The following is a 72,089-nucleotide window of genomic DNA, read 5'->3' on the forward strand; positions in this document are numbered from 1 at the left end:
GCCATGATAATCCATATCAAATGTAACCGGAAAAGGAAAAATATTAACTTAAAATGAATGAAGAAATCATCAATGTCACCTTAAAGATACAATAATCCATAGCCATATACAATTGTAATCCAAAGACAAATCGAAAGTACCAAATCAAAATCGAAATTGCATTACAGAACCCCAGCCGAAATCCAATCGAAATCGATATTAAACTAGGAATTATCGAATTGAAATGAAACTCACCGATAAATTTCATCACGGAGGTTTAAATTTGACAGATTCGTTAATTTCAGCGAGGATTATATCGATTGTGAAATCCAAATGTATTGATCGCGACGATAGTCGTTGATGGCGATGATGATGGTGGTGGTAGTGGAGTGTTTGAAATGTATTTTAGGAATGGGTCGGCGACATCAGTTTCCACAATCGATTCATTTAAAAAAAACGATCACTTCATTAAAATCAAGTAATTGTATATATTATTAATATTATCTCTATTCTTATACAGGGGTAATCTCGACCGTATATATTCCCTGTAGTTTATATCAATATTTCTTAATCTAATACAGAGTTTCAAAATAACTGTATTTTATTTTATGTTGTTTATTCTATTTCTATTTTCTAGTAGGGAATTTCCGTTTTATTATAATGTTCATCTATGATGTATCTTGCAATTGTTGTGCAGCTTGAACAAGGTGGATCAATCGGGATTGTTGTAAATTGTCTCATGTTCGTACCACTAACGAATAGCAAGCTTGATGTTGAAGCTGCCCAAAGGGCGTTTGCTTTCTCTATTGGCCGGTACTGGTCGTGTACATATATTTAATACTCTCCAAATAAAAATATAAACAAAAAAGTTATATATATATATATATATATATATATATATATATATATATATATATATATATATATATATATATATATATATATATATATATATATATATATATATATATATATATATATATATATATATATATATATATATATATATATATATATATATATATATATATATTTGATTCAACTTCTTACCATCAAGCAGGGTACTGGATCCGTTGATATATGGAGACTACCCTCAAGAAATGCATGAATATCTTGGAAATCAACTACCAAAATTCTCAATCCATGAAAAGTACATTTTGAAGAACAGTATCGATTTTATAGGCATCAACCATTACTCGTCTATATACACTAAAGATTGTACAAACTCTACTTGTTCTCCGACTGCAAATCGTGCAATCCAAGGGTTTTTAGATATTGTGGCAATGCGAGATGGTGTATTGATCGGCGAAAGTGTATGTAGGAAATGTGGATTTTTTATTTGGTTTTTGTTTTGTAATATTTGATAATAATTATTTTTTATCTTTCTTGTACAAATAGACCGGGATAGAAGGCTTTTATGTTGTTCCTAAAGGAATAGAGGAGATCGTTAATGAAATTAAGTTTCGGTACAAAAATAAACCCATGTTTATTACAGAAAATGGTAAGGGTGTGTTTTCATATATGTTGAATTAATTATGTATATGTTAATAGTCGTGCTAATAAATTTGTATTTTTTGAAGGTTATTCTTCACCCGATCTACACGAGAAACAAGTGAATGTTATTTTGAATGACACGAAACGAGTTAAATTCCACCAAGAATATCTTGAATTTTTAGCTAAATCCATAAGGTTGGTTCTAAAATCATTGGGTACTTTGGCTTTTTATATTTTTAAAGTAGCCCATTTTTCATCAAAATTCAAAGTGTATCGTATCATTATTTATTAAATGCGATGTTTGTTGTTTTAATGATAGAGAGGGAGCAGATGTACGCGGCTATTTTGTATGGTCGTTGATGGATAACTATGAATGGCTTAGCGGTTACAATGTGAAGTTTGGGTTATACTATGTGGACCGTGAAACACAAACCCGAATACCAAAACTTTCTGCAATATGGTATAAGAATTTCTTATTAAACAAAACTTATCCTATCAATATTAGAGCATATGCATAAATGATTTGATGCAAAAAGATTGTATGTTGGGTTCATATTGAAACTATCATAAGAATGTACTACTCGTTTATAATAAGTTAGCACTAAAATGGAACCAACATTACTAATTCTCTTGTATGGTAAGATTGTGTAATTCTCACCTATACCTTTCCCCCATTTTCTTATGGGATTTCGGTTTCGTTATTGTGATTGTTGTTGAATAAGTTGATAAGAAGATTTACATGAGTCAATTATGTTCATGTTATATTTATGCTTTTATGTCTTAAATGTTTAACAAGATTCTCACACTTAATTCTATTTGTTTGCCACAATAAAAAGAGGGACCATTGATTGTTGTTGCTAAGTTTGGTTTTATTTTTTAATCTATACTAGTTGTGAGACCCGTATGTTATACGGGTTGGATAAAACAAATAAAAAATTAAATATGAAGGTTTAAACAAAAATTTATTTAAATTTGAAATTTAAAATTTGAATTTAAAAGGAAACATATTAAATACTATATGAGTTGTAATATTATAATTTACTAGTTATTTTCAATTAAGGCAATTATTAATTAAGGTGTAAATATGATGTGTTAATTAAGAAAAATAAAAAATAAGAAAATGACAAATAAAAAAAACATTTATTTAAATATACCATAAAATGACAAGTATCAAAACTCATAAGAGATTGACATGTGGCAAAAAAACTTTCATTTATTAATGAGGATTTTACACCCTTTAAGGATTGACAAATTAGTCTCTTTGTTACGCAGCCAATATTATGTGTCTATAACTTCCAGAATATTTTTTAATTAGTGTACAAATTGTTGGTTAGTAAAGCTAGACCATTAGAAGTTAGTGTAACAATCATTATGAAGGGTCACAATGGTTGAAGTCCAAACCATTCTAATTGTATATATACTTTATGTATTTCGTTTGATCTGATGAATCGATAATATTTTATATTTAAGAAATTGTTCTTGCAATAAGTTTCTTGCATGTTATTGATCTCGAAGTTGAACAACAAAGTGGTATCAAGGTCATTGAGTTTTAAGATCAATAAACACTTCACATGTTTTTAAGGATAAAGATTTAAGATGGCTTCACCAAGTAATATGCTTCAACCCAAAATTCCTTAAGTTAAACGGAAGAAATTATAATCAATCGAATATACAAATGAAAGTCTATATCAATTGTAAGATTTATGGAGTTTTGTTGAAAGCGGATTGAATGTGTTATGACAAAAGTAATCAAATACGAATTTGAACAAGCAAAAACTTAAATATATAAAATTAGTATATAAAGATTCACAAATCAGAAGAACATACTTGTATTTGGATGTTTACAACAGTTTCACTAATCATGAAATTAAGTAGAGATTGAGGTCTGCTTTGTAGTGTCCTAAGACAGAAATTTCTCTGCTATAAATCTGTCTACATTACTACAAAAACACCCTTTAATGACACGCATTGCGTGTCATAAAAGCCACAAATGACACGCAAATGCGTGTCAAGGAAGACCATGCCATAAAGGAAGACCACACGCATTTGCGTATCGCAACCTTACGATGCGCTCTTAGAACACGCAATGTGTGTCAAGGAAGGCTCTGTTATAAAGAAGATGACACGCACTTGCATGTCGTAACCTTACGACGTGCATTTACGACTCGCATTGTGTATCATTAAAGCCTCTGTCATAAATAAAGACGACACACATTTTTGCGTGTCATAATTTTAAACGTTTTAAAGTGTATATATATATATATATATATATATATATATATATATATATATATATATATATATATATATATATATATATATATATGATAGATTTACTAATTTTCAATTTAATACCATAGTTAAAGTCTCATATTACAAAATAAAATATTTATATAACAAAACAATCCATTTCATAAAATAAATGTACTAATATTCAAAATAAATCATTTAACTGTTATTTATTAACACCAGTCAAACTAGAAACACAAATCATCCTGATCCAAATAACAACAAACATAAAACACAAACTATTTTGGAAATCTAGATCTTTGTTACTTGTGCACAATGTAATAGCACCTTTTTTATTAACTACCATAGTGCTGATTCGGCTTCTTCCACTGTTTTAATCCCCTATCATTCTTCAAATACCTACATGTGTATGTTAAACTGCATTAACACAAAGACAAAGGTAAAGTGATAATTATAAGGAATACTACATTCACCAAAAAAATACCAAACTGAAAAAAGGATAAGATAAATCTTCTTTTAGCATAAGGTTTATATAGAATTTTTATAACTTTTTAATGCATATACAAGCTACATATAAGAACTTTGGGTTTATACGGAAAGTATGACTCATACAAACAAAGATAAGCAAACTTACCCTAATTTGCAAGTAAGTGTGGTCAGTGAAATTGTATAACACTCCCATGGTGTATCCCATCATTGCAGGATTGGCCACTCCAATCCACTTCCCTAGAGAACATTCCACAATTAATCAGAATCAAAACTTGCAAATTTACAAACTTGAATCAGAATTACAAAAAGAACAATTAGAAAAAGTAAGATGAAAAACAAAATCAAATATATAGTTATATCAAATTCATAAAACAAATACCTAACTACATTTGTTCTATTTGCTATCCCACTCCAATCCACTTCCCTAGCTGCATGTGCTGTCAAACTCCATCTAATTGTCCTTGCACCTGAACAAACAAACATATGTCAAATTCATAAAAAAAAAAATACCCACCCAACCATTTATAGAGTCTATATCTATTTTTAGTCGTCTGTCATTTCAGCAAACATGCATTACCTTTAAGGATGAAAACTTGAAGGTTGGATCTATTATGGAAACTAGAAATCAAAATTTCAACTTATAAGCGAAATTAAAAAACGGAAATTGAAGCTTAATGAGGATCTCTTACTTGTAGCATCCACATAATACTCAAGGACCAAAAATGTAAATTATTTTAGTATCTATGTATTATGCACCTGTGTCCTCAAGAGGTTTTGCAAATGAATAATAAATAGCAGACTTTGTTTTGGTGTTGAAAAAATTAAAATCCAGCAAAAAATATATAAAGTGAGTTGTTATTATAACACAAAATTTATATATTTAACCTAGAAATTCTGCAGCCAGGAATCTTCGAGTCATCCCATTGAGAAGAAACTTATCTTTGTCTCAATAAAATTATGAATATGGATACTTTTTGGACCGAAATTAGAAATAAGCTATAATAAAAAATTAACCAAAGTTAGAACCTATTTAATTTAGTAAAGGTGTATGGAGTTTTAACAAAAAAATATTAAAATCGTATACATTATACAAACCTTAAAAAATTGCCAAGTTTTTTTTATGCTCACTCCACCGAAAAAACAATAGTTCCAATTTCTTCTTCTCTGCTTTAGTAGCAACTCTTGCTCCAAGATTCTGTCAAAATTTAAGGGTTAAATACACAAAACAACAACATACTTTGATTTTTGTTTGTTTATTATAGTATTTTATTTTCATTTCTTTTTATTACAACATTATACGTTGAAAATTCTATCTATTATAAGTTTATAACTTTATAACTTTGTGCTTTCAATGCTTTCCTTATATCTCTCAAGATAAAACCTTTTAAACATATAAAACTGATTAATGAAACAATGCCTAATTAACTAATACTGTCATACAACAATCTTTTTTATCTAATCTATTATGGAACCCTTATCATCAAGTTGATTTATGTAAGAGAATAAGGACATAGTATAGAAATACACAAAAAAGGATTAGGTAAAAGTTGTAAATAACATCTAACCTTTTGGTGAATGAGTTAGTTGCATTCCACTAGATAAGTATTGTTGTTAAGTAAGTTGGTCTGCAATGAGTTGGCTGTAGCTTGAAGCTAACTTCTACTAGTTATCGTTTCCTTGGTCCAAGAATTAAAAAGATACATAAGCAAAAGAGTGTGTCACACCCCCAAACTAGGATGGCAGAAACGTATGGGATGGATGACTTCATGAACAATATCACAACATAATGTACAATATTGATTAAAATAAACACAACCATCATAAATATAATTGAGAATGTTACATTGTTTCCAAGTAATGTATGTTTCAAACCAATTACATTATGATGACAAAAATGAAAAGTATGACGCTATAATGTCCCATCCTCAAAAGCCTTGTGGTTACCTGTTTAACAGTTTCTTGAGAATACATTTTCAAAAGTGTAAACAATTAAGTTGGTGAGTTCATAAGAGTTTTGTATGGATAAAAATCTGAAATTCTTTCCTTGTAAAATGATAGTGTTTGTCCCTAGAAAATCCAAAATTTTCTTAAAAATGAGTTGTAGTCTGAAAACCCTAAGACCAAAAAAATTATATTAGTATTTCTATACTTCAAATAATATTACGTAGTTTTATTCTTATGTAAAACCATTTGAACGCATGTTACTCCGTAAACTAAATGTATTGTTGATTTCCTATGTGAGTTATTACAACCATGCTAAAACCGAAGTTGTCCTGCTGTGACGTTCTTTAGGCGTCAGAATATTAGACATTTGTCACCCCATACCTACCGGTATAGCTGTAGCTAGCAGCTTAGGTGTGGGATTGTCAGTCCCGTATAGATCTATACACAAGTGCTACGCTCTCTTACCGAGATTCTAGCTATAATTCAGGACTTTAGTGTGCACTCTGGTAGGTATGGTGAAGACTTTGTCTCATATAATTGTTTCAACAAGTTTACGTTTAGTTTAATGAAAACCCTTGTAAGTGTAAATATCACCTTTCTATAGTATTTACATAGTGTAAAATAATTATACTTTTATATAATTATTCGTCCTGTCCCAAAACGTTAAATTAGTGTTAATGACCCATAAACTATACCTATTATAGTTTATTATAAATGTTTTGTTTGTGCCTATACACACACACACACACACACACATATATATATATATATATATATATATATATATATATATAAGTTAAAATGTTTAGATGTTCATACATAAATATAATTTTACATCAAATACAAGTATATGAACATTTAGTATAATGAAGTCAATTTTCTAGTTTTTGGCCTTTTTACGTCACCAAACGGTAAATATTGAGTTATACACTTTGTAAAATTTATTTTCACCTTTTTGTGGAGATTAAGTCAAGCTAACCTTATGTGTTTAAAACAACATATTTTGGGTCAAATCTCTCAAAAATGGTACCATAACCTAGTCATGACCACTTTTGCTAGAAAACCCTAATTTTACATAAAAATGGTGCATTTTTAGGTTTTCTTTTTGTAAAACCAAATCCTTAGTATTTATAACTAGTTTCATAATATATGCCCAAAATAGCATATTTTGGTTTCTATCCCACAAAAATGATGTAATATCTTGGTTATAACCATTTTTGCCAGAAAAGTCATATTATGTTCCAAAAAACTATGATTTTGTTTTTATGACTTTTTCTTAAGAACATATAGCATGTTTATACTCATTTTTCATAGATTTGCATTTTAAAACAACAACCACACATAAATGTTCATAATACTAGGTAATAACATTATTTCATGTAAATAATATTTTTACACAACTTGAAGACAAAGCATGTATAACAACTTGTATTATTATACAAGTTTACTTGTATCCCCCCCCCCCCCCCCCTAAAACTTGGATAAAAACGAAAATGAGGGGTATGAACTCACCCTGAGTGTGTTTCTTGGTGGATAAATAGGTAAATATGAAGGTTTTCAAGGTAAGAAAACTTGAAGACACTTGAAGAACACTTGAAGGTTGAAATATCCTATGGATATTAACACGTATTAATGTGTGTAATTGTAACAAAACTAGTATATATGGGTGTATAAAATCACTAAATTAGTAAGAAAAAACTTACCAAAAGATCAAGAACTAACTTATGGAGATTAATCTTGAGAGGAAAAGCTTGTTATTGAGAGGAGATGAAGAAGATGGAGTGTAGGTAAGGGGTTGAGCCGAAAGTTAAAGGAGGGGGGAGGGTGTGGGGGTGGGTGTGGGATGGTGTGGGTATGGGGAGAGGATGTAGGGGTTTACTTTCATAAAATATTATGTCTTTATAAAATGTGTCATCACCATATAAGATAAAAGTTGTTTCTTTTATTTATAAAAGAATGGGTAATTTTTATAAAAGTTTGTGATTTTTATAAAAAGTATGGTAAAAATGATGTATATTTACTTAATTTGAATCATTTAAATTCAAAATATTATAAAATCATCATCGTCAAAAATAATAACTCATTACATGAGAGTGATAATTCCTAATTCTTTTCCTTAACGTTTGAGTGTTTAAGTCGGGTATAAGATTTGTCGCATTTGGTGACGAATTCACCAAAAATCTATATATGTAACCTTTGTTATGAATTTGTCATGTAGTATAAGGTTTATGAACTCAACTACATTGTGTTATGAATATTATATATACCTAAATATTATAAAATTGAATTATCGAATTTTTAAGTTACTAACCCTAATTAGGGTTTATATCAATAATTGGCAACAAGAGATGTGCTTTGCATTATAACTTGTCAATAGTATATTAGTAACATTAGGGAATATCAGCTTTCTCCTAAAATTATAATATGAGTTGAGTTGACTGGTTGACTTTTGTTGACTTTGTTTGACCAAAATTGACGGTTGTCATAGAGTGAAGTATTTAAATACACTTAATTAAGATTTTATATCATACAGGGATTGAGTTTATAAAATAAAAGTTGAGATTTTTTAGACATTTTACTTTTTGATCACGTACAAAAGGGTTATTGATGCAGTATAATATCTAATACATAATTTATTTGCTTTTTTTCAAATCGAAGAACGCATAATGAACAAATATGAATAAAAATATGGTCATATTAACATTCAAATATCAAGTTTTCTTCATAAAATAAATCGTTAGCACAAACAACAAGTATTTTGATCGAAGCAAATTTGGAACCATAATTTTGATGCTTCGAGCCCAACGAATCTAGTAATTAATGAAATTAACCCTCAGAATGTGAATATAGAATTAGTAGTTAACATCACCACATTCTGAAATTAGAGTAATAATTATCTCTGAGTTCATATATACAAGGGCGGAACCTTAAAATTCGTAGTTTGTAGTTTCTTTTTATCTTGTGCTCATGTAATCTTGTTAACTGTAAATGTTGTTAATGTTGTTGTCACTTACGAACTTTGTTGTTTTACTTGTTGATATTGTTAGTTCATCTGTTAACTTCGTTTTGTTGTTCACTTGTTTGTGGCTTTATAATGTTCCTAATATTAATGTTATTTGCTTGTTATGTGTATGTTGTTATGTTCCTATCACTTAAGTGTTACATTAGTATTTTGTTAATGATGTTCCCTTAATCCTATTAACGCTGACACTTGACATGTTGTATTGTTGCTTATCATGTATGTTTGTATGTCTGTTAGAATATTAGTTAATAATGGTGTTTATGCCTTTATTCATGATTAGTTAATTTCTATTTTGTATGTTCCCTTAATCCATTCTTACTAAGTGTTGGTCTGTAAGTTGACCAAGATCCAATAGCACAAAATTGAAACCAAAAAGTACACTTCCAAAGGTAAATTTTTCACTTTCACCATGAAATCCAACTATTAGTATAGTCCATGACCTCACATCTCACATAGGAATTTCATCAAACAGTTGGTGGTCTATTGTGAATTCGTTGGTTAGTTTAGGTGATATTAGTTGTGTGACATCCAAATGATCAAAACTTAAACCTAAGGTGTACAATTCAAGAAACGCAGTTGAAGCACCAGCATGACATCAAATTACTTAAATCAAAATTCAAGTAATGATGATTCCACCAAATTAACGTATGAAAAGACGAAATTGAGCCTCGGAGAAATGACTTCAAATTGAAATTTTGATATTAATTATCAAGCAAAGCACATATGTTATGAAAATTTTCTATTTGATTATTTGTCTTCCTTAGCAACAACGATTAGCACCTCGAAAATCTACCGGTAGCATCCCGTACCGGTAAAGCAGATTAGTTTCACAGGTTACAAACTTCATCTCCAACCTCAACAATGAGTCCTTGCATGAATTATTTAAAGGGAACCAACCAGAGATCACTTTTCCGATAGCGATCTCCTCCACAGGGACGTGAACGAACCCCTACAAATTAGCTCCGAAAATATTGTCATCTTTCACTTCGAACTCCACATGAACAAACTCGTAAGCTAATGGAATGTTAAATCGACATCGACAAACAGAAAAGAACAGGTGGTGGCAGTTGGAGTACAAAGGAAAGAAGCAAGCAACACTCGATGTAGGGAGGGGCAGGAAGAGCGGGGATAATTTTTCTGGGGAAAAGAACACACCTAGGGAAAATGAGGGGAAACAAAGAAGGCGGGTTTTCTAATTTTTTGGATTTCATTTTCCCGCTGCTAGCTAGTTACTAAAGAGGAGACACGCGTTTGTAAAATGATAAAATGACATTTATACAAGACACGCGTTTAAGAAAAGCACCCTCCGTGTTTTTTTTTGTTTTGTGAGACGCTAAATTTAGGGAATGCAAAAATACGTGTCCTAAATCCTTTAAATTTAGGGAGAGCTAACATTGTTTTTAGGACACACTCTTTTGCGTATCGTAAATCTGTGTGTGACATGGTTTGCACGTCATTAAAGGGCTGTTTTCTAGTAGTGCTAAAGGATACAACAATCTGATCAAGATTGAATCTTAATCCTGACGGGATTCTTCATGCTTCCTTGATTTCCCATAAAAACAAGAGTGAATAAGTGGTGTTAATGTGTATATGACCAACCCTTAAATCTGTCAATTGATTATCTATTTATAGTCTGTCAAATATGAGTTGAAACTGCCAACCATCATAACTATTCCATAGCCGAAATTAACTGCCTAATTCACAAGTAAACTTATATTCTTAATAAAGAAGAAAGTTTCACATAGACGTAGCGGGTAAACGAGCAACAAGATGTACCGCAACCCCTTTTTGGATGACCATTAACTTTCAATCAGTTAATTAACAATTAACAGATTTTGTAATTAAAAGTCAATTTCGAAATTTATATATATAAAAATTAATTAATTACTGTGGTAAAGAAGAACCAAGAGAGCCCAAGAGCCAAGGCCAACTTTTGACCATTAATTATATTTAATGACAAACCTAGTCCAAAACTAATTTGATATCCCAATACCACAATTCTAGCCCAAATGTCATTTTGTCTTGCTTTATCTATTTAAGAATATGTGGAGACAAAGGCTTATAAAGCTAGTCAAGGTTCTTTCTTTCTCCGATGTGGTATAATGCTTTTAGGCTATAAGCAAAGTTCCAATAGAATGAAGCAATGAATCGAACAAGTATAACCCCAAAACAAATATTAAAAATTTGTAAAAAATAGAAAACAGATAAGAAATCCCTTTATGTTATCTATCAAGTAGTTGATGAATCTATTTTTGAAATGATTTCAAGATCTAAAACTTTAATAGATGTGTGTGATATGGCATACAAGACGTACCAAGGAAAAGAAAAGGAAGACTACAAACTTTAAGATATGAATTCCATAATTTACGGATGAATGATTATGAATCGGCCGAAGATTCCTATAACTATGTGATCATCATAACAAAGAAAATAAGATTAAATGATGAACAACTTGACGGTAAGAGAATTGTTGGAAATAAATACTCCCAAGTCTCGCTCGATGATTTAAATTAATCGTTGTGGCAATAGAGGAGTCTAAAGATGTATCAACCCATTCCTTGGAGAGACTACCGGGAGAACTTTAATCCATAAAATTTTGGATGAAGAAATTTAATACACCCTCCAACAAACAAGAATTCAACTCATAGATCTCAATGAAATCTAATATGAACAATAACATGAAAAGTTTGAATTCAGGCAAGGGAAGAGGTTGACAACAAGGCACAAACGCTAATCAAAATCACGAAGATAGTGAAGGTTTTCTAGAGGAAGAGATCATAGGAAACCACCACTACAAATAAAATGACATTTAATGGCTAATATTTTTAATGGAATATATTTAATGTTTCATTATATCACTTTTAGTAGCACATCTTATATATCACTGTAAAAATTAATCTATTTAATGGAATTTAACATTTTATGTCACTACATAGTTATTAGTGACAATGATTTAATATGGCACCAAAAAGGTTTTTTTTTTAAATATTATATAAATATTCATATAATAACTAAACAAATGCAGTTGTAATAAATTACAATTTAATTTTTATTTCTCTCCTAAGTTCCGCCAAACAATTTTGATTACTTTTAATTGTGTTTAACTTTTTAGGTTTTCCTCTAATATCATATCACATGCCTTAACCTAACAAATGTAATAACAAATGTAATATGGCGGTATTTGAGTCCGCTCTCACTCTTGCTAATGTTGATTTGATCACACCATCACCAGTTCACCACCTTTTGTTTTTAGTCATCAGTCCATCACTCCATCGTTGCTCCACGTCACCGTTGTTGGATCTTCGATCCATGCCGACATCTCTTCCGTTATAGGTAGTTGATGCCTCGATTAGGTATAATATTTTTATTCAAACTCTTATATATTTAGTTATTTTATCATCTATAATTCCTAATTTATGTTCATAATCTTGTTCTATTTATTTAAATAGGGTAATTAAATAAGTTAAAGAATAACTGAATAACGTTATGTTGTTTAGATATGAAATTAGAATTCGGTCATACAAAATTAGAATTAAATATTTTTTAGGAGATTAGGAACATAGAATTATGAGTACCATTAAAGGGAACTAAGTAGCTTGATTTACAACAACCTCATGGTTTAGACATATAACCACCTTCACAGTGACCACCACCACCACCACCACCACCACCACCACCACCACCATCCAACCTACAACATACTACCACCACCGACCTCTACCACCCGCCACAACCACCCACCAACATGACCATCACCCACCACAACGACCCATCACCACTACCACTCATTACCACGATCACCACCATCGCCTCCACCACCAACCACTACTCATCACCACTACCCACCACCAACTACCTCCACTACCTACCATCGTCTGCCACCACCACCCCAAGACCACCATCACCACCACCAGCTACCACTACCGCCTACCTACCACTACCCATCACCACGATCACCACCATCGCCCCCACCACCAACCATTAGCCATCACCACCAGCTACCTCCACCACCACCCCATGACCACTATCACCACCACCACCCATTGATCACCCCCCAAAACCAACTACCAACTACCACCCGCCACCACCATCACTACGATCCACAATCACCACCAGCAAACAGCCCCACAAGCTAACACCACCGCCACCCACTACTCACCAATCACCACCACCACCTATTACTATTACCAGCAACCATTGCCCACAAATCTGTAACATACCGTTATTTTCAATATTGTAAAAGTCAACTCAAGTCAAACACATCAAATAAAAGTCAAACTTGGTGAATTATTATTTTAATAAAGTTAAAATAAATATGTTTGATACATTTAAACACTTGATAAAATGCTGTAAAAAATAGAAGCTAAAATCACCCGAACACCGAGAAGCCTCGCTTTTCCTTCTTCTCCCCGGACCGCAAACCGTTCGCAGCCGCACACTCCATACCGCAAACCTGCGAGGCGGCTTCTATCTCCTCGGAAAGTGTTCTTGGCCGCAATCCCTAAAATGTTCAGACCCATTTGCCATTTCCCACAATTCGAACTATGAAGAGGTATACCGTAATCATAGTTGAATTTGAGAAACCCAAAATTACATAATGCTATCTTCAAAATCTCTCTTAGTGAAAGCGTTTCCTCACAACCATTTTCATGAATGAGAGAAACCTTATGACACTTAGATTTTGTGGTGTATACATTCCCATCCATGTGAATTCGTCATAACCATAATCACAAGATAATGTTAGTGACAAATTCAAACTTCTTATGGATAGAACTTGTTCTTCTTAATTTCTTGCCATTATAGGTCCCACCATTGCTTCCAAGTTATTTAGCATCCCACCCCTTCATTTCAATGTACTTTCCATTGAACAAGGTGCCTTGCCCCTATACAATCCATTGAGAACTCGTAGAACTCACATGCATAATTAACTCAATTGGAATGGCACAGAAATAAAATAGTGTCAACACGATGGGTTGTAAACCTCAAGTCGTGTGCTAGTGATGAATGATAAGGTCTATTCATGATTTGTTCTTGAAACCTTTCAAGACCATTAAGACTCCCACTGACTCCTTGACATATGAGATTCTCTTGTCAAGACACATTCCAAACAAATATTCAAGAGTTAGTGTAGCTTTTATCAAGACAAAACACTTCATATGATTGGTCCTAGTTGGTCTTTGTCTTATCCAAGACATCACAACTTACCAATTTCAAATGTGTGAGAACAAGAATTTTTTTTTCAAGTTCCACATTTGATGAAAGTTATAAACCTTCTTAAGACTTGTCACCCAATTCACAATCTTGGAGTATAACTCTAAGCCTTGATATTGGAACGAAGTATGATTGACTTCTTGATTTAACCATTTCCACAATTCTTGATTCCTTTTCTTAGACATATAAATTGTACTAAGAATCACTTAAAGGATCAATTGAGATATGGTTCTTAATCATTAAGTCCTATCATAAAACACAATAAAAGGTACTCTCCCTTCTTCTTAGAACGGAGAAACTTTTATCTTTCTGCCTACTTGATTCTTCTTATTCATTCTGCTATTGATTGAAACTCTTTTAATCAACTCATAATTATGCTTAATCTTATAAGTACAATCATATTCACTAAACTTTAGTAAATCATGATGAATATCTTTGTTACTCTTGTGGTAGACTTGATCAACGTACGACCTAGTGTACTTAATCTCTTAAATTGACACTTTGTCAAAGTCTAGTCTAAATTTCCCAAATGTGAAAGTTTTTTCTCATTCATCATACAATACTTGTTGCATGATTCCAAGTTCCTATCCACTTGAAATTTGGGCGATGAGAAACTCTCCCTATTTGGTAAACTCTTAACACTTCCACAAATAACCTAATTAAGAATCAAATCCATTTTGCTAATGATAGATTTCATATATGCCATTGTAAGGATGAACAAACAAGATAAAACCAAAAATTATTTTATTCATCAAAGCAGCGGAAAACATGTCCTTACATGTATTCAAATACTCCTAAAAAATATATCATAACTTCCTAAGCTCAAAATCTGATCTTCGAATCCATGCGATCGTAATCCATTTCTTCGTGATCAGACTCATCTTGCTATTCCATCAAACTTCCTTTCTTTTCTTTGATCCTGCAAAACATGCAAATGTAATCTTATCACATTATGTATAAAGAATAGGAATTTAATGGAGTTAGATAGAGGATTTTATACCTGAAGTAGAGCCACACTTCTTGACTCTTCCATCTCTTAGACTCTTCAGTTCCTTTGGGCAGCTTCGTATCCATTTCCCTTTCCATTGGCAGCAGAAACAGGTGGATTCTCCTAGAACGTCCACAGAAGCATGGTTGGTTGAATTACTAGACAAATATGCTCCATTACTTCGCCAAATCATTTCTGATTCAACAGCAATAAGCATGTAAGTTAAGTCAATGAGGGTCACGTCAATATCCATCATATAATACTCTCTTATGAACTTATCATATGATTCAGGGAGTGACTGAAGAACCCAGTCCACAACCACCTTATTGGGGAAAGACGCACCCAACATAATCAACCTATCGATGTGTGATTTCATCCCTAGGACGTGAGCACACACGGGTTTACCATCTTCATGTTGCATTGCCAATAGGGTCTTGGTGATCTTGAACCTTTCAAATCTTCGATCTTGTGGGTCGGGGAGAACAACGAGAGGAGGAGGAGGGAGTGAGATCAAGCTAGTCCATATTGATCCTTCACTTTGGAACAAGCTATCACTTTCAATAGGAACACCTTTTCCTTGGGATCCTGGAAGACCACGGTTAGAGTCAGACATCTACAAAACGGGAGAAATTTCAAGTTAGTTGATTGAATCCTTAATGAAACACCCAAATGAGACATTAAGGCTAGGATCCAACAACATTATTTACACATTAGAAGAGGGATGCCGTAATCCAACATGCAAACAATTTGGAGGTAAGTAAATGACGATTCACTAATTCTTCACCATGAAAACATAAAGGCTTAAGTTTTAAATGTATTAAGAATTCCTAGATTTCCTTTGAGATTCATTGAACTTTTCAATGACATGTTTAAATCTCGATATGCCTCTCTCGTTTGTGACTGGGATGCCGAGGATCACAAAGTGGGTGTGAATAACCATGCAAATCTACATGGTGCCCTCATTGTTACAGTCACCTATTCGATGTGCCAGTTAACCACACACGCTCCACCGAACTATGACAAACAATGAGTCACCCTTTGCTACCTTTGCTTAGAACCATTTAGTGTGTCGGTTAACCACACGCGCTCCACTAACATCTTCACAAGGGCACAAAGTGTAATTTCATGGAATTGCATCAATTCACTTTTGCCTAAAGTGACTAAGATTGGGAATTTTGTAAAAACATTTAGTTACTTTATACTTCATTATACTTTTAATGGAAAGGGTTTGCCCTATCCTACCCGTTCGGCTAACGACCCTCCACCAATTAAGGAAGCGGTGGGTAAGAGTGGATACCCATTAAATGACCATTTTATAGGCCATAACCTTATACCCCCTTATAGATCGGCTTCGTGAATGAGACATACTAACTGTAAGACTAGCATTTTAGTTATACATATATAATATTAGACTTTCAATGTTATATATATAGTATAAGGGTGTATTTTACACTTTTAAAATACTAGGTGGTTTAATTTTATAAATTACACTTTTAATTTAATTTAATATAAATCATATCATTATGGATTTATTAACTCTCTTTTAATTATACACTTAATTAATTTAATAAACCATAAGGGAGTAATTTGAACTTTTCAAAATTAGGGTTTTAGAATTTAGACTTTTTCAAAATTATACCTTTTAATCGAACAATTTAAATTCCAAAACTTGAGGGCAAGTTTTGAAACTTTTCAAAACAATTAGCTTTTAATATCACTTTAAAATTTTTGAAATTTAAATTAAAATTTTAAATATTAAAACTCTTGATTTAATAATTATCTTGAATTAAACTATTAATTTAAATTATCAAATCATAAGGGATTATCTAAATCATAATGATAATTACCATTTAAACATTTAACTTATCCTAATCCATTAAACTTCTACATAGATTTCGAAAATAAGGATAGGATAATGCAAAATCTTTAATTACCATATATAACAATTAAAGGATAATTACAAGATATGGGATAATCCAAATCCCTAAAATTTAGGATCTTATCTTGGGGAGGAGGCCAATTTCGAAAATCAAGGGGTTATGAAAAACCCTAGATTTCGAAATCTAAAGGCTTAAGGAAAGGATTTGAAAATCTTTTTCAAACTTTTGCAAATTAGGGTTTGGAAACCCTAATCTTGAAAATCCTAGCCTCCTAGGGTTTATTAGCTATAAACCCTAATATGTCAAGTTCATACAATTGTATAACACTAATTGAAAACAAGTTAACCAAAGTCTTTGATACCACTGATGGGTTTTATACAAACAATCCTATGTGTGCATGCAACCCTAGAGTTGGATCTATGTTATCACTATTAGTCAGGGCCGGCCCAAGCCCAGGGCGAGTTGGGCTAAGGCCCAGGGCAGCATAATTTGATGGGGCATCAGATTTGATATGTCTGGTATGTTCAGCTATCTGGGCCTAGCTTTTAATCGAAACAACTAAAACATAAGTGTCCAGTCCAAATGAAAAAGGGCAGCAGAGTCTCCTACACGGCCACACCTAAGCTGCATTTGGCGGCAATTGAATCTCGGTTTTGGCAATTGGCACGCACGATGCACACTTTCGACTCCTTGTTCTCCCAAGCAACATCGGCACACCAAATAACTGAAGATGAGAAGACGAGGCATCCGAGGTTATGATTGAATCGATCCTCCTAATCTTCTTTTTGAATCGTTGATCTCAGCTTTTAATAAACTTACGGTTCCCTTAATTTATTTCTAACTGAGATTCTGATTGTGAATTTATGATTGAATCAGTCCTTCTAAACATCTATTCTCCTTAAATCTCATTGTTTTCTCTTAATGTGAACTTTTAAATCTCATTGTTTTTGCATAAAGTGAACTTTTAAAGTTTCAAATGGCTATGCTGAAGTTCTAAACCAAACACCGAAAACTATTTTTGAGGTATTTGATTTCTGGATTGGGTTAGTTCGATTAATAAATTCTTTTTTCTTGTGTTCTGATTCCCTTTTTTCATTCCAATTTCTGATTATGTTCACTGTATTCTGAGTTCTATTTTCTTTTCTGAAAGAAACACCAAAAATCTGAAGATTTGTGAGATTTTCGATTTCTAGATTGATTGATTTTGATTTTTGGATTCTTACTTTTTGTATTTCTGATATCATTTTTCTCATTCCAATTGTTGGTTTATGTTTATTTTTTTGTTGTTTGTTTCTAGAGGCATACCATATAATTTGGACGAGTTTGATTTCTCTAGAACATCAAAAGTTTGATTTCTCTAGAACATCAAAAGGTATATAATTACTTCATTGTTTCTATTAGATAGTAAATTTTTAGAAATGAATTCTTATTTCAGATTCTAAGATGGATTTATGAGATCATTTGACATATTAAAAGATAAAACAAAAACATAAAATTTGGTTGGGTTGTATATTTTTTTGCTTAGCTTTAATATCTATATTTCTTGACTTCTAAATATGTTTCTCTAAATATGTTTCCCTGATCAGGTGCTCAAAATACAAAACGGAAAAAAGACAACAAGAAAAGGCTAATCATGTAAGGGTTTTTGAAGCTCTTGAAGTTGTATCTTTGAAGAAGTTGTATCTTTGAAGTATCATATGGATTTGTAATTTTAAGTATCAAAAGTGGTTTTTTTTATAAAATATTGATTACTGTAAAATAAGATGTAAAATAAGAGATGTTTTAATATCAAAGAATACAAAGACATCGTTTTAGGTGATTTTTATATGTTTTTATTTGTATTATTTGATTGATATTTTTATAATTTTTTTATATATACATTTTTATCTATCGCATGGTACATGTATATAAGGGCATAAAATTATTATCTCGCTCCGGGTATCAAAAACCAATGGACCGGCCCTGCTATTAGTTATACAACATTATGAACACTTGAAGAACCCTAAAAGGTTTCTAGGAGTTTCGAAATCCACAAGGAAAGATGAAATACATACCTCTTGTTGTTATATTGTAATAACAACTTAAATCTTGAATCTTCTTGTCTTTGAAAGCAAGTACCACAAGTGTAGTACCTCTAATGGCTCACAAACACCAAGAGCAAATGGAGAGGATATAGAGAGAGAAGAGGAAGGTAGAAATCGTCCCTATGATCTCTTAGAATCAAGTGAACGAATTCATGAGGCCTAGGGGTCTTTATATAAGGTTGAGATTAGGGTTTCAGTCCTTATCCTTATCTAGTTGCTTGCCCACCAAGTAACAATAAGATAAGCCTTGAAAGCCCTTATCTTTGGACGATTTCAAGGATCCATATCCTCTTGATTTCGTCCAACCCATATCTAGGATAATCCTTACCCTACTTTGTAACTATCACATAATTACAATTCAGCCCCTCTAGTTTAATTAATTACATTTGATCACAAAATTAATTCCTAATTAATTATTGACCAATATTAATTAAACAAATATGATTTCTCCTTTACTATATTATTCTTATAACATATTAATAAATCATAATAACCTCTTTCTCTATTATTTCTCCAGTCAAGTTGCTTTGGTGAAGGCAACCCAAAAGGACCATGCACAATCGGGTCAAGTACTTACCAAATATGGTTACAGGCTTAGACATTAATCCAACACATAGGTCATCTAGTATGGTTATAATAACTCACAGTTTGGTATTGAATAAAATGATTAGTGTATGAATAAGTAAAATTCACATAGTTTTATATTTTATATTATTATAAAACTATAATACAGTATTTTACAAGTACAATTATACTAGCCAATTACAAGTACATGAGTTGCATACTATTACAAGAATAGAATACTACTTCAGTACAGAGAAAACATACTTTTCATGGTTTTATGAGAACTAAACCACATTTTTACTACTTTAGAGTACAATAACTTTCACACATTTTACAAATTACTACAGCAGAAAATATAGGATTTTCTGGGAAATATACATGTTTACAATATCTAGGAACAAGAAAATAGATTTCAATTACAAACATACTTATGAACTGACCAACTTAATTGTTGACATTTCTTTTCAAAACTACTTGTATTCTCAGGGAAACGGTAACACAAGTACAGACACAGCTTTTGAGAAGATGGATATCTATAAACTCATGTCTTTTAAACTTGTATTTTGGTGTCATATACACTATGTTTTGAACACAGATGTAGAGCTTATAACTTTTTAAATACAATGATTGTTGTTGTACTTTGATTACTATTATGCATTTTTGTGATACTGTACATGACGTCCTCCGCCCCCGAACGTTTCCACCGTTTCGGTTTGGGGGTGTGACAGATTGGTATCAGAGCATTGTTTATAGTGAACTCAGTATATCAATCCTTAAAAGATATATAAAGTATGAATGCTATGGGGCTGAAGCGCTCTGACTAAAAGTATACTTTTAAAATCTAAGTATTTTATAAGAAGTATACTAACATGCATATATACAAGAAACAATGTCACAATAAGAATGATATAAAAGTATTTGGATGTTGGACATTACAGTTAAACCTGGACAGTTATGTAATCATATATGGGATCAATATAGCCTGATTAACTATATTTATTTGAGATATGACCAACATGTGTTTAGGAGTGATTGTGGTGTTGCAACAAGTCTAAAACTTACCTAAGTACCAGAAGAACTCTAGAATCAAACATAAAGATAAAATACTATAGGAGTATTTTATGACACTATAACACAGAAACAACAAGATACAAAAGAGTCATCCTTACTAGAAACAAACATGTGAAAACAAAGGATCATTACTAGTAGAACTATAAGTATTAAGTATATATTACAGTTATATATAATTAAGGTTTTATAGACTTAGAATGGGTGGTTTAACTTTACTTCCTTTTCCTTTTTTGGATGTGGATATAGTGTAGGATCATTTATTCGAATGTCTATTCTACCCAAGTTATATATAATTAGTATACACTTTAGGGTTATAGAAAGACCCAGTATGATTCTTACCATACATAATACATTAACTATTAACTATAGGTTTCTTATATGGAAACTTGAAATTGTTTATTTGACTTATCAAATCTATTAGATGTCTCTTATATTCCTATTCTCGCATAGATAACATGATTGGATTTCATCTACCTGGAGATCCGTATTTTCCCAATCAAGGGAATGGGGGATGACACAATGCTGAACCAAAGAATGATCTTGTAAACCCAATAGAATAGGATTTTCCTGAAGATTCTGACTCAGAATTAGGAGCTTATAACCCAGCTCAAGTTGCCCAAAATCCCAATCCTCGACAAAATTTTCATGGTCTGACACCATAGTGGGCACTAAACTTAGACAAGTGGAGTCATGAGCAGGGTCAGGACCGTCCATACAATGGAGACCAAAGCTTCTACAATCTTGACGAATGAGGCTCAGCAGACAGAGCCCTTCAAGTGTTAGTTCGTCGGATTGCGCGTAACGATGAACAAGGAAGATCTACCATTGATGGAGTCATACAAGATAATGCTACCACTAGAGTCAACACTGTTTGCCTTCACCACCTAATTGAAAACCATGAGACAACCAAGAATATTACTGAAACCATACAAAGGGAACTAACTGCAATCCGATCTGAAGTTAGAGAACTTCGAGAATGCCAAGCGACACTAGAAAGACGTATGTTTGCCACGGAACGCCAGTTGGCTAAATTCAGGGCTGAATTTAGTAGGAATCCGAACAACACTCCTCATGAGTAGAGCATACTCTACTCACTCTTTTGGGATGTTGTCTAAATCTATGTATATACACTAGTGATGTTTTCATGTACATAGTACGACCTCGAAATTTCATTTATTCGATAGGTCAATATACTGTCAAATTTTCAGTTAAATTGGTATATTGTAGACCTACTACAAGGTCAAATTTTCAGAACTCTATGTATCTAATATACCAATACATGACAGGCATCTTATTTCCTTTGAAAAATCACTATTCAATTTCATATCACAAGGTATTCCTTGTAATGGAATGCTATGTAAACTTTTTCTGAATACATGTGGAACTAATGTAATTAGTTCAAAGCCATCTAATTTATTATCACTATTGATGTCTTACTACCTTTCCATTTTTATATCTTGAAGCAAAAAATGGCTCCCATAAAGAATCTGAAACATGTCAATGTCAATGAAGCACCGACACCACCTCTACCACCACCTCCACAATATGATGTTGCTGTCTTCCAAGCAACAGTAACTACCATCGTGGCTGCTGCCATGACGCAAATCAATGCCAATGGTACTAGTGGAGCTGGTAGCGGTGCTCACAATTTCAATCATAGTGAAAGTCTTGGACACCCTCACGAGTGTTCATATAAAGATTTTACAAATGCAAAGCATAAAACTTTTGATGGCACAAGAGGTGTCATTACTCTGACACGCTGGTTCGAGAAAACAAAATCAGTGTTCGAAATTTTTGCTTGCCCTGAAGCAAGCAAAGTAAAGTTTACAACTTGTACCTTCCTAGACAGAGCCCTTTTCTGGTGGAATGGATATGTCAAGTCCTTATCCCTTCCAATCGCCAATGCTATGGGCTGGGATGATTTAAAAATCCTGATGCTAGCAGAATGTTGTCCCCGAGGCGAAATTAAAAAGCTAGAGGAAGAACTCTGGAGTCTGAAGATAAAAGACTCTGATATTGCTGCATATACTGCCAGGTTCATTGATCTGGCTATTCTGTGTCCAGGGATGATTCCCACTGAGAGCAAGAAAGTTGAGAGATATATATGGAGACTCTCTCCTCAGATACAAGGAAATGTAATAGCAGCTAACCTTCTCACTTTTGACAGTGCCAAGCATTTGGCACAGACACTAGTAGACCATGGAGTTCATCAGGGCTTTATGGCACCCATCCTGGAGAAACCCAAGGAAAGGAGCAGTAACAAGAAACTCTAGAAAAAGCGAAAAAGGAAATCGTCTTAAGAGCCCTCGAAAAAGCAACAAACAGTGGCAACACACGTTGCTATTGTTCCTGCTGCTGTTCCAACCCCTGTTCCTACCACTGTGTCTTTTACTCCAGCAACCCCAAGTAGATACGTTGGAACTTTGCCAAAGTGCAATAAATGCAACTTCCATCATATGAGAGCTTGCAAAGAAATGCACTGCAAGAACTGTAACAAAAAGGGGGCACACTGCCTGTTTCTGTAAAGCACCAACACAACCTATTTCTCAAGTCCCTGCCGCGGGAGTGAGCCAAGCATGCTATGAATGTGGGGAAGTAGGGCATTTCAAGAGAAATTGTCCTATGTTAAAGAATGCTAGTGGTACTGGAAGAGTCTTGACGATTAGCTATGAAGAAGCGGTAGCGGATCCTTATGTGGTGACCGGTACGTTTCTTCTCAACAATTCTTATGCATGCATTCTTTTCGATATCGGTGCAGAGAAAAGTTTCGTAATCCATAAAATCAAACACCTTCTAAAACAAAATCCCAAAGAACTAAAAGATACATTCACCGTTGAGATGGCCAACGGAAAAACCGATAATACCAATGACATATACATAGGATGCACACTTACTCTAAATAACTATTCGTTCTAATTTGACCTTATGCCAGTCTCAATTAAAAGTTTTGACATCATAATCGGCATGGATTGGTTAAGTCTTCACTATTCTGATATCCTGTGTTACGAGAAAACTATTCGTCTTAATCTGCCAAGTAAGGAATCTCTTGTTATCTATGGCGACAAATCTGATGCAAATCTCCAAATCATTTCTTGTGTCAAGGCTCACTAAATCCCACTTTAAATACCTCACTAAATCCAACATAGACATGATCTTTGTAAGTAGATCAATCAGTATAATGATTTTGAATTACTAATAAATCTTATTTATAAATTCATAATAACGATTATGAGGATATATATAAGTTACACTTGAAATAAAATTAGTGTAACTTAACTTATAGAGATTTTTGCGAAAATCGGGAAATTGCACGGGCAGAATCTTGACCCGAAAGCTCTATTTTGTTGGACTTCTACATATGCCAAAGCCTCGCTAAACTACTCAGAAACTTTAAAAATATTGGACTCAAAGAATAAGAGGTTTCCAAAGAAGTTATGGATGAATTGTAAGGAGGAATGAGCAGTTTTCACAAGGTATTTATAGGTGAAATACAAGTACACGTCGTGCATATTTCTATGTGCACCGTGGCTCTTGTCAAGGAAGGGTGACGTGGCTTATTCTCATGTTAACAAGTGGTGGCTTTTGGGTGGTGTGTCAGAGGCACATTGTGCGCCTTGTGTGCACGCGCCCATGCGTGCGATTTAGCAAATTTTCATAACTTATTCATACGAACTCCAATTTTGGCTCTTCTATCCACGCGTATTTATCGATGTTCTTGAATGAAAAAAGGAATATAAAATTCAAATTAATAAAAAATTGAGATATATAACTTTTATTTAGACCATGTAATCTAATTCTCAATTTATTTTTTATTTATTATTTTAGAAGGCTTAGATTGCTAATCTCCGTTTAAAATTCATATATTTTTCATACGACGTCCGTTCTCGACTGTCTTTATATATATATATATATATATATATATATATATATATATATATATATATATATATATATATATATTCAGACTCCTATTAACGAGATCTTCGACTTTCATTTAGATTGTTTCGGCTAATAACCAACCGATCTAAAATTCGATTTCTGTAGTAACACAACTGCGTTGAAACTACGAAGAATCATAACTTCCTCATATGAAGTCAGATTTAGGCGTTATTTATATACATACTCTCAGTTTTACGATTACTGCAACCTTCGTTTAGATTGATTAGGCTTCTAAGAAACTTATCTAAAGTTCATTTATTACAAAGCATATAGTCATGTCGATTTAATCGCGAAACTTCGAAGAAGCATAACTTTTTCATACGAAGTCGGATTTCAGAGTTCTTTTTTTTATGTACGGAACCCTTGTCACATATATTATAACGTCGGTTAAGATTATTTATCCTAAATAATCTTCTATCAAAAAATCGTTTTTATCGCTTACTATATTTTATTTGTCTAACCAGGATCCGTGGGCATTACACAAGCCCTTTTAGTGAATTAAAACATTTTATTTAATTACTAAAATAATTTCTAGTTAATTTATTAATTCCTTAATAAATTAACAACTTATATATCTTAATTTCTTTATGTTATTTGGGTCATGAGACCAACCCAAAAGGGTGATGCTATTAGTAGAAAGATCATTAAAGCAGTTAATGACCTCAAACACTGATTTTAATAATAATATATCATGCTAATACATTCAACTTTGTATTGTAGGATAATGTAATATAGTTTGACATTCTACATGTTGATGATAATATAAATTGTGGTCATTTAAGACCTTCTGCTTATCAAGGTAATATACATTAGATACTCTAAATATTTAGGGAAAGTGTGGATACACTTATACATATAATTGATGTACGTATCAAAGTGTGTAAAACATGTCAAAATGTGTATGCATGTCGCATATTTTATATATATATATATATATATATATATATATATATATATATATATATATATATATATATATATATATATATATATATATATATATATATATATATATATATATATATATATATATATCAAAGTTGATTACCCTTTTCTACTTAACCTGTCAAACTTGATTATCATTGTGTATACTATATAAATGTTTATTACCTTTTTTTTTGTATATTTTATACCCTTTTCTTCATACAATAATGCAAATTTTGGACACCACGATTTAGCATGTGTAAAACTTGTTACAGTGTCAAACTTGGCAACCATAATTACCGTAATTCACATACCATGTTAAAGTGTGAAAGATGATTAACCTTTTGTGCATACCATGTCAAAGTTGATTATCCTTTGTGTTTAACCTATCAAAGTATATTACCCTTATGTTTATGTTTCGAAGTATATTACCCTTATGTGCATAACATGTTATAGTTTAATATCCTTTTCTACATACCATGTTAAACTTGAATACATTCAAACACACTTATCACACTAACATCATAACACCATGACAAAATTCTTATAAGTAAACAAATTAAGGAATATTAACACCACAAAATTCATCCATCTTTTTATCATTCAAAATAGGTATTATTGTACCTTACAAACAAAAATAGGTCAACATTGGACCTTGTGACACTAATTAGGTCAAGATTGGACCATATTTGGCCTACATACACAACTTAACTAGCTATTTAACCGTTATACAACAGCAAAATTAGCACCCTTACGAGGATTATCAAAAAGGAAAACAATGAAATCATAACCCTAATGAGAAACAACATACCTTGAGTTAGAATTTTCATTTGAAGCTACATAAATAGTAGGATTGGCAGATGGGACTTTATTTGGTTAAACTCTTCCTTGTATTGTGAACTGGGAAGTGCTTTATCATACCATTCAAATAATCCACAATCTTCTTTCTCATTTAGGAAATACCTATAAACGAAGTATCTTCTGTAGAGTTTTGTCACTCGAAGAGAATGAAAATCAAGGTGTTAATCCATAATAGCACCTCCTAAATGGATGAATACTCACTCTTTAATGACCTGTCTAGGACATTGAACTAGTTGATCGACCTAAAGAAGTCATACATTTATAGGAGTTGATATCAAAGAAGAAGATAAGAAGATGGAGTTTCAAAACTTAGGAAATGTCTCTTATACGTCCAACTAATGCCATGTAGGATCCCACATGGTTGCCACGACACACACTTGACACGTCATCTCCATGCTATTTGGTAATCCGTATGGTGAACATTGAACAAAACTGGATAATGCAATTTTCAGTTTAGAAAAAATGATCATAAAATAATGTTAAAATAAAAAAAGAGACAAATTAAATATAATACCTTTTGTGACCTTCAAACAAAAATAACACTAAAATGAATTCAACATCAACAATTCAACGTGTGTTAACCTTAGGATCACTTTCAATTTTTTAATGTCAAACGGTACATGAACTTGGACCGCATATTTGTGGACCGCTTGGAGCACATCTTCATTATGGGTGCTCCAATTAAAGAAACCGATATGAGAATCGGATTTCCGAGATGGGTCTGTTCTTGCTGCTTCTTCTTGGATCTTTTCCTTGTAGATTCAAAAACTCACACATCATTTCATGAAGAAGTCATAAAAAGATCAGATTTCCCAGATGGGTTTCTGTTTGGAGTCGCTACTTCAGCCTACCAAGTATTCTCTACTCTGTTTCTTCTCTTTCAGTTTTCTGATAACTGAGTCAGCTAAACTCAACAATGAATTTCTATTACTTCATCCAGATTGAAGGGGCATATCTTGAAGATGGTAAAAGTCTCAACAATTGGGATGTGTTCGCTCTTTCCCCAGGTAACAAAATCAATCAATTGACAATTGGGTGTTCAATTGATTCATCTTTACATTATCACATTAGGTTAACTATAACGTTGCAATGTTTAGGCAACATTGAAAATGGCGACAATGGATTCATAGCTGATGATCATTACCATCGATATCTGGTATCTTAAACTTTTGACAATGGATAACAACATATAACTTTCACATCTCTTCTAATCTTATTTCTAATCAATCGATTGTTGCAGGAAGATATTAACATAATACAGTCACTTGGTATAGATGCTTACCGCTTCTCTATATCATGGTCAAGAGTTCTTCCAAGTATGATTAAAATCCAACATTTCTCATAAAAAAGGATTAAGAACTTCCATTTCTTGATAGAAGATCTTATTGAGATATATCAGGAGGAAGATTCGGCGATGTTAATCCAAATGGGATTATGTTCTATAACAAAATCTTGGACAATCTCTTACTCAGAGGTAAAACGCTAAACTTTTAACTCCTTTTATGTCAATTCTTCATGAAAATTACATGCTTTAACACATAAATTTTCAACTAAAACAGGAATTAGACCATTTGTAACGATTTACCATTACGACTTCCCCCAAGAACTTGAAGATCGATACGGGTCTTGGCTCAGCCCGTTAATGCAGTATGTGAAAAAGAATCCGATCTTCTATTCGATTAAAATAAACGCTAAATTACTTTCATGAAATATATAATCTTTTGTAGGAAAGATTATGTGCACTTTGCAGAAACATGTTTCAAAAACTTTGGTGATCGAGTGAAGGATTGGTTACTATGAATGAGCCAAATTTGTTTACACAAATGGGATATGAGAAAGGAACGTATCCATTCTCTCGTTGTTCACCACCCTTTGGCAATTGTTCATCTGGAAATTCTGATATTGAGCCTTTAATTGTAATGCATAACATGTTATTGGCACATGGAAAAACAGTGAAGCTATACCGAAGAGATTATCAGGTAATTACCTAATTTTTTTTTTCAAACAGGTTTGTTTAACCACTAAACTTTCAAATTTTTTCCCATTGTTATGAAAGTTTGTATCTTTTTGGTTCTATTGTTATGAATATTTGTAATTTTTGTTAACATGGCGCTGATGTCGACATACGACATAGCATGTTTCTTGAAACAATTTCATTAAATAATAACCAAGCTTCAAGCTTTCAGCTTTCGTTTTGATATAGTGAAAATGTTGAAACATTAAAAGGACAATGTTTCATTCTTTTGAAATTTTTTGTTATACTCGTTTCAATACTGATATTAGTATTGATGTTTCATCGTCGTGCTTAAAGTCAACTTAAAGTTGACTTTTTTCTTGCATGACGAACATCCTTTGACTAGATTAACATACATGCAGCATGAACAAGGTGGATCAATCGGGATTGTTGTAGATTGTTTCATGTATGAGCCTCTAACAGATAATGATTTTGATCAAGAAGCCGCTAACAGGATCTTGGCTTTCATTATCGGCTGGTATATCCGAATACGCACTTAACTTTGAAGATCAAATCAAGATTCTTTTTTTCTTTAACTTGTTATTATTAGGGCATTGGATCCACTAATTTTTGGTGATTATCCATCTGAAATGCGCAAGTATCTTGGAGATCAATTGCCAAGATTTTCTAGTGACGAAAGGAAGTTTATGAAAGATGGAATTGACTTTATAGGAGTCAACCACTATGCTACTCTATATGCAAAAGATTGTATTCATTCTATTTGTAGTTTAAGTGGAAGTCGAGCAATCCTAGGTTTTGTGGATGCAAGTAAAGAGAGAGATGGTATTCCGATTGGTGCGCCGGTATGTATGATATGTGTGAAATACCCGTTTTGCCCCTCGTTTACTATTACTTTTTTTTTTGTTTGTTTCATTGTTTAATTAGTTGTGTTGGCAGACAGGATTGGGATCATTGCGTGTAGTTCCAAGAGGCATTGGGGAAGTGATAGACTATCTAAAGAAGAGATATCACAGCAAACCCATGTTTGTTACTGAAAACGGTATGCAAATTTGGGAATTTTGACTTTTTGGATTTGGTCAATCCTAATTGCTACAACTCTTAAATTCAGTATAGATATGGATTTTGTTGCTAAATTAAAGTGCAAGAATATGTTCAATTTTGAAGTTAAATTTATGTAGGGTATTCTGATCCGAAAGTTAATGATCAAGTTCAAAATATACTTCAAGACTTCGATCGAATAGAATTTCATAAAATGTACATGTCGTCTTTGGCCCAAGCGATCAGGTGATTATATTATATTTAGGTCTTAACATTTTCAATTATAGATAAAGTGATACCTGGATAAATGATGTTTAAAAAAATATTTGAGAAAATAATGACACACAAAAAAAAATTCATACGACTGAGTGGGGTATATCTTACAATCTCATGTATTCGACTTTCTCTATTAAGTTGTTCTTTCTGTATTAAGTCAAAAACGAACACCAACACATTAATTGTTTTGCATGGTCGAATAATTTTAAAAAAAAAATGATATTTGACGGGGATGGAGCGGATGTGAGAGGCTATTTTGTGTGGACATTAATGGATGATTTTGAATGGAGACTTGGGTACACTCCAAGATTCGGATTTTACTACATTGATCATCAAACACTCAATCGTATCCCAAAATTGTCTGCAAAATGGTACCAAGATTTCTTGAAAAACAATACCCGGGCACTAGAAATCCAAGATTCATAAAATATTCAAACTTTTATATAATTTGCATATGTATTACAAGATATTTGATTGGTTTGTTGTATCATATGAGTAGTGTGTCTTGTTGACTATGGAACATGATAGGTTTTGTTGCTACACATGCACTTGTAAGCAATTGGACAAGTCTCGGCCTCGGCGGGTCCCACGGAACAAATAAACCGCACCCTAACCAAATGGCAGGGTGAACATGAACCGCATGCATGTAGACAGTCTGGCAATCTTGAACCCGCGATTTGTAGTGTATCTGCTCTATGTTTCACTATGTGTATCGCATCACCATGACCTATAAAGATAAGTAACATAAGATAAAGGGCTAATATCATAAATGGTAATAAACTATTTGAGATGTTAAAAGAAACATCATCGAGTTAAAGAAAAAGATACTAAAGAATGTAAGGTATTGAAATTTTTGTTCACAAAATACGCATTTGGTGAACCAAAATATTTCACTTGCTTACTTCCTTATGCTACTTTTATAGTACAATTGTGACTTTGAACCCTTTAAGATGAAAAAGAGAGCGACATGTCATAAACAAAGATGGGAATGATGACATAAAGAATTGGAAGGAATGAAAGGTTACCCATGAGAAGAAGACAGGATGCCAGGAGCACAGAAGAGAATAAATGGTTCATTTTTGCTAATTGTGTGTGTAAATTGGTGAAATATGGGGGTATAAAAGGAAATTTGAAGAATAAAGTGAGTCACAAGGAAGTAGTTTTTCTCACAAGATAGAAATGCCTTCACATGGTTTTTTACCATGTAGTTATATCTAATGGACTAATGTTCAACCCATTCAATTTCAAGGCCGATTCCATGTTTACTTCGGTCACTATCATTCAATTCCAATGACGTATTTACTTCCGTCACTATCATTCTCCCTCCTTGTCCTACCCCAATTCATTTTTATAAAAGAAACATCAAATATTTTTTACTTTAAAACAAGAGCAAATAATAATTAAAATTAATTTGCTCGTTACTAATAATGATTTATTATTATTATTATCATTATTATTATTATTATTATTATTATGTTAGTGTTAGTGTTACTTGTCTGCAAGTAAATGTACTTTTTATTCAAGCTTCTTTTGAGTAAATATTTTTAAAATTAATATAAGAGTATAATAATAAAATGACAAAACTTCATAAATGATCTTTATGGTATCTCAAAATCTGAAGTTTAGTCCCTAGGTTTAAAAAACCTCACAGATAGTCCGTGTGGTTTTAATTTTTTTTTAACAAATGGTCATTTTTGCTAACTCCGTTATCTTTTGGCCGTTAAGTGAAGAGCATTTCCGTCATTTCACTATACACACACGAAAAATGTCTTTTTTTCTTCTGACTCATCTCGGACATTTAAGGATATTTAAATGCTATGGGCATTTATATATGTATTAAATCCATCTTTTTATCTTTCCCTTCTTCATCTCTTTTTCAATGTCATGTCACTACTTTTTTTTTTTTTTTTTTTTGAAATGGCAAATCTAACTTACTCCTAAACTACATCTTAAATCCATCTATGTCCACGACGGGACTTGAACCCTCAACCTCAAGGAGGGAAGACAATACCGGATACGGTTGGGCTACAAGCCCTTTGGTCCCTCTCTTTTTCTTGTCATGGTAAAGTTTATGTGGAACGTGTGGTCATGAAAAACATGACAGAACTCCCTAGAGCCAAATACCAGTTTTCCATAGCTTTTTTAAAAATGTTTTTATAAAAATGCATGTTAAGGTATATATACAAATAAAAAGTGCAAACTTAGAGAGAGAGAGAGATTTATTTTTGTAATTTAGTCTTTTATATATAACTAGATGATTGTTTAAACGTTATATTAAATAATAAAATAAAATGATATTAGAATTATATTTATAACTATATTGGTAAAATTGACTAAGTAGTTGTTATTAATTTTTAAATAAGAGTTTTATATCAAATAAAAAATTTAATATTATACATTAGAAGGATATTTATTAAAAATTTAAAAGTTAAAGAATTATAATATTTTAACTATAAAAAAATACAGTTAACAAATACAAATATATTGGGACTAACAATCTAATCACTGTTATCTATATTCAAACAAATACAAATATATTGGAACTAATTACATAATCACTGTTATTTATATTCGCGAATTGAATGTGAATAAACCGTATTCCGATTTAGTGTTACAAATTAAATATACTATTATTGGAACTATATGATATATATGAAATCTATTAATGAATTGCATGTGAATAAAAATTTATGTAGTTTTTATTTAATGTGATTTATAGTTATTGTTGTTTTTAATTAATTTAAAAATTACTTTGGTATTTTTCAATTTCAATCACAAAGGTTTTTTTAAGTAGTAACTAATTTTCAAAAGCCTGTGTAATTTAAGTACCACGACACAAAGTACTTTCTAACGAGAAATTGAAGCCTAATTTGAGAGCTCGACAGAATAGGTCTAAATTGTCTATCTTCCATTGATAAAAGAGTTCTATTTAAGTTGATTTTAGATTCCACGTGTAACAATGGCGGTTGAGGTGGTTGGTGGTGCTACATTCATTGCTCCCAATCACAATGCTTCAAAGCACCAACAATGGCCCAAGAGTAATTATCAAGTAATCTCTCTCATACTCGACACAGAAATACGGTAAGTAATCTGTCATCATCGGAATCAGTACATAAGATAAGAAGAAGTAGATATCGACATTCCATCGAATTCTGATATGATCATGGTGCTTACACGAACAGAGATAATGTGTGTGGTTTTGAATCACACGTAAAGCTTCCAGAATCATCACCCAGTGGTTGATAGAACGAGGATGGATTCAATTCATTCAAAGAGCCAGCTAGACTATGCTCTGTTCCAGCTGACTCCTACCAGAACCAGGTATCGGACCCCTAACCCTAACCCTAACCCTAACTCTAATTTTGATTTCAGTTCGTGCTTTGTGTTATGTTTCTTGTCCAATGCGAATTGCTACTTTGATTTCTTCCGATGCTAAGTTTTCTCTTTCTATTTCCACATTTGGATTTGCGATTAGATGTGATCTCGTTATATGTGTTGGTGATTGCAAAGAGAAACTTGCATCTGGACTATTGTCACCTTTTATTGCTCATCTCCAGTTCGCCAAAGATCAGATTTCAAAAGGAGGTTACTCCATTACCCTTTCTGCTTCTGCTCCTTGGTTCACCAAATCCACTCTTGAAAGGTCTCTTGTTGTAATATTTGGATTTTAGCACTTTTATTGTAAATAATATCTTTGTAATGCTTGTTTTGTTAACTCAACATCTGTCTTTCTTGTGTTCATTTGATTAGATTTGTGAGGTTTGTAAGTACACCAGAGGTTCTTGAAAGATTCATCACCATTGAGAGAGAGATTGCAAACATCGAATTATCACTAAACACCAACACACCATCTGACTCGCAAAGTGCGTATTCTTTAAATACTTTTTTTTTCTCAGAGCTCATATTTTTTGCAATAACTTTGGCCCTCAAGTATTAGAAAATTAGAATCTATAGCATTTTTGCTACGTATCCACACAACCCCTTAGATTCACAACCTAAATTGATGCTTTAAAGTTTTTATCTAATAAGCATTTTATATTCTCATACTCTTCTCATTTATTATGTGTTTATCAGGTCTCTATGGGTTGGAGGAACACTTGAACAAGTCATCTAATCTTGCCTACAAGGTGTATAATCATTCTACTTCTTTTACTACCAATTCAATCTTTCTTCTACACTTCCATGGCAGATTACTCATAGATTCCCACTTTCAATACTTTTTAGCATGAAGGCAACACAGATGATGCTGTCCATGAAGAAGATTCCAAGTAAAGTATACTTGTGTTTAGCCTAATTCATGAATTCAATTATGAAATACACACCCTTCATCCAAAAAGAATCCAACTTTTCATTTTTCATGTTCAAGGTGGAATTTTTTTGGCTGGATGGAATGTACAAAAACAACCCTTGTTTAATATTTTTATCTACTTGTAATTATTAGGGTTCATCTTCAACGTGTTCTTGAAAATAGAAAGGCAATACTTCAAAAAGAGCAAGCAATGGTTTATGCACGTGCTTTAGTTGCTGGTTTTGAGACAGATAATCTTGAAGATCTCATCTCTTTTTCTGATGCTTTTGGATCTCCTCGTTTAAGGTATAAACCTGTTTTCATCACACATTAATCAACTCAAGAATCCATTAATATATCTCTTTTAAGGTCTTCCTACACCACTATGTTTGAATATCATGTTGATTTCAACAGGGAAGCATGCTTAAATTTCATGGAATTATGCAATACAAAGAGTAATGATAGAGTCTGGATGGATGAGGTGGCAGCAATACAGGCATACTCTTGTTCACAAAGCTCTTATATAGAAACATCTGGTGCAATCCTATTCCCTGAGGAAAATGATCCTAGTCAAGAACTTAGGGTTAATGTCCAAAATGGTAATTTTGTCACCAAGAAACAGAACAGTGGTGTTGATATCCATACTTATCATGGCAACCCCATGTTTCATCTTCCATATCAAGGGTACCCTTTTCCACCCATGGTCATACCTCCATATTATCAACAGAATCTACCATTTCAAGATTTCAAAAGCAGAGGGAAAGTTTCACAAAAGAAAGAATCACACTCGAGTGACTCTAGTTCTGAAAGTGAAACAAGGAGTTCATCAAGAAAGATTGTAATCAGAAATATTAATTATATTAATTCTGAAAGAGATTTAGAAACAGAACATAAATCTGATGAGAATTTGGAATGTGAAGATAAACGTGAAGGTGAAAAGGTGACTCAGCAATGGGATATCTTCCAGAACCTTTTGATGAAAGATAAAGATGACAAAGAGTCTGAGGAATTTGTTTCAAATAAATTTGAAGAACAGAATATTAATCAATCTGGAAGACATAAAGAAGGAGATTGGTTTTCAGATAAAACAGTTCATGAAAAAAGCAAAGACATCTTTGAAGACAATTTCCAGTCTACAGAAAGTAGAAAAGATGTTCTTGTTGATGATTCTTTAGCAATTCAAGATCATTCTTTAAACAAATCATCAGAAACCCATTTGAGAACACAAGAAATTCTAATGGTTTCAGATAATTTGACACATAAAACTTCATATTCAACAAATAAAAATGTCAATGAACCTAATGATCTGTACATGGTGCTTGAAAGAGAGACAGCTGGCAAGGAAACCATGCCAACCTGGACTCCAGAAATGGAATTGGGACATAATGATGTTAAGATCATAAAACAGGATTCTATTGGGAACAAGAAGTCAACAAAGTCAACGCCTGGTAAAGGGTCAACCATTGAAACAAAGTCTAAAGCTTTATCTGAAAGAAAAAGCAAATCTGATGTCATTTCAAGAAGCAAGAAACCTATAGCAAAGGGTAAAACAGACAAGGTACTCAAAAGTTTCAATTTTTTTTTTTCTATTTCTTTTAGATCCGATAAAATTGTAATTTATTATTATTGTGATTTTAATCTTATTGAACATAGGAAGAAGAGAAAAGAAAGAGAATGGAAGAACTGCTAATTCAACGTCAAAAAAGAATCTCTGAAAGAAGTGCTTCTGCAACTAATAAGTCAAAAAGTCAACTTGCATCCCAAGACATGAAAAAGTCAAATAAACCAGTTATTAAGAGTTCCACTATCAATCGCCTTTCAACTGCACGTGTAATTAATCCCAAAGTATTACCTACTGAATCAAAACCTGTTTATAAACCTATAAAAGTTTCCACCAAAAAGATTACTGAATCAAAACCTGCAAAAATTCCCACCAAAAAGATTACTGAATCAAAACCTACAAAACTTCCCACAAAAAAGATTTCTGAATCAAAACCCGCAAAAGCTGTCACCAAAAAGATTTCTGAATCAAAACCTGCAAAAGTTGTCAACAAAAAGAATTTTGAATCAAAACCTCCAAAAGTTGTCACCAAAAAGAATTTTGAAGCAAAACCTGCAAAAATGGCAACTAAGAAGACCAATGAACAAAAACCTGCAAAAATTGGGAACAAGAAGATTGTTGAATCAAAACCTGCAAAAATGTTAACCAAGAACATTGATTCAAAGAATTCAAAAGATCCAAAGAAGGTTGATATTATGAACAATGTCAAGCAATTGCCTGTAATATCTCCAAACCATCAATCTACACAATTGGAGAACGCGATCAAAACATCATCTTCAGTTGTTCAAGAAGATAAAGCTATTCCTCTCAACAATGGTGGATTATCCAAGAAAGCTTTAAATACTGTTACTTTCAAAATCGATGAGGATCATGGTGTTAAAGAAAACCCTAATTTCAAATTGAACCATGAAATTTCTATGGTAGAAACCACGGAAAGAAACATTTCAAGGAAGAAATGGAGCAGTTTCGAAACTTCAAGTAAAGCTCTTAGTGGTTTCAAAAAGCTTCTATCTTTTGGTAGACGAAGATAAAAAAAATATAAAAAAAAAAGGTAATTTAAAAATACAATGTTTAAAGCTTGAAATTTTCGATTATTGTTTGCATGACATATTGTAACGATTATTTGTTGCATTTCTTTTTGGTTTGAAGATTTGCTTGTACTATATAATGTATTATTGTTATTGATAATATATATAAGTTTTACAATCACACAATCATTTACTTAACTCAAATGACTTTAAACAATAATACAGTACATTTGTCTATATAAAAAATAAGTGTCCATAATTTATTAAAATAGACAAACAAAATACAAATAATAACATATCATTTTAGATCGATTACACCACTCTTCTTAAACAACTTATGTTCCATATGTTGTTGAAACGTCCGTGGTGGAAAGAGTGGCGGCTCAGACTCCGAAACCGTCTCCGGGAGCGGTTTCAGTATAATCTTATCCTTGGGTGGTTCACAGAAAACCGCCCAAGAAACCCTAACTTTTTCCTTATTCACAAGAGCTCTATGCAAAATACTCTTATACTTTCCATTACTAAGTATCTCAATGGTGTCACCAATGTGCAATATAATGGAATCGGGCACGCATTTTGCAGTGACCCATTGACCCCCATAAAAGAGTTGGAGCCCGGGGACCATGTTGTGGAGTATGAATGTGAGTGCACTTACGTCAGTGTGAGCTTCAACACCGAGGGCTAGCTAGGGTTGAGGGCATTTTGGGTAATAGTTGATTTTTAGTTGAAGGAGTAGCTCATCCACCCCTCCGACTTCCTCCTCTAGCCGCCCTGCCTCTAGTCCTAACCCAAGAGATAGCACCGAGAGGATCTTGGTGGTGAGTGCTCGTATTTGCTTAGCATACTCGGTGGTAGCGAGTCTGTTCAATAAGAAAAGTCAACCGTTTCTCTTGTCAAAAGTCAAATATGAACTTTTTATAATGCAAGTCGACCATTTCTCTTATCAAAAGTCAAATATGAACTTTTTTAACACAGGCTAATGCATAGAATGTAGCATGGATGAAATTAATTTGTTCCTAAAAGTTAATATTATTTCATGAAAACGATGCTATCTTCGCAAAAGTTTAACTAATCATGAGTGTAGAAAGCAATTGCACGAACTTTTTCAAGTTTTTTTTGCAAAACTAATTCGCCGTTTTAATGCTTTTTTCTATCAAAATGATCCTTTTTACGTAAGAGAAATAAATACCATATCAAATTAAGCAATTTGTCTTTTGATATTATAGAGATGCATGTTGTTCAGACGGTATATGAAAGCTTTTAATACCAATTAACTTACATATAATCATTGGGCGTGGAGGGCCAAACAGTCAAATCACGTTTATCCTCGGGAAACACAGTGTGAAAGAAGTAGTCTTCCCATTCGAGTTGCCCCGATGCATTGTTCGCCAATTTACTTCCATACCCTTGAATCTTCCCTGAAGCAATATCGTTACAATGTTTTTCTTTCTCCTCTACAGGCTGAGAGAAGAAACTCTCGCCGGCAGCCTTGACACGAGCGATGAGGTCGTCGGAGATTCCATGGTTGACGAGATGCATGACGCCCCACTCGGTGGCTGCTTTTCTCAGCTCGTTGCTACAGTTTTCTAGGGTTTTTGGGTCGCCGGAGTTTATGTCGTTTAAGTCGATGGTGGGGAGCTGTGGCCCTTTGTCGTCGTTGTTAATTTCGTGTAAGATGTTGGTGATGGTTGATAGTTCATCTTGTGGTCGGATGTATTCTTTTGGGATTTGATGAATCCCACTTTTTGATAAGCTTTCGACTCTTGTGTTTGTTGCAATCACCATTTTTGGATGTGTTTGATTATTTTGGTGGTGGTTTTGGGGTGGCTTTGTGGGTGGTTTTTATGGGGTCGGAGGTACTGAAGCCTGAAAGAATGGTGGGGGTTGGATGGGGTAGGCTGGGGGTTGGTCATGTGATGAAATCCCCGTTCAAAGGACTCATGGAAGTTGGTTTGACTTGGAAGTTTGAAGTGTAGTAATTTAACTTATCACCACCTTAGTTTAGCTTTTCACGCCCAAAAGTCTTTTTTGTAAAAGAAAAAAAACAAAAAAATGTTTGGCAAACTAGACACTTTTGGAGTTTTAATACAAAGAAAAGCATCTTTTTAAAAAAGTCAGGAAATCCTGACTTTTTGTAACTTTTTAGAAAAGATCTTTTGAGCTTTTAAAAGCTAAGCCAAACACTTAGTCTTTTAATTCTATAAAAACAACTTATCCTAAGGTTTTTTTTTTTTTCCACATGTCATCTTCTCTTTCATTTTAACATTTGTCATTTGGTGAGAATTTTAGAAATTTTATTTTCTACTTGTCATATTTTAGGGATTTTCGTTTTCTTAAAATAAAGCTTTATAAAATTGTAATGGGTTCTATTAGGAAATAAAATCATCCTATTAATTTGGTAATAAATTTTCATAAATACTTCAAACAATTTAATTTTTTTTTGCAAATTTTCAGATTACATTATAAAATATTTCATATTTATATATTGATATTAAATTTTTATTTTTAATAAACTCGCGTAATACACGGGTCTCACACCTAGTTAACTTATTATTAGAGTATCGGGTGTAGGCAACAAGATACAACATCAAGTTGTGTCACCTCACATGTCAATAAACACATAGTGTTATAACATCAAATGGAAAAATAAGCAACAAGATGTAACACCAACTTTTTGAGAATATCTTTTTTTTTTTTTTCGAATTTGATTTTTTTCTTTTTACTTTTTTTTCCTTTTTCATTTTTTCGTTTTTGTGTTTTTTTTAATCACTAACATGAATATATTTTATAAAATATAGAATTATAAAAGCAAAAAAAAAGGACATAATATTTAAAATCTAAAATTACGATTATAATTAAAAAAAAACATAATTTTAAACCTAAAATCATAACTAAAATACCATTCAAATTACTCCTAAAATCCTAATTAACTCAAATATTGCTTCCTAATTTGTTCATTCATCGCTTGTAGCACCTCTAGATCAGCAGGTGTCAAACCCTCCTCGCTCGTCCGAAGAATTGACAACTGATGTGTCATTAATTCTCTCTCTTTTTGCGTCTGCTTCTCCCGTGTCTGCCTTTCTAGAAACTCTAAATGACGACGTTTCAACTTATTTTTTTCTTTTATTAATAAATTGCGCTCGTCGAATTTCGTTCTCATTTCCGCTGCATCTTTTGCTTTCGCCTCAACCTCCTCCGCATGCCTTGCAGCGCGCCTCGCTTTGTCGCGTCCGGGCGGTCGTCGTGGTGGGGATATCTCCTCGATATCATCCGGGATCTCATCGATGTCGGCGTTTAGGTTGATGTGAGTCCGTGCGTCCGACACGTCAACCGAGCTCGAATTGCGAGACCTTTTAGATTGAACCTCTGATGATGTAGGCATTTTATTCCACCTTGGATTCGCTCGCAGCAACTCCCATGATTTTTCAAAGTTGAAAACATGTCCCATTCCGACCCGATATTGTTCCTTAGCAGATTTGAACAAATCAAAGTCATTGGTTCCGCTTTGCTGTTGCGCATGAAGCCGGTTGTAAATACCGTTGAATTTGTTGCACCGCTTAGTTATTTGACCCCATTTGCGGCTCAACATGTCATTGTTGCGATACAGATTTTTGTTTAAAACATCGTGAAACTTGTCGAGCACCGCCCCCCAATAAGCTCCTTTTTTTCATTCCATTTTCGCGCGAGTTCGTCTTTTGAAGTAGCACACCAAGCCGCCGTCAAAGCATATTCCTTATCCGGTGTCCACCATTGTGGAATGTCTGCATTTTCTGTTTCAGCCGCTATCAATTTCCCTTTCGATTTTCCTTTCCCTTTCCCTATCTTACTACCTCCCGCTTCCACTTGAACCAATGGTTGTGTTGTAGGCGATGGTTGGTTGGTTGGTTGTTTGTTACATCGAAGCAAAAGTAGGGAAAAGATTTTGTTGTAAGTTTTGGTTTTGACCAAATAAATTTATTTGAAGATAAGGTGATGTAACATCTCGAGTTCAGGAGTGCAAGTTCAGGGTTCAAAGTGTAAATGTGAAAGGGCAACTCGACGAGTCCATGAGTGGACTCGGCGAGTAGGGTCGCGACTCTGGTCGCGTGTTAAGTGGCCAACTCGGCGAGTTGGTGCTGAGTGGAGAAAACCCTAATTTCGGAGGATGATCCCTATTTAAAGGACATTATACCCTCTCCCCAACCTCTTTACCCTCTCTTGAAGTCCAGAAAACCCTAAGGCGCGTTTGTGAGTGGTTTAAGAGCTTTTGAACCTTAGAGAAGAGATTTTGGAAGATATTTTGGAAAGCTAAGAGGCTTGGAGCAAGGGGCTTTGCAAGGATTTGGATTTCTCTTCTGTTGGAGCTTTCCTTTGAGGTATTATTTCGTTGCTTGGGCTATTATTCATCATTTTGGAGTTTTTGGACAAGATAGCATGTGGTGTTTTGAGTTTGGAGGTTAGATCTGAGGTTGCTACCTCAAATCTGGAATGGAGAAGGTCTAGAGTGCATTAAAGTCCCTGTTTTTGAGTGATTGGTGAAGCCATCTTGTCCCAAACCCTAACCCGTAGAGTGTCTTATGCTTAGATCTCTTTGGATTCACGTAAAGTTTGCCACTTTACGTGATGGATGGGTTGTAGAAGGGTAGATCTGTGGTTTGGATCGTTTGCATGCCCTGGAAAGTTTCTGTATGGATTAAGATCTAGAGGTACTCGGCGAGTCACAAAGGTGTACTCGGCGAGTTGCTTGAAGATGGGCAGGAACTCGGCGAGTTGGTTGAAGATAGCCTTGGACTCGGTGAGTCTGTTCTTGGACTCGGCGAGTCTGGTCGTAAGGTCCTAACCTTCTTCTGGTTGAGCCGTGAATCGGTGAGTCAAGGGAGGACTCGGTGAGTTAAGTGCGAGGGGACTCAGAGTTGTGGGACTCGACGAGTCTCGGGGTGACTCGGCGAGTTGAGTCGCGGATTGGGGAAGTTCTGAGCATGGGGACTCGGCGAGTCATCGGGTTGACTCGGCGAGTAGAGTTAGTCAAGAGATTGACTTTGACCAAGGGTTGACCAGTTGACTTCCAGGGGCATTTTGGTAATTGTTGGCTTTTGTTTTGAGTTCGGTGTTGGTATCGGCTAGTGGTGGAGATCGTGTCACTGGTCGGAGCATCTTGGTCTTATCTTTTTCAGTCAGCAGTTGCGAGGTGAGTTATCCTCACTATATCAGGGTCTACATCACCAATGTCGTCCCTTTATCGGATTGTGATCCGGGTATCTTTGTTATGTTATTTGCTTTGTTATGTTGCATCCTGGTAGTTAGGATGGTTTATGCTAGTGACCGGTTAGGTCGGTATCCTGGTTAGGATGATGTTATGCTATGTGATATGCTAGATCGGTTTGATTGGGTGTGAATTGTTATATGATTGAATGTTTATGTGCACATGGTTGTTGGACTGGGGTTGGGTTGAGGTGGGTCCTGCTTTGTGTTGTAGGCCAACATACCCAGGGCGGACCGGTTATCCCGAAGGCCCAGCAAGCGGTCCGGATAGGCTGTAGGCCCCAAGAGGGCGGACCAGACGTGCCGAGGCTCGGAAAGTGGACCAGGCCGACTGAAGGCCTAGTACGAGCGAACCAGTCATACTGTAGACTCAGAGGGTGGACCAGGTGGATTGAAGGCCCGGTGCTGGCGGACCAATCACACTGTAGACTCGATGTATATGGTTAGACTCATAGAGTGGACCAGGTGGATTGAAGGCTCGGTGTGGGCGGACCAATCACACTGTAGACTCGATGTATATGGTTAGACTCGGAGGGTGGACCAGGTGGACTGAAGGCCGGTGCGGCGGATCAATCACACAGTAGACCCGAAGTGCATGGCTGTTCTGTGTTCTGTTATGATATGGCATGTTGTGCGTGTATGGTATATGTGGTTGGTATTTTGGGGGTATCTCACTAAGCTTTCGGGCTTACAGTTGTGGTTTTATGTTTTTCAGGTTCTTCAGGAGACCGTGGCAAGGCAAAGGCGTGATCGTACCGCTCCTCATGGTTATGTTTTATGATATGGTTCTGGGAAGACTCTGATAATAATTGTATTGAAAACCTTTTTGTAATAACTTAATGAAACCGGGTTGTTTTTGAAAAGTTTAATTTGGTTGAAATTTTTAGAGCGTTACAGGTGAGTTGGGAAATTGTAGTGGCGGTGAAGCGGGATTGAAAGCAACGCCTTGGTGTGGGATTTGTGGTGAGCCTTGAGACGATAAAAGGTTGAAATAATTTTCATAACCCGTGAATCCGAGAGGCGAGGTTGTGTTTGGGTTTGATGATGGAGGGGGGGGGGGGGAGTGTTTGAGTTTTGGTCCATTTTTTAATAATTTTAAAGAAAATATGTGTATAAGATATAGGGAGAATGAGAGGAAGGTTTAAAAAATGGTTTAAAAGTAGTATTTATAAGGATAAAAGGTAATTTTTTATTTAATTTTGACCGTTTGCAAAAAGTCGAGTGAAGAAACGTTCGCATTTTATACGTTGCAATCCGTCTTAACGCCCACGAGTTTCGCCATAACGAGCTTCAACGAGTTGGGGGGGGGGGGGGGGGGTGGGGGGTGTTCCCCGCGTCGTGACGCCGTTTCGCTCTTCCACCTCATCTCCGTTGCTTCTCATTCTGGCCCGTGTCGCGTCGTCTTAGAGGTTTCACACCGCTATAAGTTAAAAAAATTATTTAGATGAAAAATAATTTATTTCGATAGAAACCTCTAATAAGCCATTTTTTTCATAAGTTATCTTATACTTATTTATTAGCATATAAGCTAATAAACAATGCGTGTTTTTACCAAACATCCCCTAGATGATAAAATAGATGACTCTTTGGTAACCCCCCCTTTTTTTATCACAATATATATATATATATATATATATATATATATATATATATATATATATATATATATATATTTCCTTTTTTCTTTTTTTTCAAGAACGAAAAACAGGTTAGGTTGAGCATTCGAAAAATGATAACAAAATGAAAGATAAATTTAGACCTTTGATTTTAAAAAATAAATGGCTATATATATATATATATATATATATATATATATATATATATATATATATATATATATATATATATATATATAGAGAGAGAGAGAGAGAGAGAGAGCTAGGTTCATTTGTTTAAACTAAGTATTGTGTTATTGTATGCATAAATGTGGGTCAATGAAAATTAAATAAAAAATTAAATAAATAAATAAATCAATGAGGGTAATTTAGTAATTTAGTAAATCAATTCTATAAATAATCTCTTTATTTTAGGGATCCATTTCTTATTAACCCTATTAGAATCCACATCCCTAACCAATTTAATCGTCCTCCTCGCTTCCTCCGCCTAATACTAGACGAAATCCTCCTACTGATCTTAAACAAATTAATCGATTTGAAAACCCTTTGCACTTGCTATCTCAGTTTCACGCCTCCACCCCTATATGGCTTTGGCGACTCCCGTAAATGATCGACCATGCCACCAGCAGGTCACCGACTCCACCTGTACCTCCTACTTCAATCAAGATCACCAGCAGCTCATCCCTCCCGATTTTTACTCCACCAATTGCCAACTTGTTGGTGTCGTTTGTATCCCCCCAATCGCAGCAAAAAGGTATTTGATTCGATTGCGATTAGATTCAGGAGAAGATTTGAAAATGTTTACGTAACCTGATTTCCTCTCGTTTCTTATATCTCTCTCGGACTCCCTTTATGTTCTCATCCCTCCCCTTTATTGATCCAGGCGGCAAAGGATTTCAAAAAAAGCTCACCGCCCCCGATGCTGCTCTTATCTCAGCAAAAATAACCATTTCAGTTGAAGACCTGACCTCTCTCCCGTCGATTGATGTGGCAATGTAGATATCACCATGAGTCCCTTTGTCCACAATAGTAGGTATGTCGATTTTGGTTTCATAGGAAACCCTAGATCAAATTTTCCTCTAAAAATCTAAATTTTAATTAGTTTTGAAGTTATATGGACTTGTTGGGTTTAGAAAATGACAAATCTTTTGAAGGTTGGAGGAGATGGGGCTAGGAGATTCCTTGAGAAAATCGCCAAACAGGTCCAACCCATCATGCACAAGCATAAATGGAGGGTTAAAGTTCTATCCGAGATGTGGTATCCTCTTCCTTCTTCTTCTTCTTCATTACTTTAGGATTTTTAAATCCCTGATTTTGTATATATATTTTATAAGTTGGTGATCTATTTTGTCTTGATAATATCTCTGTTTCCCCTGTACGTGGTTTTAGTATGCTTCCTGACTTATATTACTGTGATTTAATTTTTTATGTGGCGTTGGCTCTTATTGCTTTTCAAATAGATTATGCTTTTGATTTCTATTCTGATTTCTGAAACAGGGTCAAAATGGTCATTGGATAGAAAACAATGGGTGTTTGGATTGGGTGTTTGACAGGGAAGGAAAGGAAATGAAAAGCAGTTTTTTGGCTAATATACATATCAGAATGAGTAGTCTTTTTGGCTAATATCTATTGGAATGGAATCAAGAATTCCAATTCTGTCGGAATGAAATGACGAATTCCAATTATGTTGGAATCACAGAAGTTGATGCTTGAAGAACGGACCACAAATTGAAACGGACCTCATTATTCTTTTAGAATGTATTAGTCGTTGTTAGATTTTGATGTAATTATTAACAATTGTTACTCGTATTCTATAAGAAATAATGTATTTGTTGTTTTTATTCTTCAATTGATTGTTCAAGAATTTGTTATTCTACAAGAAATTTTTAAATTCATGATTGTTCAAGAATTTTTTTGAATATACTCATAAACATATTCTGTCAGAATGTCCGAACTAAAAGAATTATAATTCGTAAAATCGGATTTTTAAAATTAATAGAATCTATGATCCCTTAAAAATGCAAGTCACTGTAGGTTAAGTGGTTTAGAAGCCCTTTTCTTCTTAAGTGGAACTTTTGATACTTTTCTTCTGGAACGGTGATCAAATTGCATATCTAAAACCATGATCTTATTTTCATCATGATTTGTTTCTTGTTTCCCTAGTTTATCTTTATTCTTCTTTCTTTTTTTCTCATGAATCCTTCCATTCCTTGTTTGTCAAAGGAGCAATCCTTTAACTAAATATACTGACTATATTAATACGAGTTGAGACAAACGTTAATACATGAGCCCAAAAATCGTGGAGTTCTTTCAATTAAGGAATTTTATCGAACGTTTGGTGTTTATAAAAAAGTAAAGAGTAAACACAAAGAAAAATCAGATGTTATGGGTCATTTACACTGATCTCTTTCATAAATGGGCATTCTTTCTAGCTTTAAGCACGATCATCACTAATTTTGAGTTTAAGGAAAATTCAAATGACCTTTCATCTACTTATAACCTTATCCTTGCTAGAACTCTGAGATATGACTTTCTTTATGCATTAACATAATCTAATACTAGGCGAATGTCCGTGCGTTGCGCAGTGGGATAACTATGTAGTTTAATATGGTTATATATGGTTTAATGTATTGTGAATAAGCCATACATAAAACTTGTATGCGATTAAATAGCATGTATATTTTTTGATTTACAGATTTTTTATCATAATAAATAATGAAATTTTTTTACTGTTAGTTTAAAATTTTAAATGTAATTTTTATGTACACATTAGTATCTAATGTAATTAATTGATGATTGATTAGATATGGATTCTCATTTGTGGTCGTCTATTTATGTTGAACCTCATAAAAATATATATTTAACGACTTTTGTTAGTTTTACTATTGAATAGAAAATGGTGTCGTATTTTAAGTAAATATAAAAAATCTCATGCTCAATCTATTTTGAGATAGTGACATATTTTAAGTTAATATAAAAAATCATATTCTAGAACTAATGAAAAGAAAAAACGGACCAAAATTTTTAACTATAATAAAGTTGATTCCAATTAAAAAGTGTTCAATCGAAGATAATATCATTCAATAAACATCATAAGATATTACGTTATATTCAAATTAGAGACATTATTTTTGTAAGAGTCATTCAAAATATATGAGACTATAGTGTCTAATACAACAATGTAATAACCAAATGACCCTAACATATTTTAAATGAAATATAATTATAATATATTATCTATGCAACTAATATGGTATTCTTCTAATATGTGATATTCGTCTACTATATGGTATTCTTCTAATATATTATATTATAGTATAAACATTATATTTGGAAAACCACTTTGAGTTATATTGTAGTTTATAACATTAAATTTGTGATGGGCTGTATTTGACACACATTTGTGTATGGGAACTGATTTGTACACAACATTTTTTCTCCGTACAAAACAATTTGTGTTTTAAAGTGTTGTATTGTACAACTCTATAATGCATAAATTGTTGTGTATGACAAAAAATTGTTGTGTACGAATCACTTCCCTTTGTGTATTTATATCTATATTATATATTTAAAACAAATCTCATATAAACATCCAACCTAAATATTCATCTTCAAGTTTTCTTTCTTTGCCACGTAAACAAACTTTTGTTATAAAGCCAAAAATGGAATAAAAGACACTTAATTGTATGATCATGATATATTGTATTTTGATTGAGGCTTGTACAAAACATGCATGAGCATGTATTATTAATTTATCTATTGTTTTGGGTAATTTGAATAAGATAGCTTCAAATCCAACGTATCAAACGGATTACCCATTTACTAAAGTTTAAAACCCAAAAACTCAAACATGTTCTAATACCATACAAATGCATAAGGTTTTAGCAAATTATTATCTCATATGAATTACCATTGATTATGTGTGATCAATTATTAAGAAGGTGAAAAGGTTTGGGGGTTTCAAATGCATGAGGTTTTAGCAAATTATTGTGGAGGTTTCAAATGCATGACAATCAAGGGAAAATGCAAGCTTTATAAGTATGTAAGATAAGATTCACTTAGATGAAACGGTGTGAATACCATGAGATGGTGAAAAAATTTCAGGTAATCCGTAACTGAGAGCAATAAGTTTCTTATAACATTTAACCAACAATGTTTTTGTCGTTAGATATATATATATATATATATATATATATATATATATATATATATAGGGTTAGGTTATTTTGTTTTTACTAACTATTGTGTGTCAGAATGCACAGATCTGGACCATTGGATGGAATATAATCAAAGGTCATGATTTGAGGGTCTATGATAGTAGAATAGGATAGCATTTACCATATAATCACACAAATTTCAGCATAAGGGCATTTTAGTCAATTAACCGATATTAAAAAATGAAATTTTTGGATTTTTAGGGATGGTTAATTCCTTTATTTATTAAAAATCTGAATATTTTAAATTAATTCAAATTTAAAAATCCGATTTTATTCTGTCAGAATGATAAAATGCCAACCATAAACTAGTAAATATATTTTCCGATTTTATTCTGTCAGAATAATAAAATGCCAAATATAAACTAGTAAATACATTCTGAAAGAATACACAAATCAATTCTTGAACTAAATAATATAACAAATAATTACATTGTATGATTGTGATTCATTGAATAATAACAACATTCAGAAAAAAAAAATAAAAAAAAACACCAATATCTAACAAAAACACTAATCTATTCTGAAAGAATATTATTTTTAAGCAACACTTTATACATTGTAGCATAACACATTCTGGTTTAATACGCTCTTGTTCTATATGTTTTCTTCCTTCTCCACATCAATGTTAGCCTCTTTAAAACCTGAATCCACAAAGAAAAGATAATCAAGTTTCAAAAATTAAACAATTCAATGCATTCAAATAGAATACAACAATAAAAATTCTTATAGAATAAACTATTCTTGCAGAATGGTTTTGAATATTCTTTACTTTCTTCATTCTGAAAAAATAATAGTATTCTTCAAGCCATTCTTTCGACCATTCTTATCACAAATGCAACAAAAACTAATTCATACATATTCTGGCAGAGTAGATTCTGTTAGAATATACTGTCGTTCTATATGTTTTTTTCCTTTTCCACATCAATGGCAACATCTTCAAGACCTAAATCCACAAAGAAAACAATAATTAACTTTCAAATATTAAAAAATCCAGTGCATTCTAAGAGAATAAAAACAATAAATTCTGATAAAATATAGTATACATTAAAGAATTATAATTGATTCTAATAGAATGTAATCTTCAAATCAATTGATCAAGAACCAAAGTGTATGAAGATAAAAATTTAATTACTATCTACAACCATTAAAATGTGCCTTTGATAAAAATTATATTCTATGAGAATGTCATGAAATCAAATTCTAGGCACTCACATTCTGTTAGAATTCTGCCATGAAAATAAGTTCTAGGCATTCTTCAATCATTCTTGAATGTTGAATAATCGTATCCTGCATCAGAAAATAATAATTAACAATTTGTGCTGAAAATTTGGCCCTAACAGCCCCCTGTTCAAGGGACTGTATATCAGCCAGTATGAGTCGAATCAGAATGATTCCAAAGCCTAAGTTATAACTAGCATTGAGTAGAATATGCAGGAAAAAATCCAGCTAATTTGGAGCTAGTGTGAAAGAGATATGACAATTCAAAGATAGACAAAATTTTGAACCAAGTAAAAGTGCTGAAAATATAAGTTTCAAAAATAATATATAAGAAAAAAAAATCACAGTACCATTCTCTGTACCATAGAGTGCGATACTCATGGCTATCTTCCAAGCCCTAAATCTCGATCCACCAAATTGTTTGGAACCCGCTATATAAAGGATGAGAATGATCGAATGAAGGATCTGAAGAAGACGAATTAGATAATTTGACATGATTTGAGATGAAATAAAAAATGACTGAATGGGAAACTAGGTTGACCAGGATGAAGATAATGATGATAACAAGAACAATGAGATTGTCACGAAATTAGGTTAAAATGAATAATCGAGCGATGTAATTCAATCCATCTAAATGATTGATGAACTTTTCATTGTTATTGAAGTACTGATACTAACTTGTAACTAAATTCCTCTTTAAACAATCCAAACAACTTTACATAACATTTTAGGAATCAATCAAGAAATATTATAGACAATAATCAAGTGATGAACTATTTTCATTATATAATAGGAGACAGAGACATTATGACTCTAGACACTAACGGAAAATAGAGGAGTAAATAACAAAAACTTACTCGATTATCGACAAATGTAAATTAGGGCTTTTGTTGAATGCTTCGATCATGCCCTTCTGCAAAACGTTCCAATAAATCATTCTACTTTTCCGTCGGTGGCCACATACTTTCATTGATATGTTTAATACAGGAGAAGCGATCAGAAAAAAAAAGAAGCGATCAACTACTTCTATATGTGGTGTGCGTCGACTGGAAGAAGAAAGAAGAAATCGAGTTCTTGATCGGTTGTGTTGTGGGGTGTCGGTGATTCATCTTGGTAATTCCTTGAATATAAGACACGATGCAAGAGAGAGACTAGGTCAAAAAAAATTGATTTTATTTCCTTAATTGCAGGATTTCAATTAAATGATTCCTTAATTAAAAAGTACAAAATGTCCAGAATACCCTTAAATGATTTATTTAATTGTTTATTATTTCTTAAATTCTCATTGGTGCATTTAGGCACACAATACTTGCTAAAAACATTTGAACCTAGCTCTCTCTCTCTCTCTCTCTCTCTCTCTCTATATATATATATATATATATATATATATATATATATATATATATATATATAAATTAGTTTATTAGAGGACAAAATGAAGTTTGCAAGATTTGAACTCCCGATCTCCTCTACAAAAGGCCAAAACCTCAACCACAAGGCTAGATAATATACATGTTTTTTTGTTGAACTTTTATATATATATATATATATATATATATATATATATATATATATAATAAATCGATGGTTATTATTATTATTATTATTAGTATAATAATAATAATTATTATTATTATTATTAAGGACTTATATACACATTTTTAAATGTACAAACATATATTTTAAAGGTAAAAAATACATTTTAAATGTATGAATGTATTTTTAAAGGTATTTATATATTTAAACAGAGTATTTATATATTTTTAAAAAATATTTAAACATTTAATGTATTTATACATTTGAAAGCACATGTATACTTCAAAAACGAATTTTATATATTTTTAAATGAAAATACCTATTACAATATGTATTTTTTTAGTAGAAAAACAAATATAAAATGTATTTATTCTACATATAATACATATTTGAAAAAACAAACTTTAAGCATTTTATACATATGAATAAATTTTTGTATACTCATTTAAATATATAAAACAAATTATACATATAAACATATATAAAATGTTTTTATAAATATTTACTTGTGGAATACGTACATCATTTATATATGTAAATACGTGTAAAAACAATTTTATATATGTTTATTGTATTTTAAAAATCATAACAAATAAATTGTATTTTAAAAATCACATTATACACTTAGCAATTATAATATATAATATTTAATTCTTCTAGCATAATATAATAAGTTAGAAAACATAACGAGTAAATCTTTCTAGCTTGGTGATTAAAGGTCTTAGTGGGATATTGGGAGACCTGTGTCACTGACAAAGTTTCTGGAAGTCTCCGAGACTGTGTAGAAAACGTTGGAACAATAAAGAATACACGAGGAGTCTCCAGAATATTCAAGACGACACTAGACGAAACTAGAATGACTCGAGAACGATATAGAACATGCTAGATCATTGCAATAATAGCTTGGATAATATCATAACATCCTAGAGACATCTAGAACATTATAGAATAGTGTAGCATAATATGGAGTCTTTTAAGATAATGTAGATATTGATAGAACACTCTTGAATAGTCGAGAATATACAAGACCTGAAAACTTCCCATGAGGAGGTGTAATGTGTTGGGTTTTTAAGCACTATAGCACTCCTATGGTGCACATGCAACCCTAGATGCTTTGGATCTATGTTTTCTCTAATTATACACGCAATATGAATTTTTCCAAAGCATACATCCTAACTAGCATACAATGGAGGATATACAATATAAAACTCATAGTTAGATGAATACCTCTTGATGCAATTGTAGTTCTTGGCCTTTCAAGAGCTTAGAACCTCAAGTGTGATGCCTCAAATGGTTCACAAACACCATGAACAAAGGAGGACTTTGAGAGAGAGTATATACACACTAAAATCGGTTCTGATTCTCTTAGAATACATAGGTGTCCCGATTTTGGCTAAGGGGTAACATTTATATAGTGTAGGAATCCAAGAGTCATGGGTAAACCCTAATCCATACACTTAGGTTATGATCCATATCTCATGTGGGCTAACTTTTCATGGATACTTACATAAAACTTAGCCCAACATGGATCAATAGCCCAAACACTATATATATCATTGATTTACATAATCAGTCTCCGTTAATTTAATTAGTCTCTTTTGATTACTAAATTAATTCCAAATTAATTCTTGATCAATACTAATTAAATAACATGATTTCATATTAATATATTATACCTATAATATATTAATAAATCATAAATAACCTCTTTCTCAAATATCCATCCTATCATATTGTTCTAGTGAAGGCAACCCAAATGGACTATGCTACTCTTGGGTCGAGTACATACCAATTATAGTTATGGACTTAGACACCTAATCCAATAGTCTCCTACTTGGATAAGTATAATAAATATTATTGCAAGTACGATTCTAAAATCCCAACTAGCAATCGTAGCTCTTAAAAGCCGTTTTCGAACGCTGACCTAGTCAAATAACACGTCCATTAGATAAGGGATCATATATTCCTCCATTCTAGATATCGTATGAACTGAGACATGGATTATAATCATTCTCTATGTTCATGTGTTGTTTCCCGATTTCCAATTTATGAGACCGGCTAAATGAACAAATCAAATCAGTACAGACTTGGCCAAGCACTTAGGGTTGTCATCAGTAAATCATCGAGGGGCCCACAGAGTTATTGGTGCGTTTTATAACACCGAGTTATTGGTGCATTTACATATCATCAATGTGCAACCGACTTGTAAACTACAACTCATATCTCTCTGTTTCAAGAATATAAGATATTATCGTCTCATCATTACTCGTGATAAAATCCATGAAGTGATTCAAATGAGCGTGGTTTAGTCCAATACTCAAAACTTATTACAGGAGTAATCGTGAATACTGCAACAAACTTGTGCGATGTCTAAACACCTTTAGACAATCTACATACCCATTCATGACAGTCTAGCTTCAATACCTACTTCCAAAGTATGATCGACTATGGATAATTTGAATAATTTTATTATTCAGGAAGTCAAAACATGCAAAGTGAAACACAAGAATAATCGAATCCAATATGGTCTCAACCTTTTGAATATAAATAAAACATCTTTTATTTAATCACCATATTTATTACACATTGTTCATTGTATAATGTTTCGATTTATCGACTTTATACTTGAATTAAAACAATAGTTATCCCATGCTCCAAGCATGCACACTATGTTTACCTATGGTCATTACTTTGTGAAATAGATCAATTGTAAACATTTCTAATGACACTCATTTCACAATTCCAAATCCTTATCGTAAGTGTAAGAATACCAAGTCCTTGCCACTTACTTTAATCTGTTAGATTTTAACCTTATATGCAGTGATCCTTTTGTAATGACTATGTACACAAGTCACAGAGACTTTGCCAATTACAAAACTTTCCATTGGAAATTGTTACAAGACAATTCCATAGATGCGAAGTCTCATATTCAAAGCACATTCCTTTGAACATCCTTCTTGCATAAAAGTTTCTAGCTTACTCATAGATTCTTGATATTCAACTCCCATTATAGAAACCTTTCCATAATTGTCATATGACTATCCATTCTTAATAGAATCCTATTTATTCAGAACCATATCAATATGGTCCATTCATTACTATACTTCTAATTATCCACAAGCAACCAATCATTGGTAAACCTCAGATCATCCTTGATAGTTGTTTAATAACTTTAGTCATATTCGGTTCTAGTCCTTTTTCCCTCTTAATGCCCTAGGCATTTGGAAAATTAGAACAGGAGAATATTGTAACACATGTAATCGATCCTGTATCTGAAGCATATGGGACACGATTCATAATGTCTTACATACAGACCTGATACTTTACCAGTCTCTTGCTATAACATTTTCATATATAGAATTTTATTGTCACAACTAGCATTTTGCTAGGAAATTCTACTCTCATGCAATCATTCACCTAGAGTAATAACTGGTACTCTAAGTGAATACTATACTCCATTCTCATTCAAATACATCTCATATGTTCATCTACGAGTTGAAAACCCTAGACATCCCGGTTCAAGTTCACTATGGACTAGGATTCTCTTATTGGGCCTAATGGACCAATAAACCCTCAACTTGAATTATTTTGGGCTTAAAGACCCTAATTGGGTTCTAAATGGACCCACACTCATAAAACTCAACCTTTTGGGCCATATGGGCTTAAAATGGTTAATTTTACCCTTAGTGGACCTAAAATGGACTAGTTATCTCTAACGGGTCTTGTTGGGCCATAAATGAATTAATTAGCCTTAATGGACCACAAACCCATTCCTTTGAACCATCTTGGGCCATGAACCACCTTAAGAGCTCAATGGGCCAAAAAATATTAATTGAGCCTCATAATTTCGAGCTAAGTCAAGATAGGGCCCAAACTTATCTCAATTCCTTTTCTTATGGCCAATCTCGGCCCAACAAGAATAATACAAAAAAATAAAATAAAATAAATAACAAGAAGATAATTAAGTGGTGACACCTCATAATTATTTGTTGGATATCCATGCAAGAGTGCATGTATCCATGCAACTATCACACCACCCCTTCATAATTCAAATTCTATATCTCTCTTATCTCTCACTCTATCTCTCGGCCTTCTCTCACTCTCCAACCTCACTCACACTTCAAGATTTACACATATTCTCTCAACACTTTTCCACCCATTTCTCTCGAGCAAAACCGTGGATATAAGGACCATCACCAAGGAAAATTACGTCAAACTTCATATTGTGGTAAGATCTTGCAAATCTAAGTGTTACACTTCATCCTTAAACACATTTACTCCTCTTACACCCATGATTTTGTGACTATTACTCTTACTACACCTTAGAGCTCGAAAATCATCTCAATAACACATCTAGGGCCGAGATCTCTTCACTTCTTCATCAAAAACCGATCCATCACCCCAAGGTGAGTTCATACCCCCTTGTTTTTGGTTTTTACTTGTTTTTGGGGGAGAATACAAGTTGATTTGTATAGATCTATGTGTATATGCATGACTATGTGTGTTTTCCATGAATTATTTGATGATTATGTGTTGATTTCTTCATTAATCTAAAAATATGTTAAGAACTTGAAGTTTATCACTTGGATCTTCATAAAAACCTTGAGAAAAGTATGTTTTATCACATATAATACATTTAAACTATTAGATCTGAGATTTATACACTTTAAATAGCAAAAATGAGTGTTGTGTTGTAAGATCTATAAATTAAACTCATAAAACAGCCCTTGACAGGAAAGTTTTGGTCCAATCTCGGACTGTTTTGACCCTATTAATGGAAGTATTTTTCAAAACTGTTTTACATGGACAAAGTTCAGATTTATACCTTTAAAATGACTACTCTCACGTTTTCATATGATTTTTCTACAATTTTTGGTGAATTTTACAAAACTGCCTATCAAATTTGAAATAATTTCGGACCAACCTGTGAAGATGAGTAATTTCACACTAGTTTGAGGCCATAAAAAATTGTGAAATTTTTTTTAAACAAATTAGACAAAATTTCCAAACTTCCAAAATTTACGGATCCAAATTTTGACTTACGATGAATTTTATACAAATTTTCTAAAAACTAGGTCGGAAAAGCTAAAAACCAGAAAAATGTGTATTTTCACAAAAACCGAGCCAAAAATGATATTTTTGACAAAAATGGTTTTAAAATGTTATTTTTACCACAAACTAGTCATCAACACAAATTTTGAACAAAATGGAGACCAAAGTGTTATTCTTACAAAAATTGGGCCTTAATTGTAAATTTTTGGCTTATTGGGCCAAGAACGTCATTTTTACAAATATTGGGCTTTTATATCAACTTTGTAAATAATCAAGCTACAATAAAAAAAAACAATAGCAAACGGGTTAAAAACGATATTCATATCCTTATCGGGCCTGGAAATAATATACATGTTTAGTGGGTCTTAGTGTCCTTTTACATGTATATTGGCCTTAGGATAGACATTCATATTCCTTTGAGCCTGGAAATAATAGACACGTATAGTGGGCCTTAGTGGTCCACTTACATGTTTATTGGGCCTGAGAATGGGTTTTATATGCGTTCTTCTTTTTATGCTATTTTAGTGAATACTTGAGCCAAAACCAATGATAAACCAACAAATGGATTTAATTTGATCATTTTCTTAGTTATTGGGCCTTAGTGACCCATTTTTATGTGTGAGAGGTCTTGTATATGTTTATTGGGCCTCATTGACCCATTAACATGTGCGACGGACCTTGGATACTAATTGTGTGCCATTTGGGCCTGTAAATACCTTACATGTGAAATGAGTCTTAGTTGTCCTTTCATATATATTTCGGGCCCATGTTATATAATCTCATTCCAATTGGGTCTTGAAATGATTTACATGTTTAGCGATGTCTTAGTGGTTCACTTACATGGATCATTGGGCTTGAAATGAGTTTATACCTTTTTCTTCGCGTAAATTCGATTAAGGAACTAGTGAGTTTTGTCGGTTGGCACCTATTAAGTGTACGATCGTAGCCTTAGTGGTTCACTTACATGTTACCTTGCTTGCTATCTTGTAATAACAAGTATTCTACAGATGATCTTGACTCTTGAAAGCTTTAGTGCCTCACGTGTTGCACCTCAAATGGAATCACAAGCACCAAAAGCAAATGATGAGTGAGAGAGGGGCAGAAAACCGGTTAGGATTTCTCCTTGAGAAGCAGTCACCGATTTTAGGAGGTCTAGGGGTCTTTAAATAGTTGTGGCTGCTAGGATTCCAGGTGAAACCCTAATTCTTTGCTTAGGCTCCAAGCAACCGATGGATATCCCTTCTGGAAGGCCTTGGACGATTTCTATAGGGCCTCTCTATAGAAAATCTTCCACCCCATTCCAAGGGAGTCCAACAGCCCAGTTTGCAACTATCAATGATTTGCAAAACCAATCCCCTTACTTTTAATCAGTTCCTTTAATCCCAAAATTAATACCACATTAATTTTTGATTAAATACTAATTAAACAATATCATTTCTAATTAATATATTATTCTTATAATATATTAATAAATCATTAAATAACCTCTCTCTCCAAAAGTCATCCTGTCAAGTTGCTATGGTGAAGGCAACCCAAAAGGAACTTGTTATAATCAAATCAAGCACATACCAATTATAGTTATGGGCTTAGACACCTAATCCAACAACATCTTGTCGTGAGGTCGCCGATGATCAGCCTTGACTTTACTGCAAGTGAAGTTCCGTTCCACGTACAAGGCCACATCCCTCTTCATGCAAGGCCACCAATAATCAAGACGAAGATCCATATATATCTTCGTCGCCTCGGGATGAATGGAGAACCTCGACTTGTGAGCCTCCTCCATCGGAATCTGTCTTACACCGGCCCCAATAAGTAACCCAAACTCGCTGATGTAGAGTCAACAATCTATGATTATCATAATCGAAGGAAGCCACCTAACCCACAATGCGCTCACTCTTCAGGTGCTCTTCATTCATAGCCTCGTCTTGCGCCTCACAAATCCGCTCCAACAATGGAGTAATCACGTTCATCCTCAAACATATGTCTCTGATTGTAGCCTCGCCCGCTATACACATACAATATATATCATATAATCATGCTAACACATATAATGATCATAAACAATAGCATATGTTCCAGTCATCGGGCCTTGCCAGGCATCGAGCCCCGCCCGATATACATAGCAACACATAATACATGCAAGGGTCACGTAGACTCCCAACATCCTAGAATAATCAATAAGGGCCGACATTGGTGCTTTAGACCCGCTAAACCCAGTGAGGAAACTCACCTCGAAATGCTGAATGCGACAAAAAATCCCTGGCTGTTAGTCTGACAACTCCCCGAGCTATCAATGTCAAATAAAATTCAATTCACATTTGGGATCTACATTATAACCATAAACTCATACTTGGGGTAAAAAGACCATTTTACCCCTAACCTAACTTGGTCCAAGATTAAAGCCCAGTTATGGCCTAATTTCCAATTGGCCCCAATCCGTACACATGGGCCTTAATCCAAGGCCCAATAATGTTCATGGCCCAAACTTACCAATTTCAGATGCCCAACTAATCCTCAAACTTCTAAGCCCAAAACTTGGCCCAAATCTAAAGCCCAACATCAAAACCCACTGATCACGCTACGCTGGACGTAATCCTAGTACTCCTTGTGTACCAGGCTGCTTCGCTGGGATTGGGGAGTCTTACGAGTACGCGTAGCGTACTCCCATTTATGTTGCACGTATTCAACAAAAGGTCAAAAAGTCCATTAAGCACTTAATGCTTAATACTAAACGTCCAAATTATGGATCTAGTTCTTAATAGGCCTCTAAAACCATAAAGTCACTGACTTGGTGACTTTGAATGCCTTAGAAGGTACCAACTTCAAAATATGGCAATCTACTTCTACAATAAGGATCTAAACCCATGCATGGGTGACTCTCAACCCAAAAGATGCTAACTTTAAGGCTTAGTAACCTCAAAAACGTCAAGAGGGGCAACTCATAACTTCTGGAGTTACATCAAGCCACCAAATCTCACCCATGGGACCAAAAGTTAACCAAAACCACGCTAGAACTAGATCTAAGCTATAACACAACAAGTTTAGAGCTTTATACCTCTAATGAGTGCCAAATGATGATGATGCTCCGGATCTACAAGCTCTTACTCCTCCAATGAAGCTTCAAGATGATTTCCTTCCTTCAAAACACCAAAATGCACTCAAAATGACCTTCCAAGCTCAAGAACACTCAACACTAGAGTTAGGGTTTCGTGGAGGCTGATTAGGGACAAGAGGGAGGCTGATAGAAAAGATCCTTGGGACATAATGTTCTTTAAATAGTGCTCAAACCCTAAATATTAGGGTTTTGGGTCTGGGCACGTACGTCGCTCTTACGTGCATGACATCCGCGATTTACTTACTCTTGTACGCCTTGCATACATGGGGCAGTACACCCAACGTACGACACACCCCAAGCCCAAAATGGTTAAGTCCAATATCTTCAAGGCCCAAAAATCAAATGAAATGAATAACCAAAATAAAATAAATAAATACCTTAGAATTACTGGGCGTTACATGTATGTAAACTAAAAGTTTGACCAATATTAAACTTAACCATTTTAACAATATACCAAGAACGTATGATAATGATCATCTGCAATATCTCCATTGTCTCCACAACCTGATAAAAACGAAGTTAGATTTACGTTCATGACTAAATATTAAAAATTAATTCATCATATAAACAATAGCAATCAGGGAATTTATGGTATCAACCTATGGAATGACAATCTACATCCTAGTTTCTTAAGGACTTAGCATCTTCAAGATAAGCTCCTTCAACCTAAAAAAAGTTCACGCGTTAAATGTAGGTATGATAATGAGCAAGAAAGGGTTAGAAAGAGGAGATTATCGACTTGGTAACCAGAAGTGGCAACTCCAAAAAGAAACCCAAGTGGGAAATCAGATCTTTTGATGTGGGGTTCTTCTTTTTCTTCCAATTTGAATCCTCCATCACCATTGTTAAAGTCTTCAAAAAGTGGAGTGGAAACATAAAAGAGAAAGAAGAAGCGGAGAGGAATAATGGGTGATTTCATTTTCATACCAAAATGAGGGGATCTTTTAACATACTACTATTCTGCAAAAAAGGAACTCCATATTATTGTTTATCAAGATCATAGAGAAAGGTTCACTTGCTTTTTTTTTCCTACAATGATCGCACTCACTAAAGCAATTCTAACAAAATATACTCATCCAATAAGAGAATGACATATGGCATCCTAGGAATTACATTTATCTATTGATAATACTAAAACAATATGTTACATATGTACGAATTTATGGAACCATACTTCAATGCCTAATGTAAATTCCATTCCCACTTCCACTTCCTCCAATTCAAGTCAAGATCTTTGATATGCTCTTATTGATTAGTTTTCATTGAACAATAAAGTTTGATATGGTTGGATTCCGATTAACATAATATTACAGACAATTTCACATGTGTTTGGAAGCTGTAACATCCCAATTTTCGAGACCAAAATTTTCATTTTTGAATTAATATTTTATAAAACATTTTACCAAAACATTGTCAATAAAAACAACACATTACAAAATCAGAATGTTGTGTGTGACAACCCAAAACATTCCATTCTGTTCAACCATTCACTTCAATATGAGTTAAAACTATTTCTGCTAACTTTCAAACTTTTTGGTATAAGTTTGAGTGGTTTAAAGTTAGTGCTTCAAGAGATATCAGGAGAGTGGATACCCTAGGGTGTACTAAGTAGAAAAACATGCCCAAAACTTCAAGAGTTTTGATTTTACGGTCCAAAATGGTATTAGGACCGTAAACCCAAAAGACTATATAAGTGTAACTTAGTTATTTTAATCAATTTTTCACAATTCCAAAGACTAAAGCCATTTCTCTCTCAAGTAGCATCCCGTTTTTCTTCAAGATCTTCAACTAGTAAGTGTTTCTAGCCTTAGTATGTTAAGATTAAGTGTTAAACTCCATGAAATCATCAAAATACCTCAAGAACAAGGTGTTCACGGCCCAAGAATCTTCTTGGACCGTGAACACTAAAAAATGGGGCTTAAATGTGCCCTTTGTCCCTTTAGACCTTTGAAACAAGCATAGAAACAACCCCTAACATGTTTAAACCATAAGAGCCTCAAGAAAACACCCAAATATCACAAGGATAAGGTGTTTACAGTCCAAGAATCTCCTTGGACCGTAAACCCTAATAAGGATGCTAAAAGTGTGCCAAAGTGCCTTAAACTCTTGCCAAACCCTAGAAGCAAACATGGAACCTTCCTTGGATGTGTTTAGCACATGTAAACCACAAAAATGTCCCATATATATGTGTTTACGGTTTGGGGATCTCCCAAAACCGTAAACACCTCTTAGACATGTTTTGATGCCCCAAACTCATTCCTTAAGCTTAGAAACTAGCCTAGATCTTTACCTAGAAGTGTTTAGGACTTGAAAACTTCATTTGACCATAAACCATTTGAGTTTACTACCGTAAACTCAAAGTCATATGGTCCAAAAACCGTAAACCCTATAAAGGGGTGATATGTTGCCCGAATCACTTCCTAAAGCTAAAACTTGAAGTTATGATGCTTCAAAAGGACTTCTAGGACTTCAAACCACCACATGGTCAAGGTACCATGAGTTTACGACCGTAAACTCATGGGTTTACCGCCGTAAACTCAAGTGGAGTTGTTTCCAAATCCGTAAACACCATTTAGTGCCATTTCACTTCCCTTTGTTGAATCACATGTGATTCCAACACCTAGCCAAGGAGTTTCCTAGTCCCGGAAGGTGTTATCTTTCATATAGTTGTTTATAAACACTATATTCATGTCAATATATGTCCTTATATATCATTTAGGACTTACTGTGTCTCAGGACTTCATTCGTGGAACTTCTCATCCGTATGCGCATACCCGTTTGAATCACCCACATCAGGTGAGTTCATACCCCGTAATGAATCATTTAACTATTTTAAACTGTTTTAAGGGGGGAATACAGGTTGAACACAATGATAATTGTGTAATTATTTGTTCTTAAACATTCTTCTAAATGTTACTCATGTCATTTATAAGTCGTCTTTACATTCCAAAACTCTTTTAAAGGTTGTGTTACTTTATAGTTGTACAGAACTCCGTTTTTAAAGTATAAGCATAACTTGGTAGACAAATGAGTCTTTTTCATCATCAGTATAGTTAGAACATTAGTAAACTATTATAGGTATAGTTTAGGAGAATACTATTCATTACTTCTAGTACGAAGCACACAATCAAACAATACCATAACAGAACAAACAGAGAAGAGAATCAAACAATACCGAAACCGAACATAACAAACAAGTTAATTTGCTATAGCATGACAATACGCAGACAGGATCTAATTATACCAATGAATCGCTAACGCATTAGTGATAGTTATATTGGGTATACATGATCATATAACTTTAATGTGAATTACACTGCTTGCATGGATTTGCTCGGGTCGCAGTGGGTTCCCTCAATCTCCTTTCATGAGAGCGTTTAGTAGGGGTTCTAGCTTTCACATTATGACCGTAATAAAACAAATATGTTTTTAGGTTAATAGTACCTCCGCATGTAATTATAAACAACATCAGGGTACTCACTTCTCCCATTACTTTCATAAAGTGTCGGTAACACTTGAAGGTTAAATCTATTTCTCTTCGAGATGGTTATAAACTAGGGAGAATATACTTTACGTATGACAAAGGAACAGTCGAGTCTTGGTAGAAGACTACTTTCAAAATAGTAGAGTCTTGGTAGAAGACTACTTTCAAAACAGTAGAGTCTTGTTAGAAGACTACTTTCAAAACAGTCGAGTCTTGGTAGAAGGCTACTTTTAAAAGTTAGGACCATGATGCTAAGTAGATTCCTTAATTTATACACTATAGGATACATATATGCTAAGTAGATTCCAACAGCTAATAGGATGTGTATTCTTCGCTGTACATCCGGTTCCCGTTGGATGTGGGTTTACACCGAGGTCACCCAATCTATTATCTACCCGAATCTATATATATTTATGCTTAGTATACATTAAGTCATCATAAGGGTACCAGGTATGCATCAGGTCATAGGACACAGGGTCAATGCACAGTTTTTCTAGTACAAAACTTTCGTTTCAAAGTCAGTACTTTTGATATACAAAACTAGCGAATTCCCATTTAAGGGCTTAATCCATTTTATTAAGCCAATACAGTTTAAAGACTTTAAGTGAGTTAACTCTATAATACCTTAGTTTATACACCATGGTTATATATAAAACTAATATCTGACAGCTAATAGGATGTGTGCTCTTCGTTGTACGTCATGTTCCCGTTGGATGTGGGCTTACACCGAGGGCACCCAATCTACTATCTACCCGATATCAAATTATATATAACAGTATAAACAAAGCTATTATAAAAGTAATCGCCATAGTCAATATTTTACTACAAGGAATATAGGTTTTCTTAAAAGGAACTCTCCATTAGATATAAAGGAACCATTACAAATAACCCCATGAGTAACAAGTGAATACACCAAGTTTATATATGACAACGATCTAACAACCAATGGAATGTGTGTTATCCGCCTTACTTACTGTACCCCGTTGGGTTGTGAGTTGAGGGCAGATGCGCACAATCGATTGTTTGTTTACTCCAAGTATATATAACTTGTACCCACTTATTACGCATAGAAAGGCTTCTCGTGTCGTTTTACTCAACTTCCATTAAAGTAGGAAATATAGGATTTTCTAGAGGAACAGGCGATCATTTCAAAACAGAAGTTACAGCTTACATCACTTTTACATATACTTTTTCCACATTTTACAGCTTACTCACATCACTAAAATCTTATGAACTCACCAACTTAATTGTTGATTAACTCTTTCAAATAACTTGTATTTTCAGGAGACTATTAGACAGGTGCTCGTGCTGGGACTTCAAAAGATGGAGCATTATAGCTTCAAGTCTTGTTTTGTTATTTGTTTATGACTTCTATGTTTTGTGAACACATATATTGTAAACACTTTCTTTCTAAATGAAATAGTTGTTCATTTCTTGCTTACCATATACATATCTCGTGATACTTGACATGACGTCCTCCACCCCCGAACGTTTCCACCGTTCCGGTTTTGGGGTGTGAAATTGTGTCCCAACCCAGGACATCAAAAGTAGTGAAAATCATAGTACAATTCAAGAATCCCAATGCGAAAACCATATGTGTGTGTGTGATGCGCTGCTATACCGCCGACTCCTTCCCCTTTGACGAAGAGGTACCTGAAACCAAAACCAAAACTGTAAGCACAAAGCTTAGTGAGTTCCCCCATCATACCACATACAATATCATATCATCGGTACTTTTCAACCGGTAACTGCCATCAGTATCTTTCAACCGGTATTCATCATCGTTATCTTTCAACCGGTACCTGTCATCGGTATCTTTCAACCAGTAACCGGGGACTATTTCACCCCCTACTGCTATCATACAATATCAAGATATAATCATACAGTCAGGCATATATGGGTATTGACCTACCCTTCGATCCTAACAACCGATGTCATGGAAAAACTATTCCCTACTACTACCACTAACATACACATTGCATATCATACAGGCATATCTTATGAGCATATCACATAAACACACCAAGATAATTATCACAGAGACAGTTATGCACCAAATACTCTTGATGGTGGGCCGACATTGTAGCCTTAGACCCACCCCTACTGTAAGGTAACTCACCTCGATGTCGTGCAGTGTCTGAACTATCTTCGGCGTACAAGTCGACTACCCTCGACTCCTCGATCCCTACACGACAATACTTCAAAGTTATTCATTTGAGTATGCAACCCTAACCGGGGTCATACCAAAACCAGGAAAAGTCAACATTGGTCAAAGTCAACACCCAGTTGACCTGACTCGCCAAGTTGGTCTACCAACTCGTCGAGTACATACTCCACTAACCCGATCCAACCCCGACTCCACTCATCGAGTATAACAAGAACTCGACAGGTTCTCCTTCATTCAAACCATCGGGACCATATTCATCCGACTCGCCGAGTTCTTACTTGAAATCGACAAGTTCATCTCCCTCATAAGAATGTGTCCGGTCTACGACTCTCCGAGTTGTATGAACAAATCGTCGAGTCCATCTTCAAGGATTGGAAGATTGCCTTGGACTCGCCGAGTCTGTTCATACACTCATCGAGTCCCATGATTCCCAGGTCCCTTTTCGCGTCTAACATCTACGAGACTTTCCTCCCTAACAACTGGTCCATCCACATAAAGGATTTGGTGGTCAATACACCGCGACTCGCCGAGTCCCAAGAACAACTCGTCGAGTCTATCCTTGACCAACACTATACAATCAATTTAAATGGGTCTTAACACACCAAAAGCATAGATCTGGCTTCCTAATGTCCATTTTACACATAAAGTTCCAAACTTGGTACACATGCAAGAGGTTTTTGGCCCAAAAAGCCATAAAAGATGGCCTCCAAGGTGCATGGGGTGTTCATGGCAGCAAAATGGACCTTTATGCCATAAAACCCCCCAATAGACCTGGATCTAAAGCATACATTGACTTCAAACACTTAATCCCGAATACAACCTCTCTAGGGTTAGAAAGATGAAGGAAAAGGCCCAAAAATAAAGATCTATAGACTAAGGTTTAGCTTCATACCTCAAATAAGCTGAAAATGAGCTCCAAGCTATGGGTCTTATTGTTTCCCCTTGGTCTCACAAGCTCCTTTCCTCTTCTCAAGCTTCACAACCCACCAAAAAGCACCAAAATGGCCTTAGAACACACAAAAACGACTAGGGTTTCGAAATGATGTCTTCTGGGAGTATAAGGGACGATGGAGGTTGAGATAATGTGTTTAAATAGGTTGCAAACCCTCAATTCAGGGTTTACCCAAACAACACCTACTCGCCGAGCCAGTCTTCCGACTCGTCGAGTAGGTCACTGAAACTGTCCGTGGATCTCGACTCTACTCGACGAGTTGGGCCTCCAACTTGTTGAGTCCCGAAGAAAAACACAAGAAATGCTTGAATTAACTGCGTACCAGGAATCGGGTGTTACAAATCTCCCCCGGTTATCTTAGACTTCGTCCTCGAAGTCTACTGCTCGATCCTGAAAAATCTCGGGGTAATGCTCCCTCATCTCGTCTTCCGGCTCCCAGGTCCATTCCGAGCGCTTTCGGTGCTACCACTGCACCTTTACCAGCTCCACTCTCTTGTTTCTCAGATCCTTTGACTTCCTGTCAAGGATTGCTACTGACCGCTCGATGTAGTTCAAGTTGTCATCAACCTGAATATCTTCCAAAGGCACCACCGCCGAATCCTCTACCAGGCATTTCCGTAACTGGGAGACATGAAAAGTGCTATGAATCTGACTGAGTTCGGCTTGCAGATCTAGCCTATATACCACCTTGCCTCCCGGGCCATAACCTTGAAGGGTCCGATATACCTGGGGCCCTGCTTGCCCCGCTTCCTGAATCGAATAACGCCCTTCCATGGCGACACCTTCAGGAGCACCATACCCCCGACCTGAAATTCTAGGTCTGACCGACGCTTGTCGGCATAACTTTTCTACCGACTCTGAACAGTCTGAAGCCTGATCCGAACCTGCTTGATCCTTTCCTTAGTCTTGAGTACCACATCGGTACTCCCCATGACTCTCTGCCCAACCTCTCCCCAGCATATCGGGGTCCTGCACTTCCTCCCATACAACATCTCGAAAGGAGGACGGTCGATACTCGCATGATAACTATTATTATAGGAGAACTCAACCAGCGGAAGGTAAATATCCCAACTACCTCTGAAGTGTAAAACACATGCCCACAACATATCCTCCAGAGTCTGGATGCTCCGCTCGCTCTGACCATCCATCTGCGGGTGAAAGGTGGTGCTAAAATGCAGTCGAGTACCTAGCTCGTCATGAAACTTCTTCAAAAACCTGGAAGTGAACCACACATCCCTGTCTGAAATCACTGAAATTGGCACCACATGCCGCGCCACTACCTCCCGGATATAGATGTCGGCCAACTTTTTGGCCAAAGTACTCTCCTGAATCGGAATAAAATGGGCGCTCTTGGTCAATCGATCAACGATGGCCTAAATCGAATCCACTCCTCACGCGGTCTTGGGAAGCTTCTTAATGAAGTCCATAGTAATATCCTCCCACTTCCACAGCGGGATATCCAACGGCTGGACCTTGTCGTGAGGTCTCTGGTGCTCAACTTTGACCTTCCTACATGTTAGGCACCTCTCCACGAACCAAGCTACATCCCACTTCATACAGGGCGACCAATAATCCGAACGAAGATCCCTATACATCTTTGTCACCCGGGGATGGATAGAGAACTTGGATTTGTGCACCTCTGACATCAATACATGGAGTACACCCCCATGGTAAGGGACCCACACCCTACGGTGAAGAGTCAACAATCCTCGACTATCATAGTCGAAGGAGGAAACCTGACCCATGATTCGCTCGCTCTTCCGATATTCCTCCTTCATGGCCTCCTGCTGGGCCTCCCGAATCTGCTCCAACAACGGAGTCACAACTGTCATCCTCAGACAGATGTCCCTGATCCACGCTGCCTTGTGGCTAAGTGCATCGGCCATGACATTAGCCTTCCCCTGGTGGTAGAGGATCTCGCAATCATAATCCTTCACCACATCAAGCCACCGACGTTGCCTCATATTCAGATTTGGTTGGTCCATGAGATACCTCAGGCTCTTGTGGTCCGTGTAAATGGGACAACGAACCCCATAGAGGTAATGATGCCAAATCTTGAGGGCAAAAACAACAGCCCCTGACTCCAAATCATGCGTCGGATAATTCGCCTCGTGAGGCTTCAGCTGCCTCGAAGCGTAAGCAATAACATGCCCCCTTTGCATTAATACCGCACCCAAACCTGAGATGGATGCATCGCAGTATACAGCAAAATCCTACATGCCCTCCGGCAGGGCTAAGATTGACACGTCACACAATCTCTGTCTCAATGTCTCAAACGCAGTCTGCTGCTCAGGCCTCCAGCGAAAGACCACGACTTTCCTCCTCAACCGGTTCAGGGGCACGGCTATCTTGGAGAAGTCTTGAATGAATCTTCGATAGTAGCCTACTAGTCCCAGGAAGCTCCGAATCTCGAATGGAGAACTCGGAACCTCCCATCTCATCACAGCCTCCATTTCGGCCGGATCAACCAAAATTCCGTCCTGGTTGACAAGGTGCCCAAGAAACTGCACCTCGCGCAACCAAAACTCACACTTGGAGAGCTTATCATACAAGCTCTCCCTCCTCAAAGTATCCAACACCTCTCGCAAGTGCTCCTCATGCTGCTCTCGCATCTTGGAATAAACCAAGATGTCATCAATGAAAACTATCACAGACCGATCCAACATTGGTCTGCACATGTGGTTCATGAGGTCCATGAACACGGCAGGAGCATTGGTGAGCCCGAAAGGCATCATCACGAACTCATAGTGACCATAACGCGTCTGAAAAGCAGTCTTCTGCACATCCTCCTCTCTGACCCTCATATGATGATACCCTGAACGCAAATCAATCTTGGAGAACCAAGATGCTCCCTGCAGCTGGTCAAAGAGGTCATCGATCCTCGGAAGTGGGTAACGATTCCTCACCGTTACCTTATTCAGCTCCCGATAATCTATACACATCCGATGTGACCCGTCCTTCTTTTTCACAAACAGAATCGGGGCTCCCTAGGGTGAACTGCTTGGTCTAATGAATCCCTTGTCTAACAGCTCCTGCAGCTGTGTAGACAACTCCTACATCTCAGGAGGAGCCAAACGATATGGTGCCTTGGCTATCAGAGCCACACCAGGGACTAGGTCGATCCTAAACTCTACCTGTCTCTCCGAAGGTATCCCAGGCAATTCCTTGGGGGATACATCTGCAAACTCTCGTACCACTAGCACATCGCCCACCATCGCCTTACCCGCCTCCTAGGTATCCATAACATAGGCGACAAATCCTGTGCAACCCTACTGAAGGTAGCGCCTACCTCTCCCTGCTGAACATAAGGCTGGTCCTCGTTGTGGCCTCTCGCCCTGAATCACCAACTCTCCCCCACTTGGGGTCCTGATCCGCACCAACTGCTGCGCGCAGTCGATCACTGCCCCATTAGGGCTTAGCTAATCCATACCAATAATAACCTTGTTCCCCCATAAAGGTATGGGAACCAGATCTACTAGGTAACACTCCTCGAATAGCCTCAAAACACAACCTCGGTAGACCTCTGATGCTCGCACTGACCGATCGTCCGCAATCTCGACCTCTAGAGGGAAATCCAACATGCCCGAAGACTCAGGAAACTTCTTGCTAAGCGCAAGAGAAACAAATGATCGGGTAGCACCCGAGTCAAACAATACCTGAACTGGGATACCGTTCTCATGGAACGAACCTACACTGAGCATACATATATCAGAATCACAATGACATAACATAAAGAGTAAAGATAAGAAATCATACTCGTCACCACATCGGGTGCATCGTGTGCCTCCTCGGCTGTCAACTGAAATGCTCGGCTCCGCACCACCGGAGCCTCTGCCTTGACCTTCTGGCCATCCGCAACTCTTGTTGTCGCCGAAGTCGGCGCCACCACTGGCGCTGCTACTGTCGCAGCTGTCAATCTAGGGCAATTGGCCTTTTTATGGCCCCTCTGATTACAATGAAAGCAAATCAGGTATGATATTTGAACCGTGGGATTAGGGTCAGTACAATCCCTGCCAAAATGCCCAGTCTTGTCGCACTTATATTAGCCGGAACCCGACCCAATGCGGCAAACTCCCTCATGTGACCGACCGCACTTCCCACCACGGTCCCGCCCCTGCTGGCCCTTCGACCTCGTGTCAAATACCTTGGGTTTCTTCCTCGAAACCCCCGCAACCTACGCAGTCTCTGACTTCCTCTTCCTGAGGTGCTCCAAATCAATCTCCCTCTCCCACGCCCTGGCAATCATGGACTCTAGTGTCGGGCAGGCCGAATAGCTGACATGCTCCCAAATGTCAGCTCTCAACATATCATGATAGTGGGTCTTCCGCATCTCCTTATCCCCCACATACTGGGGTACCAACAACGCCCTCTCCCAAAACTTAGCGGTGATCTCCGCCACAGTCTCTGTAGTTTGTCTCATATCCAAAAACTCTCCGGCCAGCTGCTAAAGCTCCACAGCTGGTGCAAACTCAGCCCTGAATCAGGTCACGAAATATGACCAAGTCATAGCCTCGATGGCTGGGGCTCCCAATGAATCACCAACTAACTCCCACCAATCTTTAGCTCAATCCCTCAAACAACCTGCAACAAAACGGACCTTCGATCCTTCCGGGCAGAAACTCGTCAACTGCGCAGACTCGATGTCTGCGATCCATCTCCTAGCAACAATGGGGTCCTTCACCCCATGGAAGTCCGGCACACCACTCCCACTGAAGTCCTGAAGGACAGTGTGCGCGTACCCATCTGGCTAGACGCCAAATCACCCCTGAATGATAGGAGGCGATCCTCCATCAGCTCGATAATCCCCTCCTTGATCGACCCGAAAATAACCGGGGTCGACTCAAGGATACCTCTCGTGATCTCGGACGCGATGAACTTGCGTAACCGTCATCGACCTACTCGGACGCTGCACCCGAGCCTGATCCTGATCCTGAACCTCCTGCTCCATGACGTGTGACCACCATACTCAAAATAAACACATAAACATCAGGATCATACATACTCTCGAGAGGTCTCACACACTCTCCCGGTTTCCTGGTTCATCTCGACCCTCCTTGACTCGAGTACGGATCCTCTGCTTTCAGTAGTACGGGCCCATACTACCTTCCACATCTATCCGTACTTTCCTCAAGGATTGCCTCAACTTAACCAAGTCCCCTTACCAATATCCCTTTCCAACTGATCTCATCCTAGGCTTTCCTAGGGCACCTTTATACCTACTCTCTGCCATCAGCTGCACTAGGAGTCTCTACTTCCCTTCCCTAACTAGTTTGCGAATACTGTTACATATCCGCTCACTAGTTAGTTAAAGTTAGCCAATACCCCTATAGCACAAAGCAAGCAGCACTCGTGCATTGAGTAACCACATCAAGCATAACCTAATCAGGCTATCCTACTACTGACTAGACAGTCCTAGCATGCAGCTTAGACAATCAGGCATTCAAGGCATCCTCCTAGATCCTTATCCCTAATCTAGCATGCAGTTCTCAGAATCATAAATCATGTAACGTAACATAACAAGTATGGGTGTCTTGAGGAAAACTTACTTGAGCTCGGCCGGTCGCACGCATCACACACCTCGTTCTTTCTCAAAACTCTTTACTTTAGATTTTAGAAAAACCATTTCCTTGTAAAAATCTTTCAAGCCCTCGGTTTGAATTCAGACACCCCGAGGTGTGTCCGAATCCCTCAGACCAAGGCTCTAATACCAACTTGTAACATCCCAATTTCCAAGACCAAAAATTTAATTTTTGAATTAATATTTTATAAAACATTTTACCAAAACATTGTCAATAAAACAACACATTACAAAATCATAATGCTGTGTCCCAACCCAGGACATCAAAAGTAGTGAAAATCAGAGTACAATCCCAGAAACCCAGAGCGAAAACCATATGTGTGTATGATGCGCTGCTATACCGTCAGCTCCTTCCCATTTGACGAAGAGGTACCTGAAACCAAAACCAAAACTGTAAGCACAAAGCTTAGTGAGTTCCCCCCATCATACCACATACAATATCATATCATCGGTATTTTTCAACCGGTAACTGCCATTGGTATCTTTCAACCGATATTCGTCATCGTTATCTTTCAACCGGTACCTGTCATCGATATCTTTCAACCGGTAACCGGGGACTATTTTACCCCATACTGCTACCATACAATATCAAGATATAATCATACAGTCAGGCATATTTGGGTATTGACCTACCCTTCGATCCTAACGACCCATGTCAGGGAAAAACTATTCCCTACTACTACCACTAACATACACATTGCATATCATACATGCATATCTTATGACCATATCAGATAAACACACCAAGATAATTATCACATAGACAATTATCTACCAAATATCCCTGATGGTGGGCCGACATTGTGGCTTTAGACCCACCCCTACTGTAAGGTAACTCACCTCGATGTTAGTGCCTGAACTATCTTCGGCGTACAAGTCGACTACCCTCGAATCCTCGATCGCTACACGACAATACTTCAAAGTTATTCATTTGAGTATGCAACCCTAATCGGGGTCATACCAAAACCAGGCAAAGTCAACATTGGTCAAAGTCAACACCCAGTTGACCTGACTCGCTGAGTTGGTCTACCAACTCGTCGAGTACAT

At 35.1% G+C, this 72,089-nt stretch overlaps 2 protein-coding genes, 1 long non-coding RNA gene and 2 pseudogenes across 6 annotated transcripts in view; 3 read left to right on the top strand and 2 right to left on the bottom strand.

Moving 5' to 3' along the window:
• LOC145073488 (beta-glucosidase 18-like) overlaps positions 1 to 2,194 on the top strand; it is a 16,656-nt gene extending 14,462 nt beyond the window's left edge. Inside the window, exons 7-11 of the mRNA XM_079020036.1 lie at positions 677 to 792; positions 1,040 to 1,292; positions 1,378 to 1,480; positions 1,560 to 1,668; positions 1,793 to 2,194. Of these exons, the coding sequence (XP_078876162.1) occupies positions 677 to 792; positions 1,040 to 1,292; positions 1,378 to 1,480; positions 1,560 to 1,668; positions 1,793 to 1,991 (780 nt within the window). The 3' untranslated portion in view covers positions 1,992 to 2,194. The remainder of the gene's footprint in view (positions 1 to 676; positions 793 to 1,039; positions 1,293 to 1,377; positions 1,481 to 1,559; positions 1,669 to 1,792) is intronic.
• Positions 2,195 to 27,330: 25,136 nt separating this feature from the next.
• Positions 27,331 to 30,531, top strand: LOC145072563 (beta-glucosidase 18-like; annotated as a pseudogene). Its single transcript, XR_013691067.1, has 12 exons — positions 27,331 to 27,554; positions 27,641 to 27,707; positions 27,798 to 27,856; positions 27,941 to 28,016; positions 28,100 to 28,174; positions 28,260 to 28,347; positions 28,428 to 28,679; positions 29,077 to 29,192; positions 29,265 to 29,517; positions 29,612 to 29,714; positions 29,854 to 29,958; positions 30,219 to 30,531. The product of XR_013691067.1 is annotated as a beta-glucosidase 18-like (transcript).
• Positions 30,409 to 31,082, bottom strand: LOC145072564 (uncharacterized). Its single transcript, XR_013691068.1, has 2 exons — positions 31,015 to 31,082; positions 30,409 to 30,716 (listed from the first exon to the last, which is right to left on the bottom strand). It is a non-coding gene; the product is annotated as an uncharacterized LOC145072564 (long non-coding RNA).
• Positions 31,083 to 32,912: 1,830 nt separating this feature from the next.
• On the top strand, positions 32,913 to 36,986 carry LOC145073055 (COP1-interacting protein 7-like). 2 transcript variants are annotated; one of them, XM_079019600.1, is made up of 9 exons: positions 32,913 to 33,070; positions 33,172 to 33,310; positions 33,465 to 33,632; positions 33,740 to 33,852; positions 34,064 to 34,116; positions 34,214 to 34,257; positions 34,431 to 34,583; positions 34,692 to 35,835; positions 35,931 to 36,986. In XM_079019600.1, exons 2-9 carry the CDS (start codon positions 33,243 to 33,245, stop codon positions 36,867 to 36,869), a joined length of 2,682 nt encoding a protein of 893 aa, XP_078875726.1. In that variant the 5' UTR covers positions 32,913 to 33,070; positions 33,172 to 33,242; the 3' UTR covers positions 36,870 to 36,986. The 2 variants fall into 2 exon arrangements, with proteins under 2 accessions (XP_078875726.1, XP_078875725.1); XM_079019599.1 differs by having other exon boundaries at positions 32,913 to 33,310.
• Positions 36,987 to 37,105: 119 nt separating this feature from the next.
• On the bottom strand, positions 37,106 to 38,704 carry LOC145073057 (leucoanthocyanidin dioxygenase-like; annotated as a pseudogene). The gene is made up of 2 exons (XR_013691222.1): positions 38,146 to 38,704; positions 37,106 to 37,726 (listed from the first exon to the last, which is right to left on the bottom strand). The product of XR_013691222.1 is annotated as a leucoanthocyanidin dioxygenase-like (transcript).
• Between the last annotated feature and the right edge of the window lie 33,385 nt (positions 38,705 to 72,089).

This window comes from Lactuca serriola, chromosome 9 (assembly GCF_051521515.1).
Source record: "Lactuca serriola cultivar US96UC23 chromosome 9, Lser_US96UC23_V15, whole genome shotgun sequence".
Lineage (NCBI taxonomy): Eukaryota > Viridiplantae > Streptophyta > Magnoliopsida > Asterales > Asteraceae > Lactuca > Lactuca serriola.

What these genes read in the sequence shown, in the direction of transcription:
- LOC145073055 (XM_079019599.1), top strand. Translation starts at nt 33,243, where the DNA reads ATGGATTCAATTCATTCAAAGAGCCAGCTAGACTATGCTCTGTTCCAG. An exon ending in ACCAAATCCACTCTTGAAAG is followed by an intron (nt 33,633 to 33,739) that starts GTCTCTTGTTGT and finishes TCATTTGATTAG; the next exon opens with ATTTGTGAGGTTTGTAAGTA. An exon ending in CACACCATCTGACTCGCAAA is followed by an intron (nt 33,853 to 34,063) that starts GTGCGTATTCTT and finishes TGTGTTTATCAG; the next exon opens with GTCTCTATGGGTTGGAGGAA.